Source organism: Papaver somniferum, chromosome 2, assembly GCF_003573695.1.
Source record: "Papaver somniferum cultivar HN1 chromosome 2, ASM357369v1, whole genome shotgun sequence".
Lineage (NCBI taxonomy): Eukaryota > Viridiplantae > Streptophyta > Magnoliopsida > Ranunculales > Papaveraceae > Papaver > Papaver somniferum.
Window position 1 is genome coordinate 81,512,301 of NC_039359.1, and position 72,089 is coordinate 81,584,389.

The window sequence follows — 72,089 nt, forward strand, 5'->3', positions numbered from 1 at the left end:
ACGAAGAATAGTTTTGAAGCACAATTTATAGAACTTTAGGAACAAATTAATAGAAATGAAGTAAGAAAAAGAATAAGTAAACAAAAATATCTACTTCAACAACCTTGATTATGAATCCACGTACTGTTTCTCCTACTAGCTTTTTAAAGTTCAAACTACCAGTAATAGCTAGATAGAGTACTAGCTAGTTTGTAAGCTACCAGTAATCAGACATATCCGTAGTGACTCCATGGTGAGGGCCAGATTATCATCTTAACTGAATTCGAATTGAATTTCTAGTTGGTTAAGAACGATATTTTGGTACAATTAAGTTGTTGAAATCTCTGATTCAGTAAAAACCATGGGGCTAATAGGGGTACCGGTTTATTAGGAGGAAAATCCAAATAAGACAAAACATTTTACTGACAGGAAAATCCATATAATAAGGCGAAACAGATTTCAGTTTGTTTCATAGGAATTTTGACATCCCATTGCCAAAACGGAAAATGGGTCATTTGTTCAAATATTTTTAAATCACGGTTCAAATGGACGAGTAAAAAATAGTTTGGGTGAAATGGCCAAAAAGAAAATAGTAAGGATGAAACTGGATACGTCCTGTGTAAATTAAAAATAAGAAAAAATATTTGAAAATGGGCACGATGAAACTGGTTACATCCTGCCTATTTTTACATTTTTGTCCATTTAAACAGTATCAAAATCTAACTGTCCATTTACACAAGAATTATTGATTTTGGTCTTTTTAACCAATTTTGTGTTACCAAAATACCCTTTAAGTTTCAAATCAACTTTTGGGTGTCATGAGGATATCACTAACCATTTACTAGGACGCCCGGAATGTAAACACTATTGAGTGTCAGGCCCAAATTTGAATCGGTCACTGTAGCCAATTGATGCTGAAGTACAAACTATATACTCCCTCCGTCCCTATTATAAAGGCGGAACTGTAAAAATTTGTAGTAATTAGATAGGCAGACTTTCAATTCTACGATGGATTTTTCCATATATTGTCCTTATTTATTATAGGTAGTTATCACCACAATTAAGTTAATGTTTTTAGTGTTGGAAATTGTACAAAGGATAAAACAGGAAAGATGATGGAAATGTAGGAAATAAAAAAAATTCTTATTCTAATAGAAACTCATTTCTCCGCCTATGTAACGGGGACGGAGGGAGTATTTATTCTCTCCGTAAATTGATGCTGAAGTACAAACTACAAGAAAATATGCTCTCTCTTCTTCTTTTCTATTAAATAATTGCAACTGATTTGGATGCATTAATTAATTATTTCCACTAATAGTTGCAAACTGCATGCACGACTTGTCGTCGAGTTTCTGAAATTTGAAGTTTCCAAGTCATTTTTATAACAACGTGCTTAAAGATAATAGATAAGCCACTATAGGATGCTAGAATGTCACACTTGTGAAATCCCGTGACAAAACTCACATGTGAGTTAGGCTAGAAATCGCATCAAGTTGAGTGTTTTGTTTATAAGTGTCTAGGAAGGTCTTTGTATTTGAAGGAAAAACACGCACCCAAAGAATCGAGCAAGCGTGACAAGAGTTTTAGATGTGAAGTACAGGTACAAATTAAGCCATGCCTGTAAAACTTGATGCGGACGGAGGTATAATTGATGTTAATGGTGACTATAATCTTGCCAACAAGCATGGAGAACGGGATACTAAATTTGAATCTTGGCCAGCATTCTGAGACCATTAGATACTAATAATGTAGAAAATATGATACTAAAGACTTAATGAACACAATTCGTAACTCAAACAAATCTCTTGTATTGATGTAAATAAACTCATGGCTTAACAGCCTATTTATAGTTTAACAAACTTGACACTCAAGCAAAAACTCTTTCCTAACAAATCAAATTCTAAAAAGATTCTTCACAATATTCTAAACTCTATATGTAAAATAATATACGTAACCAAACTTTAAAACTGGCAAACTTGTTTCTCAAGTTTACTACACGTTCACAATAACGCGTAATATCTCATACTGACTGTTTCCATAGATGACACCAACTTCCACTGGTTGCTTTCACTCAGACAGTAGCAACTCCACCTAGTTGCTTCCACAATATCATGTCAACTTCTCTAAGTTTCTCAGGGGCGGATCTATGTTGTGACTAGGGCTGGCTTAAGCCAGTCCTAAGTCCCAAAAAAGCTTCAATTTTGTAGTGCAATTGTATTCGGTTACAAAAAATCAAGCTTAAACAACAGGTTTAAGCCAGCCCAACTCAAACCAATTGGTTTTCAAGCCACCCCAACACTCATTTTCTGGTTCCGCCACTGAAGTTGCTTCCTCTTAACAGCATCAACTTCTACTAGTTGCTTTCACAAACTATATCTTGGTTTAATCTTCAACATCCTCCCTTAAAACAAGATATTCTTTACTAATCATTCCAAGTTTTCCACGCAAATAAATGAAGGTATTAGACTTCAATGACTTGGTAAAAATATCAGCCACTTGATCTTTACTTTCAGAAAATTCAACAACAATCTCCTTATTGTTGACAAGCTCTCTAATGTAATGGTATTTGATATCAATGTGTTTACTCCTTCCATGAAACACAAGGTTCTTTGTTAATGAAATTGAGGACTTGTTATCACATATTATTGTTGTAGGTGTAATCTGCTCATTGAAAAGAGACTTCAGCATCATCCTTAGCCATACAGCTTGTGTACCACAATTTCCAGCAGTTATGTATTCAACTTCTGTTGTAGACAAGGCAACAACTTGTTATTTTTTTGATGACCAGGAAAAGAATCCTGTTCCTAAATGAAATGCATAACCAGGTGTACTCTTCCTTCCTTCTGTGTCTCCATACCAATCGTTATCTGTATAACCAACCAATTTTGGATCTTCATAAATTGTATAAAGCATTCCCAAACTAATTGTTCCTTTGACATACTTCAAAATCCTCTTTGTAGCTTGTAGATGTGACTGTCTTGGTAACTCCATAAACCTATTAACTAATCCAACTGCATACATAATGTCTGGTCTTGTAGAAGTTAAATATCTCAGACATCCAACAAGACTCTTAATATCTGTTGAGTTCACAAGTTCTCCTAATTCATCTTTTGTTAGCTTCAACCTTTCTTCAGTTGGTGTTAAAATTGGATTACAATTATCCATCTTGAAACGCTTAAGTATTCCTTCTGCATATATCTGTTGATTAATAAAGATACCTATTTTTGTTTGTTGTACTTCAATGCCAAGAAAGTATGACATTAATCCAGATCTGTAATCTCAAATTCTTTCACCATATCCTCCCTGAATTCCTTGATCATCTCTGAGCTATTTCTAGTAAAAATAAGATCATCCACGTAAAAACAAACTATAATATGATTTCCAATGAATCAGCTTTCAAATACAGTGTATGCTCATGTGGACATCTTGTAAAACCTTTCTCAATGAAGTATGAATCTATTCTTGTATACCAAGCACGTGGTGCTTGTTTTAAACCATACAAAGCCTTTTTTTAGCTTGTACACTTGATTCTCCTTCCCCTCCATAACATAACCTGCTGGTTTCTCAACATATACTTCTTTTTTTAGTACACCATTCAATAATGCACTCTTTACATCCATTTGAAATATCTTCCATTGCTTCTGAGCAGCTAGAGCAATGATCACTCGAACTGTATCAAGTCTTCACTACGGGAAAAATCATCATTGACGACACAAGATAAGCGTTGTAGTACCCCTACGACAACTCCATTTCATGCATTGTGGAACGGGGGTATTGTAGAAATTCCAAGTTTTTCTACAATGGTTGACAAGTGTTGTAAAGGGTGATGTGATTCATGGTTCGACAATAGTTTGTCAATGTTGTGATTCTCTTTCGATTTTTTTTGATAACCTAACACAACTCTTGCTTGTATTGTAGAACAATCGTGGACAACATAAGTAGCATATCGTAGAAATTTTTAACACAACACTTATTAGTATTGTGAATATTACAGTTAGTACACTTGTTAGCATTGTAGAAGTACCTTGATATAACTATACTATGTGTAGTAGGACTATCTTGGACAACACATAGTTATGATTGTAAATAAACTATTTTACAATACTTGTGAATAAGATCAAACCCATATTTCAGAATATATATTTCACTTTTGTCACTACTATTTGTGAAATGTAAAGAAACAACTAGATTAAACTGAAATGTAAATAAACAATTGGATTAAACTGAAAGACTCATTCAAATTAAACCAAACCCAGAATTAAATCATTCACATACCAATGTGATATACACAAAACTTACAAAAAAGTGGCAGTGATATGTTTGTTACCAAAAGTTAAGTCTCCAAAATCACAAAAGATTAAGAAGTCTATTGGTAGATTATTCTATCTTTGGGCCATGTGATAAAATTTGAAACAGCATCATGAAAAGTTCTGACTTCTGAAGTAGCTTGGTAGACAAGAGCATCATCCACATAAGAAACCTTCACACATACAGTGTAGGCTCCAAGACCGATTGGTTTTCCATGTATATGCTTACTTGGATCTGTTTCAGCAATTTCAGCCTCTGCAACCACCTCGTCCTCCTTGTACCAGCTTAACAACTTGCTGCCAAATAAATGTATCAATACATGAGTCATCAAGAATAGCATAACAACATGGTATTATCTCAGAATATTTCTAAGATAAAACTTTGTAGAGAAATTCAAACAATTATATTTTTAACGATGCAATAGCTTTCACATGGTGAATATCAAGACTGTAGAACATACCAATTTCACCTCCAATCGGGCGTAACCTTCTCAACTTATTTCATTCTTAGTTTTATGTAGATTCGTTTTCCCAACAAAAGTTAGATCCAAGTATATCCTACTAATAGAGAACCTAAGCCATGTTAGCAAGATAAAATCCTAAGAATCATGATAAACATCCTAAGAGAAACTAAGCTTTGACAAATTCCTCCTTCTGCACATAAGAAGGCCCTCGCGGACAATTTTCTTTACGAACTTCAAAAATACCTTTGGGGATTGAAAGGAGAACCAAGACAGGACATGTACAGTTCTATATGTTATAAAAGCTATACCTCTTTTATTTCTCTATCATGCACAAGAACAATGTGCTCCAACTGCCTGAAACCAACAACATCGAAAAGCACAGATGAGATATGTGCAACAAATTCCAAATTACTACTAATAAAAACAAAATGAATTCTAGCAAATCATAAATACAAATTAGAACACCACTTCATCGAGGTAAATGGTAGGATGTATGCACTGCTTAAAAGAAACAAAAAATGCCATTGCAAGAACTAATCAAAGTATTAACATCCATTTCGTTCAGTATGTCTCTCACTGTAGTGCACATCTCTTCTCAGATATGTTCTTCCTTTAGCTTAGCGCTAGCTTTGCTTTTTCCTGAATCAAAAAACGAAGGGCCACTATGTATTAGATGAGATGATTCAGAAATAGTGCACCTTTGTTTTAAATGTATTCAATCTCGGCTTAAGATCCAGTAAAACCTCTCAAACAAATGAAATATTGGACAGAAAAAGTAAATCCAGTAAAACCTCTCAAACATTTTTATATGTGTTGGAAAATCGTACAAACTCCACAGATATCTGTGAGTATCCATTAAGATCCATTCAAAGTAGAAAGCAAATATGCCCAATTATCGTTAGAAAGAAATTCTAATCAACTAGAATAGCATTCCCAAATCCTAACAGTAGTACCAAAATATAATGCTGAAACGAAGTACATTTTTTGTGCTCGTCATTGTTACATCGCTTAGATTTGAAATTACATCCCAAAGTAATATCTTCAACAAAATATTTGGTTAACTTAGCGAAAAGTGAGAAAAGTATTGCAAATTTAAGTAAGCTTTTTACCTGTGGAAGTGGCAATGCGGCAACAAGTTCAATGCAGAATTCCTTAGCTAACTACCACCACCACGACCTCCTCCTCTGCCGCCTCCTCTGCATCTACCACCACCACCACGGCCTCTAATTCGATTCAACATCAACATCACCTTATTCAATTTATTTCTTAACATCTTCACAACATGAATAAAATTTTCAAATCAAACATACCCATCTCTAATTCTTCCCCTAAAACCTTAATTTTCAATTTCATATCTATTTGGGGAAGAACAGAAACCCTAGGTTTTTTACTCTACATTAAAACTCACAAATCAATCACTAATTCTTCCTCATAATATTGTATTCACTAAACCCATCTTTAATTTCCCAATTTCTAACTCAACGATTCACAAAGAAAACCCTAGTTTTCGATTCATAACAGGACTCAATATTCTCCTTCTTCTTTTATACATCCTCAAGATTTAATTTTCCTCAAGCCATACCTCAATTTCACCTCTCGATTTTCAACTGAAGAAGAGCAGAGAAGAAGAACGAAAAAGAAGAAAGAAGAAAAGAGAATAAGAAGAGAAAATGAGTTTCAAAGAAGCCATTGCAATTTGAAAGAACCGATCTACAACTTCCGTAAGTTTTTTTACATAAGAGAGTGATCGAGAAATAGATTCTATGGTGAGTTAGGGTTTTCTTTTGCAAGGGAGGCGGAAGATAAGGTTAGAGACGAAGATAAGAGAGGAAAATGAAGAAACTGTGAGAAATTTTCTTTTGATCTTCTATATACCTATCTTTAAACGTACAAGATTTGATTTAAATATGGTCATACGGATTAGGGATATCTTTGGACGGTGGAGATTTGATTTGAGACTGTCATAAGGATCAAGGAAAGTGTGTTTTCTTTGTGTGTTTCTTTGTGTTTTCTCTATGTGCTTCCGGATTAAATTTCGACTAGTCACATAAGTCGTGAAGTAATTTCGACTATCCATACATGTCATGAAGTAGCTTTAGTTCACACTGGAAGACTCGGGTTCTCAGGATACACCATTGAAATCGATAAATATGAAGCTCTTTGTGTGTTTTTTTGTTCTTTTTTGTGATTTCGATTTGTGTTTTTGTGCTTTATTTTTTTGCTTTCGGTTTATTTTAACTAGGGTTAGAAATAATAAAATAAATCTCAGAGTCGATTTAAACTTAAAATATGGTATAACGACATAGAAACTATGAATCATGAAGCTCCGGGAGAGTTCTGACTTTAAGCGTAGCATGATATATCATCGAAATCGATAAATATGAAGCTTAGAGTCGATTCGAACTCCAATTATGGTATAACGACAGAGAAACTATGAATCATGAAGTTCCGGGAGAGTTCTGACTTCTAACGTAGCATGATATATCATCGAAATCGATAAATATGAAGCTCAAAGTCGATTCAAACTTCAAATATGGTATAACTGCATAGAAACTATGAACCAAGAATCTCTGGGAGGGTTCTGACTTCAGACTTAGCATGATACATCATCGAAATCGATAAATATAAAGCTCGGTATCGATTTGAACTTCAAATATGGTATAACGACATAGAAACTATGAATCATGAAGCTCTGGGAGAGTTCTGACTTCAAACTAGCATGATACATCATCGAATCGATAAATTTGAAGCTCAATGTCGGTTTGAACTTCCTAAGAACGATGAATTCATTCATCTACAGCTAAGATTCCATCGGAATATTCTCCGAAACCTTAAACACACCACAAATTTGTTAACTTCGACATTGAACCTGGCTACGAGCTCAAAACCTGGCCGCGAGTAGACTACAATAAGTCGGAAACTGCGTAAGAACGATGAATCCACCCATCTACAAGTAAGATTTCATCGGAATATTCTCCGAAACCTTAAACACACCACACAATTAGACACTGAACCACGCTCTGAGCTCGATAGTTGGTCGCGAGTGGACTATTATAAGTCGAAAACTTTATAAGAACGATGAATTCACCGATATACAGATAAGATTCCATCAGAATATTCCCCAAAACCTAAAATACACCATAAATCCGTCAACTTCGATACTGGACCTGGATCCGAGATTGAAACCTGGCTGCGAATGGAGTATTATAAGTTGGGAACTTCGTAAGAACGATGCATTCACCCATCTACAGGTAAGATTCTATCTGGATATTCCCCGAGACCTTATACACACCACAAATTCAACACTGAACCAGGCTCCGACCTCGAAAGATGGCCGCAAGTGGACTATTATAAGTCGGAAACTCCATAAGAACGATGAATTCACACATCTACAGATAAGATTCCATTAGAATATTCCCCTAAACCTAAAACACACCTCAAATTCGTCAACTTCGAGATATTCTACGAAACATTAAAAAAATCATATTTCTGCATATTGTGTGCGTACCCGGATCCAAGATCGAAACCTGGCCGTCGAATCCCCCAAACCTCATTTTTTCCCACATTCTATATTTTAACTTCAACAACACTTATAAGTGTTGTTATACGTTTCTATTACAAAAAAAAACCTAAACTTGTGAACTGTAAGGATGGTTGATGAGCTAGACATCCATGCATTAGGTTCATGTTCGAATCTCCCCTCTAACGTATTTTTCATTATCATATTTTTGTGTTCTTCAACAACACTTGTGAGAATTGTGATAGGCTAAGTCACTACAATTATGAAACAAAGTTGTTATACCTAAATGTCGTCACAACAGTTTTGCTAAAGGAGTTGTCGTTTGTTTTCTTAGCGCAACCCCTTGTTCCTAAGGGTTGGTAGTGATGATATACGACAACTCTTCCTTTGAAACCAGTTGTAAAACATAAGACTTTCTACGATGTATAGCGAAGTGTTGTAAATCTCCAGTTGTAGATGTATATTTTTCCCGCAGTGCTTGCAACTGGTGTAAAGATTTCAGAATAGTCTATTCCTTGTTTTTTTCTATATCCTTTAGCAACTAACCTTGCTTTCAATTTATCAACTTCACCATCTTATTTGTACTTTGTCTTGTGAATCCATTTGACTCCCATTGCTTTCTTTCCTTCTGAAGTTCTGTAAGTTCCCATGTATTGTTCTTCTTTATTGAGTTTATCTCAGATTCCATTGCTTGTACCCATCCATTATCTTTAGAGGATTCTTCATAAACAACAGGATCAAAATCTCCATATAAAGCAAAATTAATCTCCTCTTCATCAGTATCATCATCTCTTGTTATCACATAATCTTTCATTCTTGCTGGTATAACATATTTTCTTCTTGGTATTGCAGTCTCTTGTTGTGGTATCACATCAGTTCTTACCTCTTCAGCTCTTCTTTCTTCGTTGTTTAATAACTTCATCTTGAGTATTTACTTGTTCTTCAACTGCTATTGGAACTGTTCTGACATTTTCTCTTGTTGAGCTGGTTGCATTCCAATTCCACTGAGAGTCTTCATCAAAAATTAGATCTCTACTAATAACTATTTTCCCTGTTACAGGATTGAAAAGTTTATATCCTTTGGGAACTAAACTATAACCAACAAGAATACACTTTTCACTCTTATCATCTAGCTTATTTCTAAGTTCTTTAGGTACATGTGCATAAGCAATGCACCCAAAAACTCTCAGATGTCTTACACTTGGTCTTGCACCTCTCCAGGCTTCTTCTGGTGTTTTATCATTCAAACTATTTGTTGGACATCTATTAAGTAAATACACTGTTGTATCAACTGCATAACTCTAGAAGTTCTTTGGTAAATCTTTTGTTCTTCTTATAGTTCTTGCCATCTCCATTATTGTTCTATTCTTTCTTTCTGCAACATCATTCTGTTGAGGTGTATATCTAGATGTTAATTGATGTACAATTCCATGTTCTTCCATAAAACTATCAACAACTGTATATTCTGTTCCTCTATCAGTTCTTAGTATCTTGATATTCTTTCCAATCTGCTTCTCAGCATATGCTTTAAAGCTTCTAAAAGCATGAAAATCATCACTTTTCTGTGTAAGTAGATACACCCAAGCTTTTCTACTAAAATCATCAATGAAAGTTATGAAATAATTATTACCTCCATGTGATGTTACTTCAATAGGACCACACAGATCACTGTGTACAATCTCCAACTGTTGTTCTGCTCTTCTAGCTTTGTTCACTGGGAATGAATCTCTGTATTGCTTGCCAAAGATACAATTTTCACACCTTGACTCTGGAAGCTCTATAATGGGTAGACCTGTCACCATCTCCTTCTTAGACAAAGCTTGTAAACTGTTAAAATTTAGATGACCCATTCTCTTGTGCCACAACCAACTTTGGTTGCTTTCATATGTACTATAACAGCTTGCACTTTGATATTGAATATTCAAAGAAAACAATCTGTTCTTCGTCATTTGTACTCTTGTAATGAGTCTTCTATATCTATCTCTTATTGAACACACTCCATTGAATATGTTCATAGAATAACCTCTTTCTGATAATTGTCCCATACTCAACAAGTTCTAATGTAAACCTGGTACATAGAATACATCCATGATATATGTTTTTATACCATTCTTAAGAACTATTCCAATTCTTCCTTTCCCATAACTGGAATGGTAGAATTATTACCAAACTTAACAGTTGATCTTATGGATTCATCAAGGTTATCAAATAGATCTTTTCTTCCACACATGTGATCACTGCAACCTGTATCTAAATACCACTTCTGATGAAGTTGTTCTTCAGCTGTGTGACAAGCTAGCAACATATTCTCATCTTTCACTTCATCTTCTTCTTTTTCTTCTTCTTCTACTATGTTTTCCTTGAAGTTTGATTTGTAATTATTAGCAGTTGTCCTTGTAGGTTTTATACATGTAGTAGAAAAGTGTCCAAAAATTCCACAATTATAACACTACACCTTTGATAAATCTATTGGTTTTCTTCCTTGATAACCTCCATTATTAGGTCTTCTTCCAGTATTATTTCTTCCTTGATAACCTCCATTGTTAGGTCTTCCTCCAGAACTTGAGTTTCCTTGTTTTTTACTCCATGTGACTTGACTTTGTAAAGCTTCTTCTACTGGTTTTGCAGCAGCTGTTTTTTCATGTCTGCTCATAAGCCTGTAATGAACCTAATAACTCATTGAGTGACATAGTTGCAGCAGTGTTACACTCCTCAATAGCACTCATTGAGGGGTGCACATACCCTACCCATACCCGCCAACCCTACCCTACCCGCCAGTTTTTTAACCGTATCCTACCCTATCCACTATTTGGCGGGTAGGGTGGCGGGTAAAAAATTTCTTAACCGCCGCTAGATGGGTAGGGTGGCGGGTAAAGCTCGAAATTACCCTACCCTACCCGCCTGTTTATACTATTGATCTCTGCCGTTGGTTCTCGTTTAATCTCTGCCGTTGATCTTTCAACTATTGATCTCTGCCGTTGCTTTATATTTTCCTACAACACTAAAAACTAAAAAACTAAAAACTGGATTCAGTTTTCGTTTAGAACTTCAAATATTTATCTCTGCAGAGAAACTCTGATTTACCAGTACCTCTCACATCTCATTTAGAACTTCAAATCTGTTATCAGATCTCGTTTAAAACCTTTTAATAGGTTGATTCAAGGTAAGATCTAACTTCAAAGTTCATTTTGTTTCATTTTTTTTTTGTGTTAAATTGATTGAAAAATCATAAGGTTTCAATGTTTCATGCATGTTGCTGGATATGAGGAATCTGAGTTTGGAAAGCTAATGAAGGGTTTAGAGAGTGGTTCTTCCTCCTAATTTGAAATCCAAACTAATTTTCAGGTGAAAATTTGAATAATTTTTTAATAATTTGAATGGGTTTTTCTTTTATTGTTGTATTGAATCACACAACGCTGAGATTCAACAAAATTTTCACCAAAATTCTTTTCCCTCCCCTGTAACCCTAGCCGCATCTTTGCTTATAATGTTGTAACTAAACCCACACACAGAACTTCATTCCCATTCACCACCAAAAGATAATCAAACAAGAAGATAATTTTCTCTCACCAAAATCAAAATCGAAAACCCAAAACTTTTTGTTTTTAATCTACCGTAATCGAAATCCATCTCCGAATCTGATTTCTTCCCATTAAAAAACCCATTTAAGAGTTTGATTTCCCAGTCAATTTTTAACCCGATTTGGAATATGACTTCAGATGGATGCTTAGTATGTTGTAATCTGAAACCCATGAAATGTTTTGGTATTCAATCATTTACAATTTTTCAGTCAGTCAACAAAATGTTTTGTGTATTTTAGAAATTTTATATTGCTATCAGTCAGTCAACAAATTTTTTTTAATAATTTGAATGGGTCTTCTTATTAATTTGATGGTGGTGGTGGTGGTTGAATCCAACTAATTGAATCACACAAATAGTTTATCTTGGTGAGTGCTTGCTATTGCTATCAGTCAGTCCTATTATTACTAGCTATAGTGATGATAGTCCCAACTATTTAATGGTGGCTTTCTTTTTTTCCACTCATATTGGTTCAACTCATTAATTCTGAACAAGACCCTAGTGGAAATTCAATCTAATTTTTGGTTTAATTTTTTCATTTAGGTGCTTATGATGGTGAAGAGGCAGCTGCACATGCATATGACTTAGCTGCATTGAAGTATTGGGGAAGAGAAACCATCCTTAATTTCCCTGTAAGTAATCAATTTCTTAACCCACCATTTCTCCTAATCTAAGACCTTTGCTAGGTGGAGGTAGGACTCAGATTAATAATCTCTAAGTCTAATTCTACTGTCTAAGTCAATACAACGCAGAATAGCACTATCATCGATACCAATAGAACCCTCTAATTCTCCAAGGGTATCTTAACCAACAGACGGATATAACTACTGTCTAATTCTAAATTTCAGTGTTGTTCTCTAGATTTCAGTGCTGTTATTAGGACCCTTTGAAGCCTGTTAGCTTTTTTTGCTTTCTATTCATATCACTTGTTCTTTCTAGTGAGGAAGCATGGTTGAGATTACAGAATTGATGTCAACGAGACCTCATATTCCCTCTCAAGATGCATCTCAATCCGTGCAACAAAGGGTCAGGGTTGTTATATCTCCGCCACCTCCACCTCCACCATCTTCTCAACCTGAGGTCAGGGAAAGTATGAAGCGGAACAGAACATCTTCGGTGTGGGAGCATTTCCAAAAGAGTGTTGATGAAGCTGGTATTAAATGGGGGAAATGTAACTACTGTGAAGGTGGTAAATATAGGGCTGGTGGTAAGAAGTATGGCACATCAAATTTGAACTGGCATTTGACCAAGTGTCGGAAGTATTTGGAGTCACTAGAAGCTGCGCAGTTGGACTCTCTCGGTCATCCTAGCAATCTGGGAGATTAGCAGCAAACAGTTGGGGTTACATTCTGTCAAGATGGATGTAGGAGAGCCTTGATAAAGTTCATCATCACAGATGAACAGTCTTTCCGAATGGTTGAAGGAGAAGGATTTATAGCATTTTGTAGATATCTTGAGCCGAGGTTCAAACTTCCATCGCGGATGACCGTCTATCGTGATATCTGTGGACTGTTTTTGAGTGAAAAAGCCAATTTGGTGAACTATTTCAAGGCGAACAAGGTTAGAGTTTGTCTCACAACCGATACATGGACATCCATTCAGAACTACAACTACATGGTGGTTACTGCCCACTTCATCGATGACCACTGGAAGTTACACAAAAGAATAATATGTTTCTGTCAAATTACTAGTCATGGAGGTGAGCATATTGGAAGAGCATTGGAGAAATGTTTGATAGAGTGGGGTCTTGAGAGAGTGTTCACCATCACGCTCGATAATGCATCTGCAAATAAAAAAGCAATTGAATATGTCTAAGAGAAAGTTGTAAGTTGGGGATCGTCAATTGTAGGAGGTAAACATTTACATGTAAGGTGTGCTGCCCACGTATTAGCTTTAGTTGTTAAGGATGGGTTGAAGAAATATCATACTTCAGTGAGCAGAATCAGGTCGGTGGTTAAATACGTCACGGCCTCTCCTGCTAGAATGAAGAAATTCTTAGATGCCTTATTTCTTGAAAGAATGGAATACAAAAAGGGATTAGTGTTAGACGTGAAAACAAGATGGAACTCCATTTACTTGATGTTGGATGCAGCAGAAAAATACGAAAAAGTCTTTATAAGGCTAGGACGATCTGATAAATCATTTCGTGAGAGGTTTATCTTCGATATTCCCGATGAATCAGTAATGGGTGTTAATGTTGATGATACTGACAATACTGATTTTCTTGATGAATCCAGTTCTTCTGATTCTGATGCTGATGAAGTTCCCTTATCTGGTCGAAGAAAAGCCAAGAAGAAAAAGCCTCGCGTGCATGCTCCTGAAAAGTATGACTGGGCTAATGCTCGAGTCCTAGTTCAGTTTCTACAGGTATTTTAAAGATTTTATCAGTAGTTTATATTTCGTTCTTTGGTTAGTTTATCAGTAGTTTATATTTTGAAGCTTCTCTTGCAATATCATATGAATGCTGCCCATTCATAATGCTGCCCATTCATAATGCAATATCAGTAGTTTATCGGTAGTTTATATTTTCTTTTTTAACAACTGCATGTAGTTTCTTTTTTTGATGAATAAACTTTGAAACATTATAGCTAGCTCTTTTCCTCAAGGGAGCTCTAATAAAGTTGTAGGCCAGAACACTTTCTCCATTATTATTCAACCTTTCTTTTTTTCCCTTCTAACTCAAGTGAGTCGCATATGGTGTATGTTTGTTGCATCTTTCAACATCATCAAAAGACTCATGCATTGTCGATCCAAAACATATTTCAGGGAATGTTTTCTCTGAAAAGCGAGAACTGAATACTGGTGTTCTCATCATAATACATCATCAATTGGCTGATGGAGCAACTTAAGCATCAATCCAATAAAGTCTCTGTAAAGTCATGTGCAAGAATGATATTTTTTTAAACTCCACTTTACCTCTGATCTTTTTACTCTTAACCTCCACTTTATTTGCGTTTAACAATCCTATTTGGTGATGGCACAATAACGTTTGTTGAAGGTTTGTATATCTGATGATGATATTAAATTAAAAATTGTTTATCTTTTTAAGAATGGCTCATGAAACATATCGTTCCCTCCTCCATCTACTTTCTGCCCTCGATCAATTTCAACATTATTTTTGGAAGCATTTTCTATCGGGGAATTTCAACATCATTGCAGGTATTCTTAAGGTTTTGATGATGAATTTCAACTTCTACTTCGTATTTGTATAGTTGATATAGTAGCCACTTGGTCAACTTCTCAAAAAATTGCAGGGACATGAAATTCCCGATATTGTTTGCTTTAACATACGATGATCTACTCGTCACCTGCATAGCGAGAGTGTTTCATTATCATCACCATGCATCACAACTTTTGTAGACAGGTGATGATCTACTCGTCACCTGCATAGCGAGAGTGTTTCATTATTTGCAATGAGGAGTAAGTATTTGCCAGATGTCAGGTCTCAATGATCCATAAGAATATCTGAGCAAAAATTTATTTACAATTTTACCCTGCTGATATAGACTGTAAGAACAAACATTGGACGCTGTTATGTTTGTTAGGTTTATGTTAGTTTGGCTTCAGAAACAAACACCCCAATTTTATTCATTCTAAGAATGCCTTATAATAACTAGATGTCATTACAGGCAGAGTGATCTCAAATTCGTTTTTGTTTCGTGCTCATGTATTCTACAGCTAAGTAACACGCATAGGTTTCTTCTTCATGAGTTTTGTTGGGCGATGCTTTTGTTCTATAGTGTAAAGAAGGCTGTTATATCAACTGCTTTTCTTGGTCTTGCAATGATATGTGGTTGTCTAGATGTTCTTGGTAATTCTTTCACTCAGATGAACTGTTTTTCTTGGTCTTGCAATAATATGTGGTTGTCTAGATGTTCTTGGTAATTCTTTCACTCAGATGACTCTTTGCTTACGAGTTAATATGATCTTTATATGAAGTTTCAATAACAATTAAAACTGTTTCTACAGGTATTTTTTGAAGCCACTGTTGAGTTTTCTGGTTCTACGTATGTCACTTCGCATACATTTTTGGGGGAAATTTGTGATGTACGTGGAGAGTTAAAAGAATGGCAAAATGCTCATCATGATCCTCACTTTAAGCCATATGGGTGAAGAATGTACTTAAATACAACAAGTATTGGGGTGAGCATAAGAACATGAATCCTTTATTGTTATTGCTGTGCTTCTTGACCCAAGAGAAAAAGAACGTGGACTGAAAGTAATACTAGAAGACTGATGGCATGATATTCCTTGGCCGAAACAAAGATTGGTAACAATTGTTTAGATGAAGTGAAAAAGGATTTTAATGAATTATTCACAGCTTATAAGGCAGAATATATAGGGTAGGAAGTGTGTTAGCCTCGTCGGAGTCTGTAGGTGATACTGGTGGTAGTCCTAGTCAAGAGAGTTGTAGTTCTACGTCACATAGAAAGAGAAGACATAAGACCCATAGAGAAGAACGTAAAACACAGTTATCTATAACGGAGGATGTTGACAAATCAGAGGTGGACAGATACTTATCGGAACAGATTTACTCACCAACAAAAGACAACAAAAATGGTTCGAAGTTTGATATACTCACTTGGTGGAAAATCAATGCTGCAAGATTTGATATTCTATCACTTATAGCAAGAGATATACTTGCTATTCCCGTCTCTTCAGTTGCAAGTGAATCTGCTTTCAGTACTGGAAAGCGAATACTTGGTCATTTCCGAAGTTCTTTAAAACCCCGAACTGTGGAAGCATTGATTCTCCTACAAAACTGGTTAAGGACACCGATTGATATGGATCCATCTACATTTGGAGCTGAAGAGAAGGAGGATGACGTCTTAGAATCAGGTATACAACTTTCCTACATTTGGGTTTCCTTACTCTTTTGTTTGCTTTTCTTAATCTGTCTTCACTATGTTTGCTTTTTTTGGGGTAAATGTGAGATTTTGTTTGCTTTTCTTAAGGAATTTAGTTCTATACAAACCATTGTAGTTGACTTTTACATAAGCTCAGAGGACTTCTGGTTAATGTGATGGACAAGGCATATAGGGTTTTGGGTTAAAGGAAATATGTTGGTAGTCTTCTGGTTCAATTGTTTTGTGTAAGCTCAGAGGAGTTGAAATTAGCTGGCTTTCTGTGAGATGATGCTGTGTTAACTAGCTACCTATAGTGAGGAGGCGTGTCAGAGTTTTTCATGGTTAATTTAGTAAATGTAGTGGTGAATATGTGTCCATTAACCTATTACTTGTGACTGTCAAAGTTTATCCTCAGCCTTGGGGATTGCACCTCCACCAGACCTTTCTTGTAAGCTCTTGGCAGTGATTCCTGTAGTTCCTTGACTTAGTTGGCATTTTCTTTATCTGTCTGTATCAGAAATTGTCGAGAGCAGCAATGTGATATTTCACTAAAATTTGAAAAGCTTATGCATGTGTATACTTATAAATATCTTTAAAACAACACTTGATATTGTGATATTACTTGATATTGTGACTGAACTTGTTGTGATATTGTATTCCATAGTAGGATGTTGTGATATCTCTTACTTGATGTTGGTATTATGACTGAACTTTGAATCAAATCGTTCACTATTATGACTGAATCTAACAAGAGATAACTTGTATGCAGATTTATTTGGTGATCTTAGTACTTATTCCATCATCGTAGATGATGATTGAAGAAAAAGGTCAATATGAAGAGCTTTTGGTGATGATACTGTTATATGAAGAATACAACTCTTTTCTTGAGAATACTTTTGTTTGTACATTTTTTATGGTTATGATTTTGTTTCTTTTCTTGAAGAGCTTTTGGTGATGATACTGTTATATGATGATTGAAGAAGCTGGTCTTCTTTACATGTTTATACTTGGGGTTGAGGCTCTGTTGAGATGGCAGGAGCAGGCTCTGTTGTGTGTATTGCAGGTGATATAGACGGTTATACCCGCCACCCTACCCTACCCGACCCGCCAGAGAATGGGTTGGGTAGGATCTTACCCGTTTAGTGGCGGGTAGGGTGGCGGGTAAAAATTTTCTTACCCGCCAGTAAACGGGTAGGGTGGCGGGTATAGGCCATATCCTACCCACCCTACCCGTTGTGCAGCCCTAAGCATAACTCTGTAATGTTTTCTTTTCACTGGTTGATTCAGTAATTATGCTAATATTATCGTTCTTGTGATTATAATTTTTGTTAATTTCATTTTATCAACGTAGCCATAGTTATTATTGTTCTTGTGATTATAATTAGATTTAAATTTCATTTTATCAACGTAGCCATAGTTATTCTGTCTTTTACCGGTTGCAATAGCATAACTCTGCCTTGGATATATGTAAACTAATTATACTGTCGGTCCTTGGATATATATATAAAACTACCTATAATTACGAACGCCCAATTGGGATATGGAAACTAATCGGGATATGAATTACTTCTCCCAACCAAAGGTGTCTGCTAAGGGATGTTTTTTGGGCCGAAAATACTAAAACACCCTTAGATTAATTTAAAAACATTATGAAAAGACTGTTATACCCTTTCAACTAAAACATAAAATCAAAATCCAAATCAAATATCCCCCATTTTTCTATCAGTTCCGGCATACTCAGTTAGGGTTAGGTTTCAATTTTTTTTTTCTTCATCTTCTTCATCGTTCACACCATCGTTCTTCATCGTCGTTTAATAGTTAATTCAAAAATTTCTCCGTCGATTAACCTACTCGAATCATAACCATGCCTCCACTAAAGAAACCAAATGCCCAATCGAAGTCAAAATCGATTGCTCAACAAAAACAACAAAAGAAGCTTGATTTGATTGCTCAAGAGCAAGAACACGAAGAACAAGAGTTATCGGACGATCAACTACTCACACACATGGCTTCTGTGAGAAGGTAAGTGATTTAAAACTGTTTAATTAGTGTTTCAATCGATTTGTAGCTACGGGTTTAGCTCAAAATCGCGAAACCCTAAGCGAAACAGTTGAGTTTCAGTTGTTTTGGCATTCAGTTTAATATGAATACCACACTGAAAACACATACCGACATTCAATTTAAGATGAAGACCACACCGGTAGCTACTTCCGGCATTTAAATTAGGTTGAAGACCACAACAGAACTTAGTTTCAGCATTCTATTTAGGATGAACACCCCTTCTGAACCCAGTACCGGCATTGATTTAAACTTTTACGAATACGCCGATAGTGATCTTCTCATAAACAGAAAATCCTAGGATTTTGTATATGTACCAATATACATTTTAGGTTAGATTCCATGTAGGTACTGGAGTTTTAGTATCCAGGAAATCAGAAATAGTACTGGCATCCTCGACACTTTTTTGACAATGCCGGCATTAGTTCCCGGCATTTGTTTTTATTTTACGTGTCTGCCGGTACTAGTGTTATGTTATCCAGGAATTTTTTAAAGTGTACCGGCGTACTCAAAAATTACATGTCAATGCCGGTAGTTATTCCCGGCATGTATTAGTTTGAGTTTACCATGCCATTACTTACTCACGGCATGTTCGATACCTATTTTCGGTATGCCGATAAGGATGACTCTATGCAGTAATTGTAAGATATCCCAATCAAAATTAACTTCCAAAGATAAGATCAACCTAATAGTGGTGGGTTTATCTATTGGAAAGAATGTTTCATTAAAGTCAAGACCTTCAAGATGATGAAAGCCTTTGGCAACTAGCATGGATTTAAGTCTAGCAGTAGTGCCATCAGGGTTTTGTTTGGTTCTATAAACCTACTTACAACCTACAACATTCTGACCTGGTTCAGGATCAACAAGAGACTAAGTACCACTATCCTTCAAATCTTGATGTTCTTCATGCATAGAAACTTTCCACTTAGGAATTTTGATGCTTGTGAAAAACAAGTAGGAGTGATAGGTAGAGAGGCACACATCAAAGTAGTAGGTAATGGATGATTAGTAGTTGTGTACATTTTAGGTTTAAAGATACCTGTCTTTCCTCTAGTAACCATAGTATAAGAGTTGGAGACCAATGTAGGTGCAGAAGTAGGTGGTGAAGTAGAATGCTGAACTGAGATTGAAGATGCAGTGTCTGAAGCTGACTGAGATGCTGAAGCAAGAGGTGAAGTAGTTGTTGAAGCAGAATGCTGAACTGAGGTTGAAGCTGCAGTGCCCGAAGCTGACTGAGATGCTGAAGCAAGAGGTTAAGTAGTTGTGGAAGTAGACTTGTTGCTAAAATTCTCAAAAATGAGAGCAGATGATGCTGGTGAAGAACCATGCATAAGAGAATTATGTGGAAAAAAATCTTCATTAAAGATTACATGTCGTGAGATGTAAACTCTGCCAGAAATTGGCTCTAAGCATCTATAGCCTTTATGGTGTGCACTATATCCAAGAAAGACACGGTGAGAATTTCTTGGAGCTAGTTTATTTGGTGCATAAGGCCTAAGCCAGGGATAACATGAGCATCCAAAGCTTCTGAGAATAGAATAATCTGGTTGTTTACCAAATAGAGCTTCAAATGGAGACTTGAATCCAATAACTCTAGTGGGTAATCTATTAATGACATAGTTTGCATTCATGAAAGAATCTACCCAAAAAGCATTTGGTAATTGTGCTTGAATTAAAAATGTCCTTCCAATGTCCAAAATATGTTTATGTTTAGCTTCAGCTAAACCATTTTGCTCAGAAATATGAGGACAAGTGATCTCATGCTTTATCCCATTAGTAGAAGTAAATTAATCAAGTTCATTGTTAATAAATTCACCACCTCTATTAGATCTGATTGTAATAATCTTAAGCGCCAGCTGATTTTCAATTTGAGACTTAAAATGATAAAAAAATGGTCTTGAAATCTGATTTATTATGAAGAGGAAACAGCCAACAGAATCTTGTAAAATCATCAATGATGTTTACATAGTACATGAAGCCACTGTTAGACATAACAGGGGAAGGTCCCCATAAGTCCATATGGAGTAATTGATGAAGCAAAGATACTAATACGGGGATACAGATATCGGGATACTGATACAGGGATTCGTCAATTTTTGAAAAATGGGGATACATGACACGTGTATATATTAAAATAATTTAAGTTTATAATAATTCGGTTTAGTAAAAAGAATCATATAAAAAAACAAAAAAAAAACTTTATGGAATATTAAAATAAAACAGATAAAATCTCTGTAACATCTGGCTCACCCATCACTCATTAATATTATCTTCATCAAAGAGCACTGCTTATTGTTGTGGGTCGTCAAGTGAAATATTTGCAACTTCAAGTTCTCTCTTACCATCTAGTGTATCAAATTTATCTTCACTGATATCCCATATTCCACTTTCTCCTTTAGTATAATTTTCACTTTTTCGTGAAAGGAGATGAATATTACTATAAACAAACAATAAATCCTCAGCACGTTGGGGTACAATCTTATTTCTTTTCATTGAATGGATAAAGTTATATATGCTTTAACGTCTCTCCAATGATAAAAGTTATATATGCTCCAATTTATTATAGGAAGTATCCCTTCTTAGAGTATCCGAGAGGTATCACAATGTATCCCTTACCCTTTTCTTAATTAATAAAAAGGGATACTTTAAATGGAGTATCCGACACGTATCCCCAAGTATCTGACACTGATACGGTGTCCGACACGGATACGTCGCCGATTTTGAAGTATCCGTCCTTAATAGAGTAATTCTAAAGGTTTACTAGTAAAAGAAGTGGAAATAGAAAAAGGGATCTTATTAGCTCTTTCTAACTGACAACACTCACAAAAAAGTGGCGTTTTTATTACATCACTAGATTAAGACAATCTATGAGAAAGTCTGCTAAATGTTTGAAAAGAGGGATGGGCAAGTCTTTGATGCCAGATGAGTGGACAGACTTTGACAGCATGAAAAGCTTTAAGTGGAGATTCAAAGTTGATGGGATATAAACCATTATGTTGTGGTCCCTGCAACAGAATTTTCCCAGTTTGAAGATCCTGCACAGAGTAACCAGTAGAAGAGAAGGTTATAGTGCAGCTATTATCTTTAGTGAATTGATGGACTGACAAAAGATTGTGTGAGGCCTTTGGGACATGTAAAACTTGTTGTAGTGAAAATTGCTTAGAAGGAGTAGACAAATGAATAGAACCAGTAGAGGCAATACATATACATTCACCATTAGTTGTTTGAATATAGTCATAGCCATCATAAGAAGTATAATCATCCAAATTAGTTACATCTGAAGTCACATGGTGGTTAGCACCACTATCTGCATACCAGGGATTTTCACCAAATATACTTGCAGTTGCAAGCATAGCATGAAGGTTTTGAGGAGGATTTCTTCCTTGAAATGAGAAATTCAATCTGTTGGTACATTCTGGAGCTAGATGACCATCTTGGTGACAAATTTGACATGGTGGTGGCTTATCTTCACTAGTTTGAGTATGTAATGGAGGTGGAACAGAAGTAAAGGTTGTATGAGGATGAGTGTATGAAACATATGTAAAGGATGATGAAGGTCGAGAGCCAGCTTGATGATAACCACCTCTAAAGTTAGGATTGAATAATCTTTTTCTTCTATAATTTGGACTATGACCACCACGCATCATAGGATTAGGATTACGAAATTGAGTAGGAAATGAACTACGAGAATTAGCAAGAAAGGCTTTATTTTCAGATTCAACAAGTAGTGATTTAGTTCTAATAGTAACAACAATCTCTTCACTAATAAGAAGACTGTGTAGCTCAGCACTACTAACTGGCGGATTTCGAATCCTAATCGAAATTACAAAAGCATCATAAGCAGAATTCAAACCTGACAATGTTGTAACCACAATCTCAGAGTCACTGATCACAGATCCTGCTGCAGCAAGTGAATCAACAATTTGTTGAGCTCAGAGATAATTCATAACAGACTCATTTCCCGTTCGAATTGATTGTAATTTGGTGCGAAGTTGGATGACATGAGTAGAAGAGACTTGAGAGAATCTTGTTTGAATGTTTTTCCACATTTGTTATGCACTATAAGCACCAACAAAGTATGGAATAACAGACTCAGACATAGTTGAGTAGAGCAGAAGCATAATGGTGGAATCATCATCTTTCCAGAGAAAATATTCTTGAGGATGACGATTTTCAGCAGGACAAACTTTAACGCCAGTAATGTAATCAACAACTTGAAATTTGGTAAGGAGAGCAAAAAGTAGAGATTTCCAGGTTAAAAAATTATCCGCTTTCAGTTTGAGACTAACAATGTTAGCTAATTGATGTAAAGGAACCTTCGAAATTGATTTTGGAGCTTCCATTAATGAAGAAAAAAGGAAGAAAAAGTAGATCTGAGATCTTGAAATCTTTAAAAAAGAATCAAGAACAATCGATTGATGATTAAAAAATCAATGATGAAGAATGAGAAAAATTGAAAAGGATCAAAGAAAGAATCAATCGATTGAATTGTAAAACAAAGAAGATGAGCTTCAAGAGACAACCACTAATGGCGAAGGTAAAACTTGGATCGAGTTTTACCTCTGATACCAAGGTAACATTGTTTATTGAAAGGATGACATAGCTCAACAGAGCTTTACAGACACAGGATAATGACTATATAGTCAGTACATAATGACCACACATTAACTGACAGATGTAATAACGTGAATGGGACACGTCAATACAAGAGTGACATGCTATATTACAGGCTGGATGAGTGTCTATTAATGTTAAGTTTTAAAAATAACTAGTTTCTATGAGAAAGACAATTCGGTTAGTTGATTACCGGGGTCGCCAGTAATAGAACTGATGAGTTGCAAACAAACTCCGTGACCAAACAACTCATGAACTCGATCTAACATAGAAGCACCAAAGTCATTCAAATCCATTAGATTTTTTTTACCAAAACAACTTTTCCTTTAATCTTGATAATATTTTCGTCTCTCGCATCTTTATTCATTCCAAAACAACTCATAATGATTGGCGAATAGAGTTTTTAAGTTGTAAGGTTGATAACGAAGAATAGTTTTGAAGCACAATTTATAGAACTTTAGGAACAAATTAATAGAAATGAAGTAAGAAAAAGAATAAGTAAACAAAAATATCTACTTCAACAACCTTGATTATGAATCCACGTACTGTTTCTCCTACTAGCTTTTTAAAGTTCAAACTACCAGTAATAGCTAGATAGAGTACTAGCTAGTTTGTAAGCTACCAGTAATCAGACATATCCGTAGTGACTCCATGGTGAGGGCCAGATTATCATCTTAACTGAATTCGAATTGAATTTCTAGTTGGTTAAGAACGATATTTTGGTACAATTAAGTTGTTGAAATCTCTGATTCAGTAAAAACCATGGGGCTAATAGGGGTACCGGTTTATTAGGAGGAAAATCTAAATAAGACGAAACATTTTACTGACAGGAAAATCCATATAATAAGGCGAAACAGATTTCAGTTTGTTTCATAGGAATTTTGACATCCCATTGCCAAAACGGAAAATGGGTCATTTGTTCAAATATTTTTAAATCACGGTTCAAATGGACGAGTAAAAAATAGTTTGGGTGAAATGGCCAAAAAGAAAATAGTAAGGATGAAACTGGATACGTCCTGTGTAAATTAAAAATAAGAAAAAATATTTGAAAATGGGCACGATGAAACTGGTTACATCCTGCCTATTTTTACATTTTTGTCCATTTAAACAGTATCAAAATCTAACTGTCCATTTACACAAGAATTATTGATTTTGGTCTTTTTAACCAATTTTGTGTTACCAAAATACCTTTTAAGTTTCAAATCAACTTTTGGGTGTCATGAGGATATCACTAACCCTTTACTAGGACGCCCGGAATGTAAACACTATTGAGTGTCAGGCCCAAATTTGAATCGGTCACTGTAGCCAATTGATGCTGAAGTACAAACTATATACTCCCTCCGTCCCTATTATAAAGGCGGAACTGTAAAAATTTGTAGTAATTAGATAGGCAGACTTTCAATTCTACGATGGATTTTTCCATATATTGTCCTTATTTATTATAGGTAGTTATCACCACAATTAAGTTAATGTTTTTAGTGTTGGAAATTGTACAAAGGATAAAACAGGAAAGATGATGGAAATGTAGGAAATAAAAAAAATTCTTATTCTAATAGAAACTCATTTCTCCGCCTATGTAACGGGGACGGAGGGAGTATTTATTCTCTCCGTAAATTGATGCTGAAGTACAAACTACAAGAAAATATGCTCTCTCTTCTTCTTTTTCTATTAAATAATTGCAACTGATTTGGATGCATTAATTAATTATTTCCACTGAATAGTTGCAAACTGCATGCACGACTTGTCGTCGAGTTTCTGAAATTTGAAGTTTCCAAGTCATTTTTATAACAACGTGCTTAAAGATAATAGATAAGCCACTATAGGATGCTAGAATGTCACACTTGTGAAATCCCGTGACAAAACTCACATGTGAGTTAGGCTAGAAATCGCATCAAGTTGAGTGTTTTGTTTATAAGTGTCTAGGAAGGTCTTTGTATTTGAAGGAAAAACACGCACCCAAAGAATCGAGCAAGCGTGACAAGAGTTTTAGATGTGAAGTACAGGTACAAATTAAGCCATGCCTGTAAAACTTGATGCGGACGGAGGTATAATTGATGTTAATGGTGACTATAATCTTGCCAACAAGCATGGAGAACGGGATACTAAATTTGAATCTTGGCCAGCATTCTGAGACCATTAGATACTAATAATGTAGAAAATATGATACTAAAGACTTAATGAACACAATTCGTAACTCAAACAAATCTCTTGTATTGATGTAAATAAACTCATGGCTTAACAGCCTATTTATAGTTTAACAAACTTGACACTCAAGCAAAAACTCTTTCCTAACAAATCAAATTCTAAAACAAGATTCTTCTAGAATATTCTAAACTCTATATGTAAAATAATATACGTAACCAAACTTTAAAACTGGCAAACTTGTTTCTCAAGTTTACTACACGTTCACAATAACGCGTAATATCTCATACTGACTGTTTCCATAGATGACACCAACTTCCACTGGTTGCTTTCACTCAGACAGTAGCAACTCCACCTAGTTGCTTCCACAATATCATGTCAACTTCTCTAAGTTTCTCAGGGGCGGATCTATGTTGTGACTAGGGCTGGCTTAAGCCAGTCCTAAGTCCCAAAAAAGCTTCAATTTTGTAGTGCAATTGTATTCGGTTACAAAAAATCAAGCTTAAACAACAGGTTTAAGCCAGCCCAACTCAAACCAATTGGTTTTCAAGCCACCCCAACACTCATTTTCTGGTTCCGCCACTGAAGTTGCTTCCTCTTAACAGCATCAACTTCTACTAGTTGCTTTCACAAACTATATCTTGGTTTAATCTTCAACATCCTCCCTTAAAACAAGATATTCTTTACTAATCATTCCAAGTTTTCCACGCAAATAAATGAAGGTATTAGACTTCAATGACTTGGTAAAAATATCAGCCACTTGATCTTTACTTTCAGAAAATTCAACAACAATCTCCTTATTGTTGACAAGCTCTCTAATGTAATGGTATTTGATATCAATGTGTTTACTCCTTCCATGAAACACAAGGTTCTTTGTTAATGAAATTGAGGACTTGTTATCACATATTATTGTTGTAGGTGTAATCTGCTCATTGAAAAGAGACTTCAGCATCATCCTTAGCCATACAGCTTGTGTACCACAATTTCCAGCAGTTATGTATTCAGCTTCTGTTGTAGACAAGGCAACAACTTGTTATTTTTTTGATGACCAGGAAAAGAATCCTGTTCCTAAATGAAATGCATAACCAGGTGTACTCTTCCTTCCTTCTGTGTCTCCATCCCAATCGTTATCTGTATAACCAACCAATTTTGGATCTTCATAAATTGTATAAAGCATTCCCAAACTAATTGTTCCTTTGACATACTTCAAAATCCTCTTTGTAGCTTGTAGATGTGACTGTCTTGGTAACTCCATAAACCTATTAACTAATCCAACTGCATACATAATGTCTGGTCTTGTAGAAGTTAAATATCTCAGACATCCAACAAGACTCTTAATATCTGTTGAGTTCACAAGTTCTCCTAATTCATCTTTTGTTAGCTTCAACCTTTCTTCAGTTGGTGTTAAAATTGGATTACAATTATCCATCTTGAAACGCTTAAGTATTCCTTCTGCATATATCTGTTGATTAATAAAGATACCTATTTTTGTTTGTTGTACTTCAATGCCAAGAAAGTATGACATTAATCCAAGATCTGTAATCTCAAATTCTTTCACCATATCCTCCCTGAATTCCTTGATCATCTCTGAGCTATTTCTAGTAAAAATAAGATCATCCACGTAAAAACAAACTATAATATGATTTCCAATGAATCAGCTTTCAAATACAGTGTATGCTCATGTGGACATCTTGTAAAACCTTTCTCAATGAAGTATGAATCTATTCTTGTATACCAAGCACGTGGTGCTTGTTTTAAACCATACAAAGCCTTTTTTTAGCTTGTACACTTGATTCTCCTTCCCCTCCATAACATAACCTGCTGGTTTCTCAACATATACTTCTTTTTATAGTACACCATTCAATAATGCACTCTTTACATCCATTTGAAATATCTTCCATTGCTTCTGAGCAGCTAGAGCAATGATCACTCGAACTGTATCAAGTCTTCACTACGGGAAAAATCATCATTGACGACACAAGATAAGCGTTGTAGTACCCCTACGACAACTCCATTTCATGCATTGTGGAACGGGGGTATTGTAGAAATTCCAAGTTTTTCTACAATGGTTGACAAGTGTTGTAAAGGGTGATGTGATTCATGGTTCGACAATAGTTTGTCAATGTTGTGATTCTCTTTCGATTTTTTTTGATAACCTAACACAACTCTTGCTTGTATTGTAGAACAATCGTGGACAACATAAGTAGCATATCGTAGAAATTTTTAACACAACACTTATTAGTATTGTGAATATTACAGTTAGTACACTTGTTAGCATTGTAGAAGTACCTTGATATAACTATACTATGTGTAGTAGGACTATCTTGGACAACACATAGTTATGATTGTAAATAAACTATTTTACAATACTTGTGAATAAGATCAAACCCATATTTCAGAATATATATTTCACTTTTGTCACTACTATTTGTGAAATGTAAAGAAACAACTAGATTAAACTGAAATGTAAATAAACAATTGGATTAAACTGAAAGACTCATTCAAATTAAACCAAACCCAGAATTAAAGCATTCACATACCAATGTGATATACACAAAACTTACAAAAAAGTGGCAGTGATATGTTTGTTACCAAAAGTTAAGTCTCCAAAAAGATCACAAAAGATTAAGAAGTCTATTGGTAGATTATTCTATCTTTGGGCCATGTGATAAAATTTGAAACAACATCATGAAAAGTTCTGACTTCTGAAGTAGCTTGGTAGACAAGAGCATCATCCACATAAGAAACCTTCACACATACAGTGTAGGCTCCAAGACCGATTGGTTTTCCATGTATATGCTTACTTGGATCTGTTTCAGCAATTTCAGCCTCTGCAACCACCTCGTCCTCCTTGTACCAGCTTAACAACTTGCTGCCAAATAAATGTATCAATACATGAGTCATCAAGAATAGCATAACAACATGGTATTATCTCAGAATATTTCTAAGATAAAACTTCGTAGAGAAATTCAAACAATTATATTTTTAACGATGCAATAGCTTTCACATGGTGAATATCAAGACTGTAGAACATACCAATTTCACCTCCAATCGGGCGTAACCTTCTCAACTTATTTCATTCTTAGTTTTATGTAGATTCGTTTTCCCAACAAAAGTTAGATCCAAGTATATCCTACTAATAGAGAACCTAAGCCATGTTAGCAAGATAAAATCCTAAGAATCATGATAAACATCCTAAGAGAAACTAAGCTTTGACAAATTCCTCCTTCTGCACATAAGAAGGCCCTCGCGGACAATTTTCTTTACGAACTTCAAAAATACCTTTGGGGATTGAAAGGAGAACCAAGACAGGACATGTACAGTTCTATATGTTATAAAAGCTATACCTCTTTTATTTCTCTATCATGCACAAGAACAATGTGCTCCAACTGCCTGAAACCAACAACATCGAAAAGCACAGATGAGATATGTGCAACAAATTCCAAATTACTACTAATAAAAACAAAATGAATTCTAGCAAATCATAAATACAAATTAGAACACCACTTCATCGAGGTAAATGGTAGGATGTATGCACTGCTTAAAAGAAACAAAAAATGCCATTGCAAGAACTAATCAAAGTATTAACATCCATTTCGTTCAGTATGTCTCTCACTGTAGTGCACATCTCTTCTCAGATATGTTCTTCCTTTAGCTTAGCGCTAGCTTTGCTTTTTCCTGAATCAAAAAACGAAGGGCCACTATGTATTAGATGAGATGATTCAGAAATAGTGCACCTTTGTTTTAAATGTATTCAATCTCGGCTTAAGATCCAGTAAAACCTCTCAAACAAATGAAATATTGGACAGAAAAAGTAAATCCAGTAAAACCTCTCAAACATTTTTATATGTGTTGGAAAATCGTACAAACTCCACAGATATCTGTGAGTATCCATTAAGATCCATTCAAAGTAGAAAGCAAATATGCCCAATTATCGTTAGAAAGAAATTCTAATCAACTAGAATAGCATTCCCAAATCCTAACAGTAGTACCAAAATATAATGCTGAAACGAAGTACATTTTTTGTGCTCGTCATTGTTACATCGCTTAGATTTGAAATTACATCCCAAAGTAATATCTTCAACAAAATATTTGGTTAACTTAGCGAAAAGTGAGAAAAGTATTGCAAATTTAAGTAAGCTTTTTACCTGTGGAAGTGGCAATGCGGCAACAAGTTCAATGCAGAATTCCTTAGCTAACTACCACCACCACGACCTCCTCCTCTGCCGCCTCCTCTGCATCTACCACCACCACCACGGCCTCTAATTCGATTCAACATCAACATCACCTTATTCAATTTATTTCTTAACATCTTCACAACATGAATAAAATTTTCAAATCAAACATACCCATCTCTAATTCTTCCCCTAAAACCTTAATTTTCAATTTCATATCTATTTGGGGAAGAACAGAAACCCTAGGTTTTTTACTCTACATTAAAACTCACAAATCAATCACTAATTCTTCCTCATAATATTGTATTCACTAAACCCATCTTTAATTTCCCAATTTCTAACTCAACGATTCACAAAGAAAACCCTAGTTTTCGATTCATAACAGGACTCAATATTCTCCTTCTTCTTTTATACATCCTCAAGATTTAATTTTCCTCAAGCCATACCTCAATTTCACCTCTCGATTTTCAACTGAAGAAGAGCAGAGAAGAAGAACGAAAAAGAAGAAAGAAGAAAAGAGAATAAGAAGAGAAAATGAGTTTCAAAGAAGCCATTGCAATTTGAAAGAACCGATCTACAACTTCCGTAAGTTTTTTTACATAAGAGAGTGATCGAGAAATAGATTCTATGGTGAGTTAGGGTTTTCTTTTGCAAGGGAGGCGGAAGATAAGGTTAGAGACGAAGATAAGAGAGGAAAATGAAGAAACTGTGAGAAATTTTCTTTTGATCTTCTATATACCTATCTTTAAACGTACAAGATTTGATTTAAATATGGTCATACGGATTAGGGATATCTTTGGACGGTGGAGATTTGATTTGAGACTGTCATAAGGATCAAGGAAAGTGTGTTTTCTTTGTGTGTTTCTTTGTGTTTTCTCTATGTGCTTCCGGATTAAATTTCGACTAGTCACATAAGTCGTGAAGTAATTTCGACTATCCATACATGTCATGAAGTAGCTTTAGTTCACACTGGAAGACTCGGGTTCTCAGGATACACCATTGAAATCGATAAATATGAAGCTCTTTGTGTGTTTTTTTGTTCTTTTTTTGTGATTTCGATTTGTGTTTTTGTGCTTTATTTTTTTGCTTTCGGTTTATTTTAACTAGGGTTAGAAATAATAAATATAAATCTCAGAGTCGATTTAAACTTAAAATATGGTATAACGACATAGAAACTATGAATCATCCACTTCATCGAGGTAAATGGTAGGATGTATGCACTGCTTAAAAGAAACAAAAAATGCCATTGCAAGAACTAATCAAAGTATTAACATCCATTTCGTTCAGTATGTCTCTCACTGTAGTGCACATCTCTTCTCAGATATGTTCTTCCTTTAGCTTAGCGCTAGCTTTGCTTTTTCCTGAATCAAAAAACGAAGGGCCACTATGTATTAGATGAGATGATTCAGAAATAGTGCACCTTTGTTTTAAATGTATTCAATCTCGGCTTAAGATCCAGTAAAACCTCTCAAACAAATGAAATATTGGACAGAAAAAGTAAATCCAGTAAAACCTCTCAAACATTTTTATATGTGTTGGAAAATCGTACAAACTCCACAGATATCTGTGAGTATCCATTAAGATCCATTCAAAGTAGAAAGCAAATATGCCCAATTATCGTTAGAAAGAAATTCTAATCAACTAGAATAGCATTCCCAAATCCTAACAGTAGTACCAAAATATAATGCTGAAACGAAGTACATTTTTTGTGCTCGTCATTGTTACATCGCTTAGATTTGAAATTACATCCCAAAGTAATATCTTCAACAAAATATTTGGTTAACTTAGCGAAAAGTGAGAAAAGTATTGCAAATTTAAGTAAGCTTTTTACCTGTGGAAGTGGCAATGCGGCAACAAGTTCAATGCAGAATTCCTTAGCTAACTACCACCACCACGACCTCCTCCTCTGCCGCCTCCTCTGCATCTACCACCACCACCACGGCCTCTAATTCGATTCAACATCAACATCACCTTATTCAATTTATTTCTTAACATCTTCACAACATGAATAAAATTTTCAAATCAAACATACCCATCTCTAATTCTTCCCCTAAAACCTTAATTTTCAATTTCATATCTATTTGGGGAAGAACAGAAACCCTAGGTTTTTTACTCTACATTAAAACTCACAAATCAATCACTAATTCTTCCTCATAATATTGTATTCACTAAACCCATCTTTAATTTCCCAATTTCTAACTCAACGATTCACAAAGAAAACCCTAGTTTTCGATTCATAACAGGACTCAATATTCTCCTTCTTCTTTTATACATCCTCAAGATTTAATTTTCCTCAAGCCATACCTCAATTTCACCTCTCGATTTTCAACTGAAGAAGAGCAGAGAAGAAGAACGAAAAAGAAGAAAGAAGAAAAGAGAATAAGAAGAGAAAATGAGTTTCAAAGAAGCCATTGCAATTTGAAAGAACCGATCTACAACTTCCGTAAGTTTTTTTACATAAGAGAGTGATCGAGAAATAGATTCTATGGTGAGTTAGGGTTTTCTTTTGCAAGGGAGGCGGAAGATAAGGTTAGAGACGAAGATAAGAGAGGAAAATGAAGAAACTGTGAGAAATTTTCTTTTGATCTTCTATATACCTATCTTTAAACGTACAAGATTTGATTTAAATATGGTCATACGGATTAGGGATATCTTTGGACGGTGGAGATTTGATTTGAGACTGTCATAAGGATCAAGGAAAGTGTGTTTTCTTTGTGTGTTTCTTTGTGTTTTCTCTATGTGCTTCCGGATTAAATTTCGACTAGTCACATAAGTCGTGAAGTAATTTCGACTATCCATACATGTCATGAAGTAGCTTTAGTTCACACTGGAAGACTCGGGTTCTCAGGATACACCATTGAAATCGATAAATATGAAGCTCTTTGTGTGTTTTTTTGTTCTTTTTTTGTGATTTCGATTTGTGTTTTTGTGCTTTATTTTTTTGCTTTCGGTTTATTTTAACTAGGGTTAGAAATAATAAATATAAATCTCAGAGTCGATTTAAACTTAAAATATGGTATAACGACATAGAAACTATGAATCATGAAGCTCCGGGAGAGTTCTGACTTTAAGCGTAGCATGATATATCATCGAAATCGATAAATATGAAGCTTAGAGTCGATTCGAACTCCAATTATGGTATAACGACAGAGAAACTATGAATCATGAAGTTCCGGGAGAGTTCTGACTTCTAACGTAGCATGATATATCATCGAAATCGATAAATATGAAGCTCAAAGTCGATTCAAACTTCAAATATGGTATAACTGCATAGAAACTATGAACCAAGAATCTCTGGGAGGGTTCTGACTTCAGACTTAGCATGATACATCATCGAAATCGATAAATATAAAGCTCGGTATCGATTTGAACTTCAAATATGGTATAACGACATAGAAACTATGAATCATGAAGCTCTGGGAGAGTTCTGACTTCAAACTTAGCATGATACATCATCGAATCGATAAATTTGAAGCTCAATGTCGGTTTGAACTTCCTAAGAACGATGAATTCATTCATCTACAGCTAAGATTCCATCGGAATATTCTCCGAAACCTTAAACACACCACAAATTTGTTAACTTCGACATTGAACCTGGCTACGAGCTCAAAACCTGGCCGCGAGTAGACTACAATAAGTCGGAAACTGCGTAAGAACGATGAATCCACCCATCTACAAGTAAGATTTCATCGGAATATTCTCCGAAACCTTAAACACACCACAAATTAGACACTGAACCACGCTCTGAGCTCGATAGTTGGTCGCGAGTGGACTATTATAAGTCGAAAACTTTATAAGAACGATGAATTCACCGATATACAGATAAGATTCCATCAGAATATTCCCCAAAACCTAAAATACACCATAAATCCGTCAACTTCGATACTGGACCTGGATCCGAGATTGAAACCTGGCTGCGAATGGAGTATTATAAGTTGGGAACTTCGTAAGAACGATGCATTCACCCATCTACAGGTAAGATTCTATCTGGATATTCCCCGAGACCTTATACACACCACAAATTCAACACTGAACCAGGCTCCGACCTCGAAAGATGGCCGCAAGTGGACTATTATAAGTCGGAAACTCCATAAGAACGATGAATTCACACATCTACAGATAAGATTCCATTAGAATATTCCCCTAAACCTAAAACACACCTCAAATTCGTCAACTTCGAGATATTCTACGAAACATTAAAAAAATCATATTTCTGCATATTGTGTGCGTACCCGGATCCAAGATCGAAACCTGGCCGTCGAATCCCCCAAACCTCATTTTTTCCCACATTCTATATTTTAACTTCAACAACACTTATAAGTGTTGTTATACGTTTCTATTACAAAAAAAAACCTAAACTTGTGAACTGTAAGGATGGTTGATGAGCTAGACATCCATGCATTAGGTTCATGTTCGAATCTCCCCTCTAACGTATTTTTCATTATCATATTTTTGTGTTCTTCAACAACACTTGTGAGAATTGTGATAGGCTAAGTCACTACAATTATGAAACAAAGTTGTTATACCTAAATGTCGTCACAACAGTTTTGCTAAAGGAGTTGTCGTTTGTTTTCTTAGCGCAACCCCTTGTTCCTAAGGGTTGGTAGTGATGATATACGACAACTCTTCCTTTGAAACCAGTTGTAAAACATAAGACTTTCTACGATGTATAGCGAAGTGTTGTAAATCTCCAGTTGTAGATGTATATTTTTCCCGCAGTGCTTGCAACTGGTGTAAAGATTTCAGAATAGTCTATTCCTTGTTTTTTTCTATATCCTTTAGCAACTAACCTTGCTTTCAATTTATCAACTTCACCATCTTATTTGTACTTTGTCTTGTGAATCCATTTGACTCCCATTGCTTTCTTTCCTTCTAGAAGTTCTGTAAGTTCCCATGTATTGTTCTTCTTTATTGAGTTTATCTCAGATTCCATTGCTTGTACCCATCCATTATCTTTAGAGGATTCTTCATAAACAACAGGATCAAAATCTCCATATAAAGCAAAATTAATCTCCTCTTCATCAGTATCATCATCTCTTGTTATCACATAATCTTTCATTCTTGCTGGTATAACATATTTTCTTCTTGGTATTGCAGTCTCTTGTTGTGGTATCACATCAGTTCTTACCTCTTCAGCTCTTCTTTCTTCTTGTTGTTTAATAACTTCATCTTGAGTATTTACTTGTTCTTCAACTGCTATTGGAACTGTTCTGACATTTTCTCTTGTTGAGCTGGTTGCATTCCAATTCCACTGAGAGTCTTCATCAAAAATTAGATCTCTACTAATAACTATTTTCCCTGTTACAGGATTGAAAAGTTTATATCCTTTGGGAACTAAACTATAACCAACAAGAATACACTTTTCACTCTTATCATCTAGCTTATTTCTAAGTTCTTTAGGTACATGTGCATAAGCAATGCACCCAAAAACTCTCAGATGTCTTACACTTGGTCTTGCACCTCTCCAGGCTTCTTCTGGTGTTTTATCATTCAAACTATTTGTTGGACATCTATTAAGTAAATACACTGTTGTATCAACTGCATAACTCTAGAAGTTCTTTGGTAAATCTTTTGTTCTTCTTATAGTTCTTGCCATCTCCATTATTGTTCTATTCTTTCTTTCTGCAACATCATTCTGTTGAGGTGTATATCTAGATGTTAATTGATGTACAATTCCATGTTCTTCCATAAAACTATCAACAACTGTATATTCTGTTCCTCTATCAGTTCTTAGTATCTTGATATTCTTTCCAATCTGCTTCTCAGCATATGCTTTAAAGCTTCTAAAAGCATGAAAATCATCACTTTTCTGTAAGCTCCGGGAGAGTTCTGACTTTAAGCGTAGCATGATATATCATCGAAATCGATAAATATGAAGCTTAGAGTCGATTCGAACTCCAATTATGGTATAACGACAGAGAAACTATGAATCATGAAGTTCCGGGAGAGTTCTGACTTCTAACGTAGCATGATATATCATCGAAATCGATAAATATGAAGCTCAAAGTCGATTCAAACTTCAAATATGGTATAACTGCATAGAAACTATGAACCAAGAATCTCTGGGAGGGTTCTGACTTCAGACTTAGCATGATACATCATCGAAATCGATAAATATAAAGCTCGGTATCGATTTGAACTTCAAATATGGTATAACGACATAGAAACTATGAATCATGAAGCTCTGGGAGAGTTCTGACTTCAAACATAGCATGATACATCATCGAATCGATAAATTTGAAGCTCAATGTCGGTTTGAACTTCCTAAGAACGATGAATTCATTCATCTACAGCTAAGATTCCATCGGAATATTCTCCGAAACCTTAAACACACCACAAATTTGTTAACTTCGACATTGAACCTGGCTACGAGCTCAAAACCTGGCCGCGAGTAGACTACAATAAGTCGGAAACTGCGTAAGAACGATGAATCCACCCATCTACAAGTAAGATTTCATCGGAATATTCTCCGAAACCTTAAACACACCACAAATTAGACACTGAACCACGCTCTGAGCTCGATAGTTGGTCGCGAGTGGACTATTATAAGTCGAAAACTTTATAAGAACGATGAATTCACCGATATACAGATAAGATTCCATCAGAATATTCCCCAAAACCTAAAATACACCATAAATCCGTCAACTTCGATACTGGACCTGGATCCGAGATTGAAACCTGGCTGCGAATGGAGTATTATAAGTTGGGAACTTCGTAAGAACGATGCATTCACCCATCTACAGGTAAGATTCTATCTGGATATTCCCCGAGACCTTATACACACCACAAATTCAACACTGAACCAGGCTCCGACCTCGAAAGATGGCCGCAAGTGGACTATTATAAGTCGGAAACTCCATAAGAACGATGAATTCACACATCTACAGATAAGATTCCATTAGAATATTCCCCTAAACCTAAAACACACCTCAAATTCGTCAACTTCGAGATATTCTACGAAACATTAAAAAAATCATATTTCTGCATATTGTGTGCGTACCCGGATCCAAGATCGAAACCTGGCCGTCGAATCCCCCAAACCTCATTTTTTCCCACATTCTATATTTTAACTTCAACAACACTTATAAGTGTTGTTATACGTTTCTATTACAAAAAAAAACCTAAACTTGTGAACTGTAAGGATGGTTGATGAGCTAGACATCCATGCATTAGGTTCATGTTCGAATCTCCCCTCTAACGTATTTTTCATTATCATATTTTTGTGTTCTTCAACAACACTTGTGAGAATTGTGATAGGCTAAGTCACTACAATTATGAAACAAAGTTGTTATACCTAAATGTCGTCACAACAGTTTTGCTAAAGGAGTTGTCGTTTGTTTTCTTAGCGCAACCCCTTGTTCCTAAGGGTTGGTAGTGATGATATACGACAACTCTTCCTTTGAAACCAGTTGTAAAACATAAGACTTTCTACGATGTATAGCGAAGTGTTGTAAATCTCCAGTTGTAGATGTATATTTTTCCCGCAGTGCTTGCAACTGGTGTAAAGATTTCAGAATAGTCTATTCCTTGTTTTTTTCTATATCCTTTAGCAACTAACCTTGCTTTCAATTTATCAACTTCACCATCTTATTTGTACTTTGTCTTGTGAATCCATTTGACTCCCATTGCTTTCTTTCCTTCTAGAAGTTCTGTAAGTTCCCATGTATTGTTCTTCTTTATTGAGTTTATCTCAGATTCCATTGCTTGTACCCATCCATTATCTTTAGAGGATTCTTCATAAACAACAGGATCAAAATCTCCATATAAAGCAAAATTAATCTCCTCTTCATCAGTATCATCATCTCTTGTTATCACATAATCTTTCATTCTTGCTGGTATAACATATTTTCTTCTTGGTATTGCAGTCTCTTGTTGTGGTATCACATCAGTTCTTACCTCTTCAGCTCTTCTTTCTTCTTGTTGTTTAATAACTTCATCTTGAGTATTTACTTGTTCTTCAACTGCTATTGGAACTGTTCTGACATTTTCTCTTGTTGAGCTGGTTGCATTCCAATTCCACTGAGAGTCTTCATCAAAAATTAGATCTCTACTAATAACTATTTTCCCTGTTACAGGATTGAAAAGTTTATATCCTTTGGGAACTAAACTATAACCAACAAGAATACACTTTTCACTCTTATCATCTAGCTTATTTCTAAGTTCTTTAGGTACATGTGCATAAGCAATGCACCCAAAAACTCTCAGATGTCTTACACTTGGTCTTGCACCTCTCCAGGCTTCTTCTGGTGTTTTATCATTCAAACTATTTGTTGGACATCTATTAAGTAAATACACTGTTGTATCAACTGCATAACTCTAGAAGTTCTTTGGTAAATCTTTTGTTCTTCTTATAGTTCTTGCCATCTCCATTATTGTTCTATTCTTTCTTTCTGCAACATCATTCTGTTGAGGTGTATATCTAGATGTTAATTGATGTACAATTCCATGTTCTTCCATAAAACTATCAACAACTGTATATTCTGTTCCTCTATCAGTTCTTAGTATCTTGATATTCTTTCCAATCTGCTTCTCAGCATATGCTTTAAAGCTTCTAAAAGCATGAAAATCATCACTTTTCTGTGTAAGTAGATACACCCAAGCTTTTCTACTAAAATCATCAATGAAAGTTATGAAATAATTATTACCTCCATGTGATGTTACTTCAATAGGACCACACAGATCACTGTGTACAATCTCCAACTGTTGTTCTGCTCTTCTAGCTTTGTTCACTGGGAATGAATCTCTGTATTGCTTGCCAAAGATACAATTTTCACACCTTGACTCTGGAAGCTCTATAATGGGTAGACCTGTCACCATCTCCTTCTTAGACAAAGCTTGTAAACTGTTAAAATTTAGATGACCCATTCTCTTGTGCCACAACCAACTTTGGTTGCTTTCATATGTACTATAACAGCTTGCACTTTGATATTGAATATTCAAAGAAAACAATCTGTTCTTCGTCATTTGTACTCTTGTAATGAGTCTTCTATATCTATCTCTTATTGAACACACTCCATTGAATATGTTCATAGAATAACCTCTTTCTGATAATTGTCCCATACTCAACAAGTTCTAATGTAAACCTGGTACATAGAATACATCCATGATATATGTTTTTATACCATTCTTAAGAACTATTCCAATTCTTCCTTTTCCCATAACTGGAATGGTAGAATTATTACCAAACTTAACAGTTGATCTTATGGATTCATCAAGGTTATCAAATAGATCTTTTCTTCCACACATGTGATCACTGCAACCTGTATCTAAATACCACTTCTGATGAAGTTGTTCTTCAGCTGTGTGACAAGCTAGCAACATATTCTCATCTTTCACTTCATCTTCTTCTTTTTCTTCTTCTTCTACTATGTTTTCCTTGAAGTTTGATTTGTAATTATTAGCAGTTGTCCTTGTAGGTTTTATACATGTAGTAGAAAAGTGTCCAAAAATTCCACAATTATAACACTACACCTTTGATAAATCTATTGGTTTTCTTCCTTGATAACCTCCATTATTAGGTCTTCTTCCAGTATTATTTCTTCCTTGATAACCTCCATTGTTAGGTCTTCCTCCAGAACTTGAGTTTCCTTGTTTTTTACTCCATGTGACTTGACTTTGTAGAGCTTCTTCTACTGGTTTTGCAGCAGCTGTTTTTTCATGTCTGCTCATAAGCCTGTAATGAACCTAATAACTCATTGAGTGACATAGTTGCAGCAGTGTTACACTCCTCAATAGCAGTTACTTTTGCTTCAAATTTCTAAGGTAAGCTTCTTAAAATCTTTTCAACAATTGCTGAATCTTCAATAATATCACCATTAACTTTCATCTCATTGACAAGATTCAATGTCTTTGAGAAGAATTCTAATATTGTTTCAGATGAATCCATCTGTAACAGTTCATACTTACACTTCAGAGTTTGTAACCTAACTTTTTTGACTTTGTCAGAACCTTTGTAATAGTTTACCAATCCATCCCATGCTGCTTTAGCTTGCTTAATGTAGATAACTCTATCCATGAGAGATTCATGAACTCCTTGATGAAGAATATAAGTTAATTTAGAATTGTTATTCTTGTTTGCTGCTAAAGCAGTTTGTTGTTCTTCCGTTAAAACAGCTCCTTCTGTTGGTTCAGCATAACCATCTTTTACAATATCCCATACTTCTTGATATATGAAAATATTTTCCATTTGTAACCTCCAGTATTCAAAGTTTTTTCCTTCAAACACCGACACCTTAATTGAACTTAAACTTGATGTCATCTTCTTAATCAACAACTCATACCCACGGCCCTAGAATCTGATACCAGTTCTATGATACCAAATGTAGAAAATATGATATCAAAGACTTAATGAACACAATTCGTAACTAAAACAAATCTCTTGTATTGATGTAAATAAACTCATGTCTTAACAACCTATTTATAGCTTAAAAACTTGACTCTCAAGCAAAGACTCTTTCCTAACAAATCAAATTCTAAAACAAGACTCTTCTAGAATATTCTAAACTCTATATGTAAAATAATATACGTAACCAAACTTTAAAACTGGCAAACTTGTTTCTCAAGTTTACTACATGTTCACAATAACGCGTAATATCTCCTACTGATTGTTTCTATAGATGACACCAACTTCCACTTGTTGCTTTCAGTCAGACAGTAGCAACTCTACCTAGTTGCTTCCACAATATCATGTCAATTTCTCTAAGTTGCTTCCTCTTAACAGCATCAACTTCTACTAGTTGCTTTCACAAATTATATCTTGGTTTAATCTTCAACAAATACTAATTAATCTCTTCCACATCAAGCAACATAATGTATATTATTTTGAGTCGATTTCCACAAAAACCGTCAATACAAGATTTAAAGAGTTTATAGTATCTTATTCCTTACATCTTTTTTAGCACTCAAACCAAAGAGAAAGAGTAGAAACTCTGAAAACTATTCTAATTGCTTTCGAGCATCCAACACAATAGTCATTCTGGGATTTTGACTGAAATTCTGCCATTTTTGAAGAAAAAAATGAAAAATCCACATTTCTTTTTTATCGAGAATGAATAGTCATTTTAAGGTTTCCTCAATCAATTTCCAGCACTTTTATTGATGATTACAGATTAGCACCCAGAAGACGTGCAAAAGCCAAAAAATCCCAAACCATTCATCTTTAAACTTCCTAGTTCCAAGTTCAAGTCGAGAGTATGTTGTGATAGGCGCATGGCGAGGCAAGGTGCCAAGCCCTTCGCCTAGCGCCTTAGGCGCGCGTGAAAATATTAGAAAAAAAAAAGAAGAAAAAATGTACACATCTTCGTGCCTAAGGCGTTTTATTGACTAGGCACCCCTTGGTGACTCGTGCGCCTAGGGTGCCTTTCACAACATAGAGTCGAGTTCCAGCATTTTCGTGATAGTTATGCACAGAGAAAAAAAAAGTGACACAATCTTGTTCTAAATCATTGGCACACTAAACAGTAAGCACTTGAAGCCTTGGGAATTAACATAAATGCTAGTATTAAGCTACATTACAGTAAATTAAAGCCATTTCCAACCATGAATAACATACATAATCAACAAAAAAATAACTAATAAAGTTAATAATCTTATGAGGGTTTAATAGTACCTCCAAGTATCTCATCCTTAACAACAGCATCAAATAAACCGCTCAGAAATAACTAATAAAGTTCCGACCACTTGCTGCTGACTTAAACACTATAAACCCCTTTCTCTTAATGTTAGCACGAGAGGTACAAGCTACATTTACAAGAACCAGCCTGTCTGGATGTTACTCGGGCCTTTTAGATATCTCACCCTCTCAATCGACCTAGCCGAAGATTGTCCTGCCTTTCTCTAGTGGGAACACTGGGACTAGTCTCCAACTGATCTTCAGTGACCTAAATGAAAATTGCTTGTTATTAAATAAAAAAAACATAAAATTGGTTAAAAAGATCAAAATCAACAATTCCTGGATGAAATGGACAGTTAGATTTTGATATTGTTTAAATGGACAAAAATGTAAAAATAGGCAGGATGTAACCAGTTTCATCGTGCCCATTTTCAAATATTTTTTCTTATTTTTAATTTATACAGGATGTATCCAATTTCATCCTTGCTATTTTTTAAATTAAGCTAGGATGAAATCAGTTTCATCTTACTTTTTTTTTGCCATTTCACCCAAAATATTTTTTACTCGTCCATTTAAACCATGATTTAAAAATATTTGGACAAATGACCCATTTTCCGTAAAAGAAAATTACTTGCTGTTAGTTGCAAACAACTCTTATTAGCCTGTTAGTTAAAGTCATGTAGATGATTTATGTGACCCTAAAAAATCTAGCACTATAGAAAAAGAATAATTAAATATTGTTACACTCTATATAAAAGGACAAACATAATGGCTAATTATGGACAGGATTACCATTGCTTAATCAATCACAAAATTGGTTAAATAGATCAAAATCAACAATTCCTGGGTGAAATGGACAGTTAGATTTTGATACTGGTTAAATGGACAAAAATGTAAAAATAGGCATGATGTAACCAATTTCATCGTGCCCATTTTCAAATATTTTTTCTTATTTTTAATTTACACAGGATGTATCCAGTTTCATCCTTGCTATTTTTTAAATTTAAGCTAGGATGAAATCAGTTTCATCTTACTTTTTTTTTTTTGCCATTTCACCCAAAATATTTTTTACTCGTCCATTTAAACCGTGATTTAAAAATATTTGGACAAATGACCCATTTTCCATAAAAGAAAATTACTTGTTGTTAGTTGCAAACAACTCTTATTAGCCTGTTAGTTAAAGTCATGTAGATGATTTATGTGACCCTAAAAAATCTAACACTATAGAAAAAGAATAATTAAATATTGTTACACTCTATATAAATGGACAAACATAATGGCTAATTATGGACAGGATTACCATTGCTTAATCAATCACAAAATTGGTTAAATAGATCAAAATCAACAATTCCTGGGTGAAATTGACAGTTAGATTTTGATACTGGTTAAATGGACAAAAATGTAAAAATAGGCATGATGTAACCAATTTCATCGTGCCCATTTTCAAATATTTTTTCTTATTTTTAATTTACACAGGATGTATCCAGTTTCATCCTTGCTATTTTTTAAATTTAAGCTAGGATGAAACCCGGTTTAATCCTTACTATTTTTTTTTTGGCCATTTCACCCAAACTATTTTTAGTCGTCCATTTGAACCGTGATTTAAAAATATTTTGACAAATGACCCATTTTCCGTTAATCAGTCTGTTTGCAAACTCAGTATACTAATTCATCCTCGACTCTTTTTTAGATTAAGCTATCCATCCATGTCTGCCAAATCCCCTCTCCTTGATGACCCTGCAGTATCATCGACAAGTAGGAGCACTGGCCAAGGACTGCGAAAGATCCCAGGTGATTATGGACTCCCTTTTTTGCTCCTTTATTTGACCGGTTTAGCTTTTTCTACTGTCAAGGTCCTGAAAAATACTTCACGTCTCGAATGCAAAAATATCAATCCACCGTGTTTCGAGCCAATATGCCACCCGGTCCCTTCATTTCATCAAACTCTAAGGTGGTTGTCCTTCTTGATTCCAAGAGCTTTCCGATCCTTTTCGATGTCTCCAAGGTCGAGAAGAAAAATATTTTCACTGGTACGTACATGCCTTCCACCGAACTGACTGGTGGATACAGAGTTCTTTCCTATCTCGATCCATCTGAACCTAATCATTCCAAGCTCAAACAACTATTTCTCTCCCTCATTCATTAACGTAGTGAATTTACCATCCCAGAGTTCAGAAGAAGTTTTGGTGAAATGTTTGACACTCTTGAGAGTAACCTTGCTGCCAAAGGTAAGGTTAACTTTGATGCTCCAACTGGTACTGGTCTAAATGAAAAGGCATGTTTTAACTTCCTAGCTCGTTCCTGGCTCTCAACAAACCCGGCTGCCACAGAGCTCGGTGACGAAGCACCATCGAGAATCATTCCATGGTTTTCGTTCACAGTAGCTTCTATTGCTCCGGTAGGGTTACCCTGTTTTATCGAAGATCCTCTCTTTCTCACCATTCGTCTGCCTCCATGTTTTGTAAAGCGCGATTATCAGGAGCTATACAATTTCTTCTACACAAATGGAGGTGGGATTCTCGATGAAGGTGAGAAGATGGGTATAAAAAGAGACGAAGTCTGCCATAACCTTCTCTTTTTTGTGTGCTTTAATTCCTTCACCGCGATGAAGGCTCATTTCCCAAACATCATAAAATGGATCAGTCGCTTAAATTTAAAGATACAAAAGCAATTAATAGACGAGATAAGATCAGCAGTAAAGTCCAGTGAAGGAAAGGTAACGATGAAAGCAATTGAAGAAATGCCACTGGTGAAGTCAGTGATTTATGAAGTTCTGAGGTTAGATCCAGCGGCGCCTTATCAGTATGCTAAAGCCAAGACAGACTTGGTAATAGAGAGCCACGAATCAACGTTTGAAGTTAAACAAGGGGAGATGCTGTTTGGGTATCAGCCGATCGTGACCAAAGATCCTAAGGTCTTTGAGAGAGCTGAAGAATTTGTAGCGGACAGGTTTGTAGGAGTTGAGGGAGAGAAACTCTTAAAGTATGTGGTGTGGTCTAATGGACCTGAGACTGAAGATCCAACAGCGGATGACAAACAGTGTGCAGGGAAGAATCTCGTGGTGTTGTTTTCAACTTTCAAGGCTTTTGGTGGTGGAGTTATTTATCCGGTACGACTCATTTAAGGTTGAACTAGGATCCTCACTCTTGTGTCCTCAAGTTACATTCACTTCTCTTACGAAAGCCACTGCCGCCGGATGATAGGATGGAAGCAAAATCCGGAGAACTTATTCTTGCATGTAGGGATTTTGCTGCACTAATAAGGAGGACCCAGGTCATTTTATAGAGCTGTTGTTTACATGTCTTGTGGAATTATTTATGCAAATTATTTGCTTTTCTTTGTAATCGCATTCGTTGTGGGCCGGTTTTCCCATATTTTAGTGGGCTTATCATTATTGCTTTGCTTTAAGTTCTCTCCCTCAACGTAAAGGGCAGTCGGCTTTGCTTTTTTTTTTTGCCATAAGTTTTAGGATAAATGGTTTATTTATTTATTTTTTTTTTATTTTTTTTGGTGTTATGTTGTGAGTGATTTTTATGAAAATAAAATAGTTTGCCTTTAGGTAGACGATAATTTGTAAAGTGTTGTGAGAATAATAAACGAATATATTTTACTTGGTAAGTTGAAATGTCAGTGACAAGACTAATACCGAAAATGAATATGTTACAAAAATTATTTTGAAATGTGCCATAATTAGAGAATTTTTTTTTAATTGTTGAAGTAATTAGAAATAACTCATACAATAACAAATTGAATTTATTTGTTCTTCCATCCAAATATTTTAAATATGATGTGCTCGGAAGAGAGACCCCAGATACTTTGAAATCGTGTATTTGTAATTTGTATAATTAAAGGCTGAATTCGAAAATCTCATGCGAGTAATACATAAATATTATTTCTTTTTTAATAAAAAACTGAATGTATTAATTTATTTTGTTATCAAATCTATTATTTTAGTACCATTGATGGGACTATATATTTCAAATATATCAGATAGTGAATGCTAGATATTAGTTATATTTACATATGTTTCAAATTCGGTAACCAAAATGATCTTGCATCCCAATTTTGAAATATGAGCACACCTTGGATCACATCGGCCCTGGGAATTTCAAAGGTTTCTCACCATCAAAACGAGAAAGTTCCTTGAACAACTCTAAGCCGCTGCTTGTATTCAATGAGTTCAGATATACTGGATGTTTTTCCTATCCTTTGTAGATGTGCAACACGTCTTCAAAGCTATCGAATTTATTAGGTGTTTTTCACATGTAGCTTTTATTTCTTCGGGCAAAACCTGACTAAAGGACTTGATAGAGAAAGCTAGAAAATCTGACAACTTCGAAGAAAAAAAAACCTTAGAGCTTTCTTACCCAGATTTGGTCCTTTTGGACCAGATCTGACCAAAATTCGTTTTCCTTTTAAAGTTTTTGGTTGTAGGTAAAGAATAAAATGTCTTTACATCATTTCTGGTGTCTTTTAATATATTTCTTCGATGTTTTGGGGCGATTTTTCTTCATCGTTGTAGAGAAAGTTCTTCGAATTTTAATGCCCGGTTCGTGGCTTGCTAATCTCGATATAAAAACATCGACGGTTCATCACGACATCGCTTTCAATTCGCATCCGTGTTTCTATGGATCGACAATTTACGGGAAAATTACTCATTTGTTTTAGGACCATCTCTTACCGAAGAAGAATACATTCTGATAAAAAATGGTCGGAAATTACTTCCATATACACCATCATCTCTCCCTTGTACATAAAAATAAATAAATTGGATATCTTTGCAGTTTATTGCTCTTTCTCTTCGCGATCTACTTGTAATTGATATCCTTACTTGTATTAGGGTCTTGATTATCTTATATTTTGATGTTTTTGTTATTCTTATAAGCGAAGACGTAATCACTATTTTGATTTGAATGAATTGAAATATGTTGATTGTCCAAAAAAAATGACAACTTTAGATGACCGAACTTTTCATATCTTGGATAATATATTTTGTCACATGTTCGCACAACCCAAATACAACAGCCAACCTTGACAATGACACTATGCTCCATATCATAATTCAGCCAACTCACACTTAGCCAATTTCTTCTCTTCTTGGACAAAACTCTATTCAGCCCATACTAAACAGAGATTCCATTCACAATCTTTTCAAGCCAACAAACCATCACACACACTCCGCTTGATGCATAAAACAATAATCCAAAACAAAGGACAAATGTACCAACATAACTTAGTTTTAATCCTGGCCGAAGCCTTATTATTACTGCACACTTAGAGTTACACAACTCTTCTTGTTCCAGACACCCAATCCCTTCACAAGATCAGGATTATATAGTCTTACAAAACTATATACAAATTACTTTCAGGCAGTTACAGATTTACTTTACATAAGGCAGTTGGCCAACCATGCCAACTTTCCCAACTACTCTCCTAAAGCCAAACAAACAGTTTCTAGCCTTAAAAAGCATAAAGAAAATATCCCTTCCGTGTAACCGTCAAGGCGATGTGCCCGGCACATGTCATCCATCCTTGTTGCGCAAAGATAGCTTTGGCCATCCAAAGTCGCAACCATTGTTGAGCATCATTCTCCCAATGATGAAAGTGTGCTAATGCAAGTCTTGCTTGCATGCCTGCATGCTACATGTATATAGGTTACATGACAAACTCATTTAGAACCTCTTGATGCTAATCTCGCATCTTTTGTCATGTCTAAACCATGGTTGGCCCGTGCCTTTGCTAGTTGCAACTCTGAATGCATCCCATCCTTTCTGGCCTATGCCATGTTGCCAATAATGCACAACTGTTTCACATTATTACTAGGCCGCTTGACCACTCGATCATAGACCTCCCCCACCAGCTGAAATCAACTCCCTCGTTGATTCTTTTTGTTGCAGGTAAGTATGAATTTGTTCTTCAAATTCCCACAATGTAGTATCCTTCTCCCAAGAAGCCTCGGAGTCTGGTAAACCATATGCCACTTTACCAAATAATAAGTTCTCACATTATTATTTTTTTGCCCCTCGACTCGATCATAAAGTATAGGCTCAACTTTCTTGTCGAATTGTGTTCTGATTATTGGTGGTGCACGCTTATCTTGTTTTTTCGAAGTGTCTAGCAAATTACGATGGTACTTTTTCATGAAGCTAACATGAAAAGTGGGAATGTTCCGCAAAACGAGTCTGTAAGCCACCTTATCAACTCTTTTCATCACTTCAAAAGGACCATCATATCTTGGAATTAGGCCTTTATGCACTGTCTTGTTAGAAATCTTCTTCCAAATTTGGGGTGTTAGATTCAACAACACCATATCTCCCACCTCAAATTTCACATCTCTACGACGTAAATCAACATATTTCTTCATCCTTCTCATTGCCTTGGATAAAGTGTCATGCGCTTGCTCAGTCATCTCCGTTTTATTCCTTGCATAGCGATATGCTGCTAGAAAGGATCCTTGCTTCTTAGCCTTTAGCACCTCATTAGGGGTTAATGGTTTGATGTCTTGTTGCTAACTCAAAAGGACTCAACTCTGTTGATGAACTCTTGTGCAAATTGTAACAAAATTGGGTTGTATCCCATAACGACACCCAATTTCCCTGGCTTGCAGTCACATAATGTCGCAAATACTCTTAGAACAATGCATTAATCCTCTCCGTATGACCATCGGTTTGGGGATGATTTATAGTAGAAAACTTTAGTTCAGACCCAAGCAATCCGAAAATAACAATCCAAAATCTGCCTGTAAACCGTGAGTCTCTATCACTCACAATATCTTGAGGAAGTCCCCAATACTTCACTAAATTCTTGATGAAGAAATCCGTTGCATCTGCATTACAAGAATGGGGACAGGGAATGAATGTAGCATACTTCGAAAAGCGATAAACGACGACCATTATCGATCTAAAGCCTTGCACCTTCGGCAGCTCATTGATAAAGTCCATCTACAAGCACTGCCATGGCTTGTCTGGAATCGTCAAAGGATGTAGCAATCCTGCTACACTTATCCTTTCCGTCTTATCCAGTTGACACACTATGCATGTCTTCACATACAACTCAACATATTCTTCCATCTTATGTCAATAATAGGAACGAGCTATCAAAGCATGCGTCCGTTCCATGCCTAGATGACCAACCCAAATGGAATCATGCATCTCTCGCAAGAGTTCCCAACTATTTCCAGTTTTTTTTTTTTTTTTTTTTTTTTTTTTTTTTTCTTGAGCATCAGTTAACAACTAATGTACTAACATAGATAGTCACCTATTTAACCACAAAGAGATGTTAAATCCAACAGCTAATAATGTGTTGTAGATCCAACCCGCATTTGGTGTAGGTAAGAAAAGTTGTGTTTGGAGACGGAAAGAGTATTTAGGACGGTAGATTTTTTTTTACCAAGGACAGTAGATCGTAAAAGACCTTATTATAATCCATTTAAACGAAGGTTCACTTCTCTCTTCTTCTTTTTTTGTTGCTCAGTATCACTTCTCTATCTACGCCTCCATGACCGAATAATCCCTCTCCATAAACATCACCACTGGTCCACCACTTCACCAAATTGATCGTTTTTTTTTTGTCTCTCTGCAGCATCACTAATTCACGGGCAAAAAAGAAAATGAGATTGCTTGATTCACTGAGTCAGGTAACACCTCTTTTTTCTTTGATTGATTAATCAATCAAATATTTTTCACAGAAATCAAATAACTTGTAATTAGATTATTATATAATAGATCAAATTAGTAACAAGGCAGATGGTTCAACTAGTTACAAGTTATTTTCTATTAACTGTTTATTTTCATGAAGGTAAGTATCCTCAAAGGGTTTTTAGGTACTGTTTGGGTTATCGTGATGATACCCAAAAAAAACTTTAAGAATTTCTGGTGTTATCGACTTTGTCTCTTGTGCTCTCACTGATTCCCTTGTTGGTTTGCTATCAAAGATTAATAACACCGATCTCTATGCTTTTATATGTTTTTGTTTTATTGGCGTTATAAGTACTGTTGCTTCCTCTTTTGAAGCTGAAGAAGACACTGGTCTACTAGAGGACATCTTTGGTGGATTCTTAGGTCTCTCTGTAACTCTTTTTAGATCAAAGAAGTTCTCCAAAAAATTTATAATTTGGTTGTATGTTTGTTTTGTGTTGCTTCTTACAAGTATCTGCATAGAGATTGGGGCAACGGTGGTGGATGAAAGATGAAGAAGAGGAGTGATATTGAGAATCAAAGGGGTCCATCGAGTTCTTCGACTTCTAAAAAAATATATTACTGAGAGGAACTAATTGGTAGTCTTTCTCCAATTAGAGGGTCTTGTCATCTTTTCTTTTGATTAGAGAGTTTGTCTTTTATTATTACCTTCCTTGTTATCCTTTTTTTTTCTTTTCTTTTTTTATAGTTTTTCTTTTATTTGCGGAAAATGGATATGTAACGAACAATATTATTCAATAAAAATCATTTTCCAAAACCTAGTCAATGAGAAAAGGAGTAACGTTCTGTAAAGGTATGGTACAGAGGTTCAACTCAGTATTGGCTTTTGAACAATTTATTTTGTTATTTACCAGGATCCTAGACTCTTGGCTTTTGATCCATTAACATCGATGTTACAGGGTTAATGTTAATGGATATAGAAACTTCATTAGACTGGTTATGTAATGTGTTAGGTATATCATCTGTGATTCTATATGACTAGGAGGTCAGCCATCAATCCTAACCAAAGTAATAAGTATTGTTCACTTAGATATATCAGTGGGCACAAATCTTACAAGATGAATGAATTATGATTTGAGTAAAAACCCGTATCCAATTTTGTCCAGTTCCAAATAAATTAACTGAAAAAACATCATAATTTGAACTGACAAGATGTTTCTAAGGTTCAGGAGGAAGTTCATGTAAAACAAGTTGTTCACAGTGAACATGAAGATAGTCACGGCAAAAACGTTGATATGGAAGCTTCTCATTTGATTAGATAGATGCAAAAAGGTTTAATCTCTCCAGGTTGGTATTAATGGATATACAAACTTATTTAGACTGGTTATCTCTCCAAGCTTCACGTAGATCCACAGTAGCGGGGGCCGACAAAAAAAAGACATGATTCATGTTCAAAGACCAAAGTCACCAAATCATGTTGTGTTCCACAAAATGTATGAAGAATAAATTTTAGCATTTTACATTTGACTGCGCTAGACACACCGTGATTTTTCCACGGTGAAATCACTGAGTGAGAAAATCTCCTGGGACCCATCATAAGAAAAGGGGGTTGGTTTTTTATTTGCTGTGGGTCTTATGATTTCTATGTCACGTGGTGATTTTACCGTGAAAAGATCACGATGTGTCTGTACTTATTCTTTTACATTATACTTAACAAGGATTTACAAAAGACGAAGAGACGGATATAAGGAACAAAAAAAAAGTGCGTGTCACATAATCTTTCCATTCATTAATCGTCCGAATGAAGTCATTTTCTTTAAATGAATTGAGCATACTCACAAATTGACATACTCATTTCATAACATACTCCAGATCATACCGAGGCATTGGCTCTTTTAGCTCACATTCACATTTGAGGCATACTGTACTCACAATTGCCGAGAAGATTACCAACTTTTTCTGGCTATTTTTTTAAGCATCAATTAACAATTAGTGTACTAATATAGATAGTCATCTATTTAACTACAAAGAGATGTTAATTCCAACGGTCTAATAATGTGTTTTAGTTTTAACCCATATTTGGTGTAGGTAAGAAAACTTGTGGTTGGAACCAAGAAAAAGTATTTAAGATTGTAATTTATATTTATTTTTACCAAAGACGGTAGATCTTAAAACACCTTATTATTATCCATTTAAGGGCAGATTCACTTCTCTTTTTTCTTTTCTTCTCGGTATCACTTCTTTATCTTCGCCTTCATGACCGGAGAATCCCTCTCCATAAACATCACTACCAGTCACCATTTCACCAAACTGCTATTGGTTTTTTTTTTTGGCTCTCTACAGCATCCCTAGTTCACAGACATGAACGAAAATTAGATCGGCTAAATCACTGAGTTAGGTAACACCTTTGTTTTCTTTAATTGATTAATCAATTAAATATTTTCACAGAAGTCAAATAACTTGTAATTAAATTATGTAATAGATCAAATTAGTTAATTTATTCGTTTAGATTACTGTTACAGCAGTGGCTTTTTTCTCTCTCTTTTTTTTAAGCATTTGTAAACAACTAATGTACTAACATAGAAAGTCATCTATTTAACTATAAAAAGATGTTAAATCCAACGACTAATAATGTGTTGTAGCTTTAACCCACATTTGGTGTAGGTAAGAAAACTTGTATTTGGAGTCAGGAAAGAGCGTCTAGGATCGTAGATCTTCTTTCTTTTTTTTGACCAAAGACCATAAATCTTAAAAGACCTTGTTAGAGCATTGCTCGGTCGAACTCGCAAGCGTTGCTATCTCAAGCTTGTTTGTCAAGTTTAGTTGATCAAAACTATATAGTTGGTTTCAAGTCTACTTATAGTTATGTCTCGGATTAGGATAGAAGTGTACTTGAGCATTAGACTTCACGGCGTTCACCAATTGAAGAAGAAGATCTACTGAACTTGGAGGAACTTCGTCAACAAAAGTATGTGGAGACTATATCTTATCTATCACTCAGAAGTCTATTCTATTTTATCTTCTAAAGACACTAAGTCGTATAGCTATATATACTTTTACATTATACATATTCTGAATTTCGATCCGAGATTATCTCGTTTATATATTTCTTGAAATTCGTGTTGGAAGCTTTTTAGATTTAGATAAACTTAATCATCTACTTGACGAGTTTAGTTATAGACAAATTATTTGTTGGAAACTAAATATTAAGTCAAGATGATCATGTGAAAGTTACCTTGAACGTCTTACATGATTTGTGTGAGACAATCATTTGATGTTAACTTGGGAAGTTTCGTATTGATCGATTAATCACTTGAAAATTACTTGAAGATGGTGGTATGTGTAAGACCATTGTTGTCTTCTAAGGATATTTCAATGATTAAAATGAGAGTTTTAGAATTACAACCAATTTCTGGATACAACACAGTATGTGTACCTAGTATATGAATTGTGAATTCTAGTTCAGGTCTGGAACTCTAGTTTGCGAACGGGTTCAACTGCCAAAGTTACGGTGCTATGGTTCGCGTACTCTGTTTGCGAATGGCCAAACTAGGCTAAGTCTGGAACTGTGGTTCACGTACTCTGTTTGCGAACGACGAAGACTAGGACAAGTCCGTAACTGTAGTTCGCATACTCTGTTTGCGAACACAGTGGTTATGTTCTAAAATCGGTAAGTATGACATTCATACTCATGAACTCAGGTTCGTTTGTGAACTCAGTTTGCGAACTAAAGTCCCTGAAACTTTAGTGAAATAAGGTACATGAACTTGTTTTGCAAACAGCGGAATTATGTTCATGAATTGGTTCTTGTATAAGTACTTTGTATAATTACAAACCAAACCGAATATGTTTCAAATGGTTCATATATATTTCTACGAGATGATGAACATTTGAACAACTCTCTTGAAAGACATTTAGATTCATTTGATTATCTATCATGATTGATTGATCATCATATTTGATTTAGAAGTGTTAGATGAATATGGCTAAACTATAAGTGTTTATGTGGCTAACTTCAGTTAACTATTATTTATACATGTTTAGGTACGGTTCATGCATATCTAAATATAATTATATTTCATTTGTGTGTATCAAGCTAATATCATCAAACAGTGGAGATTGATTGCTTATTTTCTAAGCAGACTTAGCTTGAATCTTAAATCAGAAGTTCATCTAACGGTGAATAGCAATTTCTTTGTTACTAAGCTATCTTTGCTTTGATTGTAAGAAACCCTAATTTGAAAGACTATATAAGATAGAACTCTAGCATCTGAGAAACCTAATCCCGACACTCTCGTGTGTTCTAGTTGCAAACTAGAGTCGATTCTACATTAACCTAGGTTTTCCAAAATCATTATTAGGTTAACGACTTGAAGACTTCATTTGGGATTTGTTGAATACAGAAAAATACTTCCTGTATCGAATGTAAAAAAAAAAATCAATCCACCGTGTTTCGAGCTAATATGCCACCTGGTCCCTTCATCTTATCAAACTTTAAGGTGGTTTTTCTTCTTGATTCCAACAGCTTTCCGATCCTTTTCGATGTCACTAAGGTTGAGAAGAAAGATCTTTTCACTGGTACGTACATGCCCTCCACGAAAATAACCGGTGGTTACAGAGTGCTTTCCTATATATATCCATCTGAACCTAATCATTCCAAGCTCAAACAACTATTTCTCTCCCTCATTCATTCACGTAGTGAATTTATCATCCCAGAGTTCAGAAGAAGTTTTGGTGAATTGTTTGACACTCTTGAGAGTAACCTTGCTGCCAAAGGTAAGGTTAACTTTGATGCTCCAACTGGTACTGGTCTAAATGAAGAGGCATGTTTTAACTTCCTAGCTCGTTCCTGTCTCTCAACAAACCCGGATGACACAAAGCTCGGTGACGAAGCACCATCGAGAATCATTCCATGGTTTTTGTTCACAATAGCTCTGATTTCCCTAATAAGCTTACCTTGTTTTATAGAAGATCCCATCTTGCACACCTTTCGTCTGCCTTCGTGTTTGCTAAAGCGCGGTTATCAGAAGATATACAATTTCTTCTACACAAATGCGGTGGAATTCTCGATCAAGGTGAGAAGATGGGTATAAAAAGAGACGAAGTCTGCCATAATCTTCTTCTTTTTTGTGTGCTTTAATGCCTTCACCGAGATGAAGGCTCATTTCCCAAACATCAAAAAAAGGATCAGTCGCTTAGATTTAAAGATACAAAAGTAGTTAATAGACGAGATAAAATCAGCAGTGAAGTCCGATGAAGGAAAGGTGACGATGAAAGCAATACAAGAGATGCCACTGGTGAATTCAGTGATTTACAAAGTTCTGAGGTTAGATCCTACAACAAAGCTTTGCACACATCTCCTGTAGAGTTGCAAGTTTATTAATAGGAAATTTAATAAACCACCTAATAAGTTGGCTAGACATTCTAGGATATTTTGACTTTCTCAAGTTTGGTTATCATATCCTCAAACTTTATTGTGAGAGAAGTTTTAGAAGATAGGAACAATTTCATGGACTCAGATGCTTAATAATATTTTCTTTTCTCATCAAAAAAGATATATATATTTTATTATTTCATCGAAAAAAATATAGATATCTTATTCAAGATTATATGATAATGAATGCAAAACTTATATTTTTCTCATTAATTAATTGTTATACATACACACGTAAGAGTAGAACAATGAGTCATATATTAGAAGATCTTTAATTCAGGTAGAAACATGTTATAATATACATCAGTTAACTACCTATATATTACTATAGGATCTTTAGTCTGAATGAAAATACAGTAAAATACATCATGACTGCCTTGTAATTCAACTATGACATGTTTAGTGACTTGTGCAATTGTGGCTGTTATGACTTATGACATGTGCTGGATGTAGTTCTTACGACTTTGGATTTGGTCAGTTCTTACTCTTTATTGACTTGGTATTATGAAGTAGGAAATACGATATGGTCCTAGAAATAATATATTCGAGAGAGTCTAGTCCATTTGATTCAGTCAACTGTCTGTTTGGTCCTATTTGAAAATATAAATTATGGTTTGGTCCTAGAAATAATGATTTGGTTCTAGGGTGATGTCATGGATGATGTAATTGTCACTAGGTAGTGGCAAAAATACCCTTTTGGGGTCACATATATACAAAAATCAGTAAAGAAAAAATCTTTTTCAGATTTACTTTCTCTCTCATATTTATTTTCAGATCTAATCTCTTTATTTTTTTCTTCTTCTTCTTTTCTTCTTGGTAATAATGGTGTCTCCATTATTTTTTCTTCTTTTTCTTCCTGCTACTGTTGAATACATTGTTGCTGCTCATGTTGGTGATGTTGAAGATGAACTTAGGGTTTACGATGATGAAGATGAAATCATGTTATTTGCTGATTGTTGTCGTTGCAGTTATAGATAATGAAGATGATTAACGACGAAATCCACCGCTGTTGTTGAAGATGTTGAAGACGACGATGAATTGAAGATCTTGATTTTTTATGAAGATGTTGAAGATGAAGATCTTGATTTTGATTATGAAGATGTTGAAGACGAAGATCTTGATTTTTTATGTTGAAGATCTAGATTTTGATGACAATCTTGATTTTTTTTATGTTTGTTGCTCGTGTTGAAGATGATAAACATGATGAATATGATGTTGATGTTGCTGTTTTGAAGACGATGATGTTTGATGCTGCTGTTGAAGACGACGAAGATGATGATGCTGAAGTTCATTTCATAAATGAACTCTGTTTTTTTTTAGGTTTTTATATGAAGTTCATTTCTGGAAAGAACTCTGTTTTTTTAGGTTTTTATATGGAGTTCATTTCTGGAATGAACTCTGTTTTTTTAGGTTTTTATATGGAGTTCATTTCTGGAATGAACTCTGGTTTTTTTAGGTTTTATATGGAGTTCATTTCTGGAATGAACTCTGTTTTTTTAGGTTTTTATATGGAGTTCATTTCTGGAATGAACTCTGGTTTTTTTAGGTTTTATATGGAGTTCATTTCTGGAATGAACTCTGGTTTGTTTAGGTTTTATATGGAGTTCATTTCTGGAATGAACTCTGTTTTTTTAGGTTTTTATATGGAGTTTATTTCTGGAATGAACTCTGGTTTTTTTTAAGTTTTATATGTAGTTCATTTCTGGAATGAACTCTGGTTTTTTTAGGTTTTTATATGGAGTTCATTTCTGGAATGAACTTTATTTTTTTAGGTTTTTATATGGAGTTCATTTCTGGAATGAACTTTGTTTTTTTAGGTTTTTATATAGAGTTCATTTCTGGAACGAACTCTGGTTTATATAGGTGATTTCTGAAAAAGTAAGTAGAAATTAACAGGAGTTCATTTTGATGAATGAACTGCTATAAAAAATAAGTAAAAATTAACACGGAAGGGTACTTTTGTCTATTTAATATTTTTAAATAATTGTGGACCAAACAGTAAAGGCGTTTTCCCAAAGGACTAAACTGACATGGGCCCACCTAAAAAAGGACCAAACGATATTTTTCCCTATTATGAACTATGTCTGTTATCTGTATAATCTTAAAACAACTATTAGCTAGATACTCTGAGCATTCTTTAACATCTTGGATGATTTCATTTTCTTCGTAAAAGTATTATATCTTTCTTGTGAACTTCTCCTTGCTATATCAATCATTGTTGTTGCCAAAGAAAGTTTCGGATTCAATCTTGTAGTTTTGTTGAATTTACGATAAACTTCATAATGGGAACTTAAAGCTTCTTCCATGCTTGATCCAAAATTTCTTGATGCTCTTTCTTTTACGGCCTCAGAACACATTCCACAAACCCATTTACCACAATTACAACTCTTCACACGCTCGATATAATCAACAGTACATTCTTCCATCATTTCACAACATTCACATTGTATAATTTCTTCCTTTTCTTGACTATTACTTTCAATTACATTATCTAATAACTCTTCTCTTTTTTTGTTAGTTTCATTTGGTACATCAAAAACTGTCCTTATCTCGTGGTTATTCTGTTTCATAGACATTCTAAAATTTAATTACACATATATAGATAAAAAATCAATTGACGGAATATGTGAAGTGACTTGATCAGACAAACCCATTATGAATAATGAAAAAATGATGTTAGTCAAACAGGTTCTCCTATTGTTTTAGAGCTTCTTATGTAGTAGATAATTCCTCTATTATTACGGATTATTTTACTAATAAAAAAAAGAACTTGTTCCTAGGAGCCCTTCTATAACTATTCCCAGCATATTTCATTTTTTAAAATATATGCACTTCTAAACTCTATTAGCACTAATCTAACTAACAAAACCAAAATTTATAAAGGAGCACAATACCACTAATTAAATAGTAATCCTATTGTACAAATAATAGTATAGGAAAACATGTCGGATTTCATTCGCCCCTAACTACGTATCATACGAAACTGATTAAATCGTACACTTATAATTATAAGGAAGGTAGTTGATCTTTACCATTTTCGAAAGAAGCTAGGATTATCCCGATCTGCTATTCTGTATATTAAATGTAATTGACTGAAAGTTGTAGTTGTCGTTACTTTGCATGCTTTTTATAGTACTCAAGTGATTCAAACTTTAGAAGAAAATTCATAGTGAGAAGATATTTTAACTAGTGGAACTCGAAGAGATCCAATCAATATAAAAAGTAGGGATAAGGTTGATCCTTTTTCTTTTACTGATTTTGAGAAATTTCTTCCATGTTAATTAATTAACCTATCCATATATCACCTTATAAACATGTTAAGAGTCGAGGGCTCAGCTCATTCTAGTTTGTTCGGCTTATAATAAAGAACAAGGCAGCCTTGATCTCTATAGTGCTAAGATCGATCAATGAATTAATGCATTTGTTTGATCTGGTCGTATGTAACCTCTAGCCAGACACAACCAACCGAATTCAAACATCCAAATATTAGTATGCTGCAGCCTATAGCTTGATTCACAGAGTTCAAGTTCCACGGGAATCAAGAAGCTGCAGATGATGAGCAGCCTATTGTTTGGCTGGCTCGCTCTAGGCTACATACCGGCTTCCTGAACGACAGCTAAAATAACCATTTGCATTTCATTGAATAGTTGCAAATGGGTGGGATGCTTTAATTAAATTTTTCCATTGAATAGTTGCAAATTGCATCCACAACTTGTAATTGAACTTTTAAACTCAGTCTATCAACAACGTGCCTAAGGATAGATTACGACAAGTTAGTGTAGAATACTAGAATGTTCAGTGTTTATATATACTACCATTAACAAAGGCTTAACGAAAAGGCGTTTGTATTTGAAGGAATAATAGACAACCATGTCGTTGAGTTAGAGGAGTTTGTGCCACCGGCAAAGAACCGAGCCAGCGTGACAAGATCGTTTTAGATATGACCTAAGCCATGCTAGTAGTAATAGTAAATATCCATGCCTGTTTAATGCCGGGTGAATTGCTATCGAACTTTGAACAAAAGCGAACTTTGAAGGAAAGCAGTTTCAAAGTGGGACTTTTCTACTGCTCAGAGATTTGAAGGTGGTCCTAAAATCGAATTTACTGTTACAGATTGCGAGTGTGCATAGCCTCAAGTTGAGTCGGTTCAGAGAAATGGTCCCCAATAATCTTACATTTGGTCGACCCTTATATCTGTATGACCGAGTCGGTGGAACGCCCAACTAGCTAGCAAGAGGTGAGACACTCGTGCGTGCATGGGTTCAAACCTCCATTTCTTTATTTTTTGCTGGTACTTCAGCAGTGTGTAAGGGGTTGTTTTACATATTTGTATTTTGAATGGTAGTCCACTCCGGTCAATCTTGGTATCACCATGTTTTTTCATCAGACGGTCTTCCCCGTAATCAAATTGGGGTTTCTTTCTATCGATTGGAATTTGGAAGAAAATGCCCACCATCTGGACGAAACTCGAGCACTGAAGGCCCAAACTGAGATGGGCCAAACATTTGCTAAGTAGTGCATTTTTGTAAAATGGTGAAAACTACAGCCACACCCATTTTCTCACCTTCCACCACTGTCAAACCCACGCGTGTAAAAGTTCACACGCGCACCCAAAATCGGCGTATAAATTCTGCCGAAACCCAAAATTTTCAAAATTCAATTTTCTTTTTATTTTATTTTCAAGTTTAACCTCACTTTATGTTTTGAGATTTTGCATTGAGCTTTTGTTCTGAGAGATTGAGATAGAGCCGGAGCGAGAGCTGAAGTATTGAATTATCGAGAGTTGCGAAGGAGCTGATTGAGAGATTCAATTTACTCAGCAAAGATAATCTGAAATTCAAGCTCAGGTTCATTCGTTTTATCTTTGATTCTGATCTTGTTTAATCTTGATTCGATTCTAGGTTTTAGTTTCTTTAAGATTATGATCTATTATTTTAAGTTACAGTGTTTAATTTAGGTTTTCGAATGGATTTTTAGATATTTTAAGCTTGTATTTGAATTTACGATCAATGCAGATCTTTTCGATTCAATCTTTTAGTTTCGATTTCACAGAGTTCCAACTCCATTGCACTGTACTCATCTCTAAAGTTCTCTTGAAACTGCAACAAGATTTAATAACACTCATCAGCAAATGCATAAATTTTTATACGCATAACTACTTATGCAATATAACCTAAACAATGCATAACAGGTCATTCAGTTAATTTTGGATCTGCATAAGATGTTATGCAGTTAAACAATAAGTGACGCATTGAAGGCGTAAAAAACCTTTTATATGCATAACTACTTATGCAGATAACCTAAATAATGCATAACAGGTCATGCTGTCAATGTTGGATCTGCATAAGATGTTATGCAGTTAAACAATAAGTGACGCAGGGAAGGCGTAAAAAAAAATTATATGCATAACTACTTATGCAGATAACCTAAACAATGCATAACTTGTCATGCTGTCAATGTTGGATCTGCATAAGATGTTATGCATTAAAACAATAAGTGACGCAGGGAAGGCGTAAAAACCCTTTTATATGCATAACTACTTATGCAGATAACCTAAACAATGCATAACTTGTCATGCTGTCAATGTTGGATATGCATAAGATGTTATGCATTAAAACAATAAGTGACGCAGGGAATGCTTAACAAAAACAATAACACTTCTTATATGCATAACTACTTATGCAGATAACCTAAACAATGCATAACTTGTCATGCTGTCAATGTTGGATCTGCATAAGATGTTATGCATTAAAACAATAAGTGACGCAGGGAAGGCGTAAAAACTCTTTTATATGCATAACTACTTATGCAGATAACCTAAACAATGCATAACTTGTCATGTTGTCAATGTTGGATCTGCATAATATGTTATGCATTAAAACAATAAGTGACGCAGGGAATGCTTAATAAAAACAATAACACTTCTTATATGCATAACTACTTATGCAGATAACCTAAACAATGCATAACTTGTCATGCTGTCAGTGTTGGATCTGCATAAGATGTTATGCATTAAAACAATAAGTGACGCAGGGAAGGCGTAAAAACCCTTTTATATGCATAACTACTTATGCAGATAACCTAAACAATGAATAACTTGTCATGCTGTCAATGTTGGATCTGCATAAGATGTTATGCGTTAAAACAATAAGTGACGCAGGGAACGCTTAACAAAAACAATAACACTTCTTATATGCATAACAAGTTATGCAGATACTCTAAACAATGCATAACAGGTCATGCAGTTATTTTTGGATCTGCATAAGATGTTATGCAGTTAAACAATGTTCGTATTTTATGCAGTTAAACAAGTTATGTAGTTATGCATGTTTGCTTTCATATGCTTGAAATATACATTCATTCTTAAGGTTCATAAACAAGTACCTCTAAGCTTGAAATATGCTTCTTGAGCATTGCTTTCTTCATTGCTGCAAAGTCCCACCTTGAAGCTCTTGGTGTAGCATTGGGATTGACCTTGACAATGTCTGATGATGATATCTCAGCTATGTTAGAGTGCTCAGCCAACCAAAGATGGAAAAAAAAAGATATTATGTACATTTATTTTATTTGTAATGCATATTTTGCTATGCACATTTTGTACTGCATAACTTGTTTTTGTACTGCATAACTTGTTTTTGTACTGCATAACATGTTATGCACATTTTATTTGTACTGCATAGCTAGTTATGCAGTATAAAAATTATACTGCATAACTAGTTATGCAGATTTTTATGGTACTGCATATCTTTTTATGCAGACTTTTTATGCAGATATTTTTTAAGAAAGTTTAAAAAAGAAAAAAAAAGAACTCACAAGAGAATATACAGTGCAACCACCGCAATTCCTGATAAGAAGATTGTCTCTTTTGACAGTCTTGATACCATCCATCAGGTGTTGGTGAAGTAGATCAGGAAAAGATACAGAATCCATGGTTTCCAAATCCTTCACCAAACCAACATACGAGACGTCCAGTGAGTCTCCCATTGATCGACAAAAAAACAGAACCACTAGCATGTAAAGGCATGCAAGGGAAACAACTTCCTCTTCATGACCTTTCTGATCAAGTTTTTCCATCAACAACCTTTCAATATCATCTATCCACACCTTTGTTACTTGTGATTTGGGAGTTTTATTCACAGCACCTGCTCTTGTTTTGCATGGTAATTGCTTGACGAGGGCAAGTGACTGAGTCATCCCTATCTCTTCTTTTGAGGTCAGAATATCTCTTCCTCAGTTTCCTTTAACTCTTGGCATCTGAAAAATAACAGCAAGCTCACTAGTCGTTGACTGTATAGACTTGTTTTCTGACACCTTGAATGAATGCTGACTCAAATCATCATGGTCATATGATAGAAGGACCTCATCCATCAGCTGGTTGCTCTTACCATCCAAGTATGAAATGTTCGCAGCATTTAACCAGTTATAGACTTTCCCAAATGGAGACACATTGATCATGTTAGCCTGCAACGGACTAAAACCACGTCTTTCCCTTATCCTATTGAACAATGCAAGTATCCTTGGAAAACCTGCTCTATAAGTACCTCCTTGAGTTGTAGGCTTGGTCTTAGCTTTAACTGCACAAACAAAATAACAAAATAAAAAAGTATTTTACTAAGTTAGAATTGCTACTTTCACTGCATAACCTCGTATGCCTTTTATCCAGGCTTATGCATAAACTGTTATGCAGATTTGTTAAACAGACAGTTGTGTGCATAACCTATTATGCATAGTATATAACCTGTTATGCATTTATTTTTTGAACATAAGAAATTATATGGGGATAACATGTTATTGATGATTGCCAGGTTAACGCACCTTCTTTATAATAATTGATGCATAAGGGGGCAGGTTCTTCTTCTTCTTCTTCATTTTCACCTTGGTTCTTCTTCTTTTTAAGTTTTTCTGTTAGTTGGGGTTCACGTCTTTTTCTTTTCTTCCTATTATCAACAACTTGCTTGACTGAAACAGACAAATACAACACAAAAGATACAATATAATAAGTACTTAAAAGTAAGAAAGGGGTTAAATCATCATGCCTTATGCATCATGCAAGTTATGTACCTGCATAACTAGTTATGCACATAGTTGTTTTTACTGCATAACCAGTTATGCATACTAAGCTACGCAGTTTAGCATGTTTGCTTTTACTGCATAATAAGTTACGCAGTTATGCATAGTTGTTTTTTCAGCATAATAAGTTATGCAAATAAGCTATGCAGTTCAACATGTTTGATTTTACCGCATAAGAAGTTATGCATAATAAGCTACGCAGTTCAGCATGTTTGATTTTACTGCATAAGCAGTTATGCATAATAAGCTACGCAGTTCAGCATGTTTGATTTTAATGCATAACAAGTTATGTATAATAAGCTACGCAGTTATGCATAGTTGCTTTTACTGCATAACCAGTTATGCATAATAAGCTACGCAGTTATGCATAGTTATTTTTACTGCATAACAAGTTATCCACATTATGTTTCCTGCGTAACATATGTTATTTAAAAGTAAAACAAATGACTTGTTATAGATGCATACCAGACAATTCCTTTTTCTCTTTCACAGATTCTTCCTTTGCCTTCATTGTAAACTCAATCAGTGGTCTTTCACTATCTGTTTCTCCATTTTCAAATTCAACATCAACAAGTAAAAATGATGTTAAAATCAAAGAAAAATAAAGTGATAAATGGAGAAGAAATTAAAATAAAATGATGTTGTTAACCTGATTGTGCTTCTGTTTCTTTCATTTTTGTCGAAATATTCTTTCTAGGGTTTGTAATTTCAACTTAACTAGTTTCTAGGTTGGTTTTATAGAGTATGAAATTGATTTTTAGGGTTTAAATGGAGAAGAAATTAACTCCTCAAATCAGTTACAGAGTTTTTGGTGGAGGAGAAAATAAACTGCTGAAAGTTTTTAAACCGCTTAGGGTAATAACTTCTCAGGAGAAAAGAAAAACCGCTTTAGTTTGAAACTGCCGAGGGTAATAGAGTAAAAACATATTTATAAAAAACTTTGGGTGCGAGCATATCCAAAGTTAATTATGGGCCTGACGGTAAGAAAATAAATTATTTTGGGCCTGCGCCTAAAATTCGCTGTAAAATATTGGAACCTGTTTTGAGGCATACCAATTTTTTTTAATTAATTAATTTATTTATTATTTTATCTTTTTCAAAAAACTTTTTTTTTAAACTTTTTAAAAAAAATTTAACTTTTCTTTTTAAAAACTTTTTAATTTTAATTTTAATTTTTTTTCTTAATTTTTTTACTCCTCTCTTCTTTATTCCAATCGACGCTAAACGACTGTAATTTTTATCGTCTTCGACTAAATGTAGAGACTCTAATCGGTTTTCTAATATGCAAATCAGTGAAAAGGAAGAAGTTTAAATCGAATTGAGTGAAGTTGGAGAGCAAGAATCAGATCCTCCCTGCAAGGAAATGTACAATAAAAAGTACGCACAAATCGATATCTTATTTTCATTTGTTTGATTGATATACTAGGTTTAAATCGAAAAAAAAATAGGGTTTTATCATAGTTACAGAATGAAGTTCGGCTTACAATTGAAATGAATTATCAGCCGAACTACTCATTGTTCTTCATTCTGAAAGTGCTGATGAACAATTCGGCTGATAATTAAACACGAAAATGTTAGCCTAACTTCACTTTATGAAGAACAATGTTAAGTTCGGGTGTCCTATTTTTTTGCTCGAGTCAGTCGAACTAGGTTCGGCAGTTAAAGAGTGAAGTTTGGCTGATAACTTATCAGCCGAACCTAAGTATGTTTTAAAAAAAAAGGTTCGGCTGATAACTTGTCAGCCGAATCTAGGTCTAGGTTTTGTAATTACAAGAAAACATTATAACAAATTTCAAGGTGGGTGGAATTCTGTTATGCAAATCCGGCTAGACTTTATTACAATAACTTCCTTTTGTCTTCGGCCCAAGGGTGCAATAGGGTGATTCTATAGGTCCCTTATTGTTTGCTTTAACTTTGCATCCTCTGTGAAGAAAGTTGCTTCTCAATGTAAACTAGATTTACAAGCCTGGTATTTGGATGATTGTACCTTAGTTGGGGACAAATTGGAGGTTTCTAAGTCTTTGCATATTATACAATGTGAAGGCAGTGCCAAGGCTTACACCTTAATATCAACAAAACAGAGTTGTTTTTGCCTACCAAGGATCCAAGAAGTCTTGAACTTGGAGTTTTTCCCGTCAACATCAGTAGACCTACAATTGGTGTTAAACTTATTGGCGGACCTGTTAGTATGGACTTACAGTTTTGTAGCGACATGGTTGTAAGTAGAGTCAACAAAACCATATAATTGATCGAAGCTATCAAGAAACTTAAGGACCCACATAGTGAATTATTATAGTTACGTAATTGTACAGGTGTTTCAAGGCTTTATTTCACTATGCGTACTACACAGCCCCTAGCCCTACATCAAGCTACAGTTTGATGAACATCTTTATGTATATCTGAGGAAGTTAGTAGTGGGTGATGATGCAGGTTTTGGTCCAGTTAAACAGCGTATTTCTACTCTTCCCATCAAGGAAGGGGGTTTGGGGATTTACATTATGTCTGATACGAGTAAATACTGCTTTTTGGCCTCACAGTGCCAAACTCGTTCTATCCAACAGATCATCCTAAATAACGCGTGTTCTGTTATCACCAGAGGCTCTTATCAGCTTGCTCTGCAATCTTTCGTTCGGGTGTGTGGGTTTCCTACCACATATAAACTTGAAGATACTTTCCCCCTTCCCATGCATTCCATGCATTCTCTGGCATTCACTTACTTTGAGGTTATAAAGAAGCAGATCCCCACCACCCTTGATATGTAAGAAGGTGATGCAGTTTTGTGACAATGCAACAGAGTCAAACACGCTCAAGATTATATTTTAGCTTTACCCATTTGTGGGCTTAATCAGAATTTTGGGCTGAGGCAGTTCAGGAGTGTGGTTAGTTAAAGGCTTGGTATACCTCTTTTCTCGGAAGGTAGTTTTTGTTCTAGCTGCAACATGGATATGGATATTCTCGGTGAACACGCATTACATTGTGTCAGTGATGTAGGGATCAAATTGAGACATGACCTGGTTCAGGATGTTTTCACTGATATTTGTTACAAAGCTGGTGTACCTGTTAGGAAAGAAGTTGCTATGGGCTTCTTGTCTGATGATGGTAAGGATTTGAGGCCCGCTGACATTTTTGTTTACAATTGGGAGAATGGTCGGGATGTATGTTTCGACGTCACTGGTGTCTCGCCTTTCACATGTGGTGGTATCAGATCTTTTATTCCTGGTCAGGCCATTTCGCATGCAATTCAATGCAAACGCACTAAGTATCTGGAAAAGTGTGTATCGCAGGGTTATGGTTTTAGCATCCTGGCTTTTTCAACCTTGGGGGAGCTTGGGGAAGACACCTCACTCTTTTTGAAGAGGTTGAAGAATTTTTTAGCAAATAACATGGCGAATGTTGGATCTGGCAGTTTTATTTTTCAAAGAATTGGGGTAGCCATTCAAAAGGGTGTTGGAGCTCAGCTTGTGGCGAGACTCCCATCCAATAAATAAATAGAGCTGATTAAAAATTTAAATGATTCTTCTTTTTAATATCTAAAAAAATCAGACTATATTTCTTATTTGATAAACAAATAAATAGATCTGATCAATAATAGATCATTCTTCTAAAAAAAAATTTAAAAAAAAAATTCAAAGTTAAAAAAATTAAAAAAAAAATTAAAAAAAATAAATGATATGGGTATTATTGTCATTATAAAAAATGGTGGATAAGGGGTTATTGATTTTATTAGCTAGTGACTCTATTTTGTCCTTATTGAGTATGCCTCAAAAAAGATTGGTATGCCTCAAACAGGTTTCAAAAAATTGACACTTTATAGTTTCAATCAATCAGGAATTAGACAAATTATAAACTAGCGTATTCTTGTGAAAAACTGACACTCTAGAGGTTCAATCAATCAGTAATTAGACAAATTATACTTCTGTCGAAACATAATTAGCTTAAGTATTATTTATAAGAAGATACTAAATTCTAAATTAATTTCAAAGGTGTTCATAACTGAGCACAAAGTGAAAGTACCAAACGAAACAAACAGTGTAATTCTTGTTTTCTTTATCATTTATATTAGTATGAGATATTTTACGTTTCCTTGAAGTTTTATCTTGATCCATTAAGAAGTATTACCGTCACCACCTCAGTGCCAATACTTTATCCATGAATCTCTTTAATTCATTTCATCACCTTGAGAATTTTTCTTGGGGTGTTACAATCACGGAGAAATGAGTAAATAGAGAAAATGGTGATTCTGTTGCTGATGATAATTGAAAAGATGAGGGTACCCAAATACACCACAATGTTTTATTTATTAACCTATAAGTCTTCTACCGAATGTGATTGTCTATGGACAGAGCCGAGACAATACGACAATTTGGTTCACACTTTGTGTGATCGCCTATGAATACGAAATCGAGACAATATAACAACAAGATCACTTGTGTGATTGACTATGGATATAAGATCGAGGCGATACGACAACAAAGTGTTTACTTGATAATAGGTTCGGAAATAACCGAAACTCTATAGTATCAATATCAAGTATTATAGAGTTGAACGTACTTGTGTATTTTACTTAATTATAATAAAAATTATAATGCGGAAAACAAAGTAAAAAACACAACAAGATTTTGTTAACGAGGAAACTGCAAATGCAGAAAACCCCCGGGACCTAGTCCAGTTTTGAATACTCTCAGAATTAATCTGCTATAAAAAAATAAAATACCAACTTCATATAGTTGAGACCGAGCAGACTACCCGTAGCTACTTAGTTCCCTCATTATCCATGTGCCTTCGACTTCTAGAGTCACGCACATGAATAACAAGTCCTTTGGATCGTATTCCAAACAGTAAAGGAAGAATCTATTTGGTAACCACTCTAATCAATCTTGCTAAAGATAAGATGAGCCGTTGACAAAGGCTTTTATGTTTAATATAATAAACTCCTTTGTCTGGTTAGATCTCAAAGAGAAATATAGAGAATGCCGATCTCACACAACTAATAAATCAGATCTATCAAAGATAGAATGATTCTAGTTGGATCCCAGCCGATCAAGGTTTGTGCACTAAATCCACAAGATACGAAAATTATTAAGAATTCTTATTCGTCTTTAAATATTCTATTGCCTTCAAATACCTGCACAACGACACTTGAATCCTCTTGTGATCAATCACACACAGAACGGAGTCTGTTAACAATGGATTATCACAAGATGTCTTTAGATGTAAAAACAATTCTAAAGATCCCGTTGATACTTTAATCTAGTCTGAGTGAATCTTATATCAGAAAAGAAGATTCTCAAGAATAAACAAACTAGAAACAATCAAAGTTTCAACAAATTTTAGTCAATCAAATCAAATCGAAAACTAATAACACTGCAATTATCAAGTTTCCCACCAACGGTACTCATAGAGCTTCTTGATCCCACATAAGTCTTTAAACGAGCGTTCGTAAGAGATTTTACTTAATTAGGATACTTTCCTCTCCGAATAGACAGCACCACCATAAACAGCAATAAATGAATTTTTCTATCTCTTAAGATAGTTTACTAGAAATGCACACTCAGGTATTTATAGAGCAAGTATGTTTGGGCACCAAGTAATTTCCAAAACCGATAATATTCTCAAGATATGCAATGAATTCCCAAATTCGGTTTTCCTAATTCCAATAAATATTGTTCCAATATTTTCCGAAATCTCTCATAAAAAATCTCAAATTAGTAAATGCACATTACTAATTTTTATTCTCAAGAGCTATATATTAATCTCCGGTAATTAAAGCATATAAAATCAAAAACCTTAATTAAAAGATTCTTAATTTATTTTGGCACATGATCACCTTGCCTACAAAGGAATATCTTTGAAAAATAAATGGTAAGAATTATTGCGCGTGTTCAAAGTATGTTGACATCTTTACACTGCAAATCCTTATTTCGTATTTACATGGATTTGCATCTTGGAATAGGTTTTACCACACTTCCAAACAAGTTTAGAATTGGTGCTACCAGACTTCAATACTACTATGTGATCGGTCATACCAAGTCACAATGGTTAGTTGTGATCGTTCCTACCAGGTCACATACATGGGTTTAGATCGGTTATACTAATCACTAGGATAGGTTCTACCTATACATGATATTTACTTGTGATCGGTGATAACATACACTAGGATCGGTCATACCAATTACAAGGATCGGTTACACAACTACGTATGATCGGTCACACCAATTACCAGAATCGGTCACACCAATTACAAGGATCAATCACACCATCTCATGGTGATTACTTAGGATAGGATACACCAATTACCAGGACCGGTCATACCAAATCATAAGTCTAGGTATTGTGATCGGTTATACCAAGATGCATAACCGGAGTTAAGATCGGTTCTACCAACTCACACATATTGGTCATCCAAGAATATGCAATGAATAGTCGGACCAACAAACCTATTAATTTCCCTTTCGATTCATGAAACAAGTTCATGAATTTACTTCCTTTAAACAAATGTAAAACATTGTTTCCTAGGATGAAATCTTCACCATATACCCATACTCATAATCATAAAGCTATATACAAGATTATGTCGATGTCATATCTACGAAGTTCAAAAGATAAGCGTTATACTTCATAGTCTAATTCCTTAATATTATGATCATACTATTATGATCATGTCTCTCCACTAGAGTATAATATACAAATATACAGTATATACAGCTTCGCATGTTATGTTTTCAATGTAGCATGACTTAAAAGATATGTTAGGAATTGAAACAAGTTCAAGTTAATATTACTAATACCAAGTGGAAGGATGATGTCGTCGTTGTACTTCTTACATCTTCTCATTCTTCAGGTCTTAGGATTAATACTTGTATGTCTCAACATTCCTAGACTTTCTAGTCTAACCTAAACGAAGTTGACTTTAGTATTTAATCAGGTGACTGTAGATGAGTTTTGATACTAAAATATGACAACCAGACTTGACATACCAACCTTGGTGAGTTCAACCGAGCTATGCTCTAACAAGAATACTAGTGATGATATATAATAGTAATGGTGGTGGCGATGGGTTTGGGAATTTAAACTCTGTATGATTTCAAATAAAATAATCAAAAAAGAAACTTTTGGTATACTAATCATATGAGGGGTGTTGTGCAAATCATCTGAGGTAGTAGGGGAATAATGTGAAATAGTTGGATAAGGAGACACTTTATGGGGAATAAATGTTCATAACTTGTCTTCTAGTGAGAGTTGTGAAAATAAGGAGGTGGTGTTTCCCAAACCTTTTATCATGTTGATTATTCCTCGTAAAATCTTTTTTTCTCTTTCCATTAGAAACTTTGTTTCAGTATAATAAAAAATAATATACTATACAAGTATAAGGTAAGTTGATGCTTGAGCGAGTTTGAGAGATTAAATTGGTACAAGACGATCCTAAAACAAGAATTTCCATTTCAAGTCTTGCTTCGGTCATAAAAAAGGAGAATAAATGATAGGGGAAGGAGGCAGAGAAAGATGAGAGAGCACTTTATAATGTGTTTGCAATGTAGAGTTAATGTACTACTGTGTAAAGGATTAGACTTGTAATCGTAAGTATGGGATTCCTTGTGAATATGTAGAAAAACCTATTTATTTTAGTAATTGAAAAAGCGGGGGTATAACAACCACACCCAATAATTCGTTCGACAATTTGTATGGACTAAACTCCAATTTAACTATGAAAGCACCAACTTAAAAGAGAGACTCAATCAAGAAATATATCAAAGAGTTTTTATCTCTTTCTCAAATACAATCAACAAATCAAACAGATAGAAATCCGCAAGCCTGATTGATATGAGAAATAACTTGGACGGTACCAAAGACCAATGCCCAAGTGTCAATCAAGTTCTATCCAACAAACAATGTTGAATTTATCAACTGATTGAACTACACACAACCTGTGATATTTCAATTATATAAAAATATAATGAGGAAAAGAAATAACACAGACACACGAGGAAACCGCAAATGCAGAAAAACCCCGGACCTAGTCCAGATTTGAACACCACATTGTATTAAGTCGCTACAGACTTTAGCCTACTATAAGTTAACTTCGGACTAGAATTTAGTTTAGCCCCAACCAAGTCTCACACGGATTAAGGAACAGTCACATTCCTTACGCCTCTAGAACCACGCCGGATTCTTCGCACTTGATTCCCTTAGCTGATCTCACCCACAACTAAGAGTTGCTATGACCCAAAGTCGAAGACTTATAAACAAATCTGTCTCCCACATATATGTCTATTCTTTATTTGGTTTTTGTTTCATATTTTGATATGAAAATCAAGGTGAACAGGAACCAACTAATAATCCGGTCTTATACTCCCGAAGAGCAGCTTAGAAATATTAGTCACCTCACAATAACCCAACTGATTAACAGGAAAAGTTATTGTGCAATCACGAGAGTCTGGGACGAGAACTTTTGTGATTACTTTTTATATCTTACTTATCAGAGATAAATCTCGAGTAAATCTTAGAGAAGATAAAACTCAATATGATAGAACATGTAAGATCATAATACACGACTATAGAGAAAATAGTTGGATCTGGCTTCACGAATACCAAATGAAGTCTTCAAGTCGTTAACCTAATAATGATTTTGGAAAAACCTAGGTTAAAGGAGAACCGACTGTAGTTTGCAACTAGGACACAATAAAGTGTCGGGATTAGATTTTCCAATTGATAGAGTTCTCCCTTATATATTATTTCAAACCAGGGTTTCTTTCAATCAAAGCTAAGATAGATTAATAAGAAAGCATTCAATATTCACCATTCGAAGAACTCCTGATTTAAGATTCAAGCTAAGTCTGCTTAGAAATAAAGCAATCAATCTCCACCATTAGATGGTCTTAGCTTGTTACACACAAATGAAATATACTTATATTTATATATGGGTTACCGTACCTAAACGTGTATATTGGGTTGGCTCAATAACAGTTAACCAAAGTTAGCCATATGAATACTTTTGTCTTAGTCGTATTCATCTAATACTTCTAGATCAAATATCAAGATCAATCAATCATTAAAGGTAATCAAATAAATCTAATTGAGTTTCAAATAGAGTTGTTCAATTGTTCACTAGCTCATAGAAATATATATGAACAAATTGAATTGAAATCGGTTTGATTCGTAATCGTACAAAGTACTTATAGAAGAATCAATTCATGAATATTAAGACATGGTTTGCAAAGATTACATTCTTTAAATCATAAATGTTTTAGTTCCTGAGTATGAGAATCATACATAACCGATTTTAGAACCTAACCACAGTGTTCGCCAACCAGGTACGCGAACAACAGCTCCGGACCTTGGCCTAGTCAAGCCGTTCGCAAACCCGGTTCGCGAACAACTGTCTCGGACCCAACTCAGGTAAACCCATTCACGTACTTGGTAAGGAAACAAGAGTTTCGGAACTTCTCAGGTAAATCCGTCGCATACTAGGTACGCAAACAAGATTTCCGGACCTGAATCATCAAAATACAGTTTGCATACTAGGTATGCATACCGTGTTGTATCCAGACATGGGTAATCGTTCTAAACTCTCATTTCAATCATTGAAACATCCTTGGAAGACGACAATGGTAATATTACACATACCATTAGCTTCAAGTAATTTTCAAGTGAT

At 34.9% G+C, this 72,089-nt stretch overlaps 1 protein-coding gene and 2 pseudogenes across 1 annotated transcript; 2 read left to right on the forward strand and 1 right to left on the reverse strand.

Moving 5' to 3' along the window:
• Positions 1-43,002: 43,002 nt before the first annotated feature.
• On the forward strand, positions 43,003-44,496 carry LOC113351490 (annotated as a pseudogene).
• Positions 44,497-52,317: 7,821 nt separating this feature from the next.
• LOC113351491 lies at positions 52,318-54,299 on the forward strand (annotated as a pseudogene).
• Positions 54,300-56,484: 2,185 nt separating this feature from the next.
• LOC113351492 lies at positions 56,485-56,943 on the reverse strand. The gene has a single exon (XM_026595464.1). The coding sequence runs from the start codon at positions 56,941-56,943 to the stop codon at positions 56,485-56,487; it is 459 nt and encodes a 152-aa protein (XP_026451249.1).
• Between the last annotated feature and the right edge of the window lie 15,146 nt (positions 56,944-72,089).

Coding starts and splice junctions, on each gene's coding strand:
- LOC113351492 (XM_026595464.1), bottom strand. CDS start 56,943: ATGTCTATGAAACAGAATAACCACGAGATAAGGACAGTTTTTGATGTA.